Source organism: Papilio xuthus, unplaced genomic scaffold, assembly GCF_000836235.2.
Source record: "Papilio xuthus unplaced genomic scaffold, Pxut_1.1 DF829567.1, whole genome shotgun sequence".
Classification (NCBI taxonomy): domain Eukaryota; kingdom Metazoa; phylum Arthropoda; class Insecta; order Lepidoptera; family Papilionidae; genus Papilio; species Papilio xuthus.
The window spans coordinates 1,033,948-1,106,036 of record NW_013529082.1 but is presented as its reverse complement, the minus strand read 5'-3'; the positions used below and the strand labels follow the sequence as shown (position 1 = coordinate 1,106,036).

Genomic DNA, 72,089 nt, shown 5'->3' with positions numbered 1-72,089 from the left:
CAAACAAAATATTATATAAATTGTTTCTTCAAAGTATACAATTGAGAATTCAAAACATACTAACAAATACAATGTATTATCCCTTTTCAAACGGTCTAAATGAGGTAGTAATATTGTACCTTCTTTCAGATTACTGGAGTAAATTCGAAGTCGAGTGGAAAAGGTGTAATGAAGTCGGACGCTCGAACGAAACCTCAATGTTGTGAGTTAAAAACGTTGATTGCGGTTCATAAATAGGTGGCCCAAACATACGTGTTTATCTAAAGGGATCAATTATTGAATACGAAGGTATTCGAGGATAAAATTTAATTTAAATTACGTTCTTTTAAGGATATTTTTTAAAGCAAATATTTTGTTTTACTGTTTGTAAATATTTGTCGGAGCACTCATCTGTCTTGTACTTATGCTTATGTGGGGTGAGCGCACTAGTTTTCGTCCCTCAGATCGACCTACCATTCCCTTCTTAGAAGTGTCTGAATAATTTGTTTCCTTTTTTATCAAATTTTATATTATAATTATAATCAATAGACTAGAAGTCGCCCGGGACCTAATCAGCTATAATTTCCAATCAAAAGTGGCGTCCAAATCGGGCTTCCCTTTTCTGACATTCCAAAACAGACAATTTTCAAAATTAATTATGTTCTCAAAATATATTCTTTATATTATTATACATAAAGATAATCCATAAGAATTTCTGTGTTATACAATAGCGAAATAAAAGAGATATAAAAATGAATACGGCTGAAACAACTGACAGTCATTTGCCAGCTCTTGTCCCACGAGTGTACATTCCGTCATAAAGACGAAGACCCTTGCACTAAGTTGCTGTATAAAGGTGAAAAGTGCCCCTACCGCAACGACCGAAACACATAAACTGAGTAAATAAAAGACATACTTATTTATAAAACCCCTTTTCCACTAAGCGACTAGTTCCTCGAATTCTAAATGTAAAAACAACCGCGCTATTGAAATTTTACTCCATGTTACTTTTGAGGACATTAAAAGTAAAACTTATGGCTATTTTATTAAGTAGCCAAATATGTGTGATATTATTTCGCACATAGTAATTACAAATAATGCGCGTGAGGTTCGCATTTTAAGTCATCAGTGGAAAAGAGTTTAAAATCACTTACGTTTCGCTCCGACACCGACCGACAGCACGAGGAGAGCGCCAAAGAGTATAATCAACATGTTATGCGCCATTTTCACTGCAACAAGAAGAGTTAATAACTTATTACACAGAAAAAAAAGGTTACATTACTTTTAAAAAGTAATCGCCTAAGTGTGTAATCAATTTCCTTTCGTTACACTCTATTTCAAAAACTTCGTACACAAAAACAACTTTCTATTATCCACGCCGATTTCTGTTGAATAATACGATTTAAATTTTTTTATTGTTTAACTAGCGACTTCGTCCGCGCGGGATTTAAATAAACTAAATAAGTAGTTTACGTGTTCTTCCAGACTATGTTCTACATCTATGCCAAAAATTAAGATACGGTGAGCCGTTCCAGAATACCTTCTAACATCCATCCACTCATCTATTCGCATTTATAATATAAGTAAGATGAACAATTTACAATTAATTTACGGATGAAATTTTGACAATTAAAATTCAAGATTAAAAAAACAAATATGACGTCACAATTAAAATCAACACAACCTCTTATAATTCATTAAAACACCTTTTGTACTCTGAACCTTTGAACTTAGCGGTTCTCCCTTAAGAATAACACTTTTTGTTACAAGTTTTAATTACAATGAAAAGAAATTACAATTCATTTGCGTATCTAACTTTTTTCTTTTTCTAATTGTCGAATTATGGCAACACTTATAAACTCCTTTAACATCAAAGTGAAAATATAATAGCTTTTAGGTTTACAAAGCCAATATAAACTTAGTACCAATATTTCGTAACTTATAAAATGTTTTTGTGACAAAAAAGTATCTGAACGTCTTCCGTCGGACATTATCATGTATATATTTGACTAGCTATTGCTCACGAATCTGTCCGCGCGGTATAAAAAAACATAATTAGTAGCCTATGTATTCTTCTAGACTAGGTTCTATATGTATGCCAAATTTCATCGAGATCCGTACAGCCGTTCTGTAGATACCTTCAAACATCTATCCTTTCCATCCCTCTAAACATTCGCATTTATAATATTAGGAAGATAGAATTTCTATAATTTGAATTAGACTGCTTTATTAATTTGAACACAACAAAAACTCAAAAGACTTATGTCGCGTTGAGGTGAAGAAGAAGACGTGCGTGAAGTGGAAGCAATTCCGCGTTTCGTCTGATGAGCGTGCGTCCCGGAGGCCTAATTTAGTCCTCTTTCCCTTCCCACACTTTTTCTTATAAGGAAAGGATAGGAAGTGGAAATGGACTTTCCGGATGAGAGGATGCATGGAAAGGAAAAATATTTTCTTTCTGTGCATCCTCTCTTCCGTCGATCAAAGGTAGGCAACGCATATGCAATTGCGTATGTCTATGGGCAACGGTCACTTTCAGGTGGCCGCTCGCTCGTTTCCCACATTATGATATAAAAAAAAGGTTATGTGGGCCTAGTAGGAATATTTGCGACATGCGCATAAGTATCATCACCGACAACATTTTTTATTATAATTTATGCAGACCACCTATCGGCTGTAAAATGCACTAAAAATCTCATACTAATATGAACATAACTGACGATGACGTAACGGAGATTCTTGTCACAAATATTAGTGCTAGGCCCACTATTTCCGGAAGAAGTTGGCATAACTTAAACACTAAAATCAAAAGAACTTATCAGATAAGTTTTAAATTATGTAATTGCAAAATCAGCAATGAAAAATTTTCTAACAGTCTTAAGATTAATCAACTACAACAAGATGTGGACAGAGTGAAGTGGAACAGACGAATTTGGAAAGCTGATCCCACCACCATGTGGAATGCAAGCTAGGCAGAGAGCGAGAGAGAGAGAGAGAGACAGAGAGAGAGAGAGAGACAGAGAGAGAGAGAGACAGAGAGAGAGAGAGTCTTAAGATTAATCGTTATTTTATATTGACTTTTTTGAAATATATATCTTAGAAAGACTAACAACTTGTCGTTAATGAATTTCGTACCATGTATTCAAATACATTCAAAGTAACGTAATCTGCTAACAATTTACATCTATTCAATTTGTGTATGGAATGAATTTGTAAATTACGCCCTATTCACTATAAAACGAATATCTAGTCAAAATATTTTTAGTTTTTTTTACTTTACTCTCTCGCCTCTGGACACATTTTTAAAAACAATGTCTATAATTGACGGATCGTTGGCTCAACGGTGACTTGACTTATAATCTGGAGGTCCTGTGTTCTAAGCTATGTACCAATGTGTTTAACATATATACATTTTATTCGGTGTTTTTACTGTGATGAAAAACATCGTGAAGCAACTTGGACATATTTGCGAAATGATTAAAAGATATGTGTGAAGTCAACCCCGCACTGGGAAAGCGTGGTTGAGGCCATAGCCTAGTCACCTAAGTTGGATAGGCTGTGATACGGCTTAGTAAGCGTAATATAGAGTTATTAAGAACGATAAGCACGTAAATAAGAATACAATGTAATTGAATGTATTGCTTCAAAAGTAGAAGACCGAAGACATTGGATAAGAGTGAAGTCAGATATGACGGCTGATATAGAAGGAAGAGTAATACTGTGCCGACCCTCTACAGGGAGGTAGGTTGATGATGATTTTTAAATTGTCGTTATCATCGTGTATTAGAGCTTAAGGTGTATAATTAAATTGAATTTACACAAGGTCCGACCTCTAAATCTTTTTACTTAAGGATAACATTGTTAAGAACCGCACTTAGCAAACCTTTGTAATGGATGTCCGTAATGTAACGTCACTTGCAATTACTTATTTATATAGAAAAATAATCTCTTAAGTTTATGTTTCCACTGGGGAAATTGACAACAAAATGTTTTATATATACCTTAATAAATTTGTAAGAGCTTACCAAAAAAAAACTCCATGTAAAAATTTCTAATAAAGATTTGATCCGTTCATACATCGATATAAATAAGTCGTAATGATTAAATGACAAATATATTATACCAATGTAATCAACAATGATATTACCAAATAAGTAAGCGTCTTTTCAACTTAGAAAAGGATATATAGAAATAGGGTAGAATTTTTCGTATCAACCAATTACATTATGAAAACTATATTGTGGAAAGTATATGAAAATATTTACCAAAAATAGACTCTTTTCATCGTACTTTCATTATATATAAAACCTAATATTAAAAAATAATAAAAATGTATATTAGTTTTTTTTTGTGACTGAGTAGTCACTGCCTTGAAGAGGCATTTACAGCTTCACCGGGTTTGAGGTGGCCGAGCGAACTTGTGTCTTGTTACTCTTAAGCGATCCTCGTCTAAGACTAACAAGACACAAGGGCTCAGGAGCCTCGGCACGGGCTGTTACTTCGTTATTGTTACCGGATTGGGAGATCACCGAATTCTAATGAATCTAAATGATTAAACATATTAATTTATAAATAAAAATTGTGTTTTATTTTTGTATTATCTGTAGATGGCTTGAGCCATTAAAAACCTCGTGTTTAAAGCGAGTGATTAATTAAATATTAGATATTTAATTAGAGATTATTTGCAAAAATAACTTAACAATTGTAATTTTGATGAGCGAAATTCGTTTTGATTTAATCTTACCTTTTGTAAGTTCTTTTTTTTAAAATGTACTTTAATTAGCTTCAAACATGAAACAAATGATGTCAAAACAAAACTCAGGGGCGTCGAAATTACACAGAAGTTTTGTGATGAAAGGGAAACAATATAACCTCAAGCAATTCCCAAACATGAATATATTGTAATGGTTAACACGCATATATCTTACTAATATTTTATAATATTAGTAAGATATATGCTAGTTTATACTAGCTGTCGCCCGTGACTCCGTTCGCTTGGATATATAAAAAAACTTAATTTGTATAGCCTATGTGTTCTTTCAGACTTATACGTATGCCAAATTTAATCGAGATCAGCCGTTCTAGAGATATAATCAAACACCCATCCATCCACCCACATCACATCCATCTAAACATTCGCATTTATAATATTTGTATGTTAAATAAAAAGCAGCTCTTCAACACACAAATTCGAAAATGATCTAAACTACTTCACCAATTTGGAAGCCGTTCTTGAGTTATAAATAGTGTAACTAACACGACTTTCTTTTATACATATATATAGATGTTTAGATGTATGGATCGATGGATGTTTGTTAGAAGGTATCTGCAGAACAGCTTCATGGATCTTGATGAAATTTGGCATAGATGTAAAACATAATAAATAATAACACATAGACTACAAATTAAATTATTTTTTTTAATCCCGCGAATTTGCCGCCGACAGCTAGTTTAGGTATAAAAGTAATTCCGCGGACGAGAGCGAAAGCGTGCCCGTGGTCCCGTCCCGATGCGTTGGAGGAACAGAGGGGTTTAGTGGGTATGCCTCCGCTATGGAGGAGAATCCCACATAACTACCGCGTCCCCCCCGGGGGCGCGGAGTATGCATAAAGCATTCCCCTCTGAAAAAAAAAGGTATAAAAGTAATTATAATTTGATTTCTCGGATTGCAGTCAAATCATACCTTAATTATCTTTTCCTTTAATAGTGTAATTAAAACTAACATCATGAAACACTAATGTTCCATTTTATTAATGTTTTATTACACAAACTAAAAGGTAAATAAAAGCTTATTTTACTTCGATATTATTAATTAGAATTTATAGTACCATAGTTTTCATCTTACGCAATAACTCAACTTAAAATGGAACGGACAGAGAGGACTGTGGCTATTTCCACTAAGCGCGACTATAGTCGCGTGTCTAGCTACTACGTGGAAATTATAATTTAACCTCACTTTTTGGCAGTGCTGATTCTTTTTTTATTCCTAAGTAACGCGACTTTTTAACTTGTATAGATATTTTGTTACTTTATTTATGTTTTCAGGTTTTATCTTGGCTCTACCGTATTGAATAAGGTTAAATTAACATGCTTCAAAACATGTTTACTTTTTTATTTAATATTTATTTCCACAAAAACCATGAAAGCATCTTTATTTATTATATTTTTAAATATTTAACTTGTCAGTGGAAACATAGTAAATGCGAAGTTTCTTACGTCAAACTTAAAAACATATATCCGTCAAAAGATAATTCCTACCTAGACTATATGTAAGGTAACAACTGAACTTGATTTGATTTCACAAACGGATGCAAAACTTTAAGTTAGTAAGTTACTTTAAAGTTATATAAGTTTAAAGGACTTCATTCTTCGGGATTGAACATGAGTCGATTCTGTTTGCCTTTACTTATGTGAACTGAACGCTGTGATCGTCAGTAAACTTTCAAAGTTCATCTCCATGTGCATAAAGTATTTTAAATTTATTAAAAACTTTTTAAAAAACTAAACCGGTAAATTAGCATTTTAGCAGTGGTAGAGCACACTTAAACATCGCACGAATTGGCCGTATCGTCCGGTGCAATACCACACAGAAGACAGGCGTCAAGTGGAAGCAATCTCGCGTTTCGTCTGATGAGGGTACGTTCCGAAGGCCTAATTTTAGTTCTCTTTCCTTCCCGTCTTCTTTCTTATAAGGAAATGATGGGAAGTGAAGTGATTTTCCGAATAATGCATGGGAAGGTGGAATGTTCTCTTTCTGTGCATTCCTTTCTTCCGTGAATTAAATGTAGGCAACGCATATGCAATTGCGTATATCTGTTAGCTTATAATTCCCTTAAAAGCTTAAATGATATTGCTTTAAATAAGTACCACAGCTAAAAATATAAAAGAATCTGTTATTTTAAATAACAAAGGTATTAATAGCATTTTAATACTCAAGCTTCAAGGTAAAATAATTAAAAAAAACATAAATACTTTATCGAAGTTAAGGCCGATTATATTTAAAATTTGTTAAATAACTTCAAATAACACTGTCCGCTGAGAATTAAGGAAACCCTTTGACGAAAACAAAAAAAGTTATCAATTTTGCTAAAAAGGTTTTATAAAAACTTCCTTAACTATAAATAATTTCTTTTTAATTATTCAAAAGGTTGACAATTATCATTTTTAAACACACGGCTATTGTAGTATTGCAGTATTAGTGTACTTAATTAAAACTATCAGGGTTGCCACAAATATCTATAAAACTTAATAATATTATATTGAATATAATTAAAATAATCCAGCATACAAGTTCAAATCGCCAACCATAAGAACAAGGCAAAGTTAGAAAATAGTTTCCTTATTTTCTCAAGTATTAATATTACTTTACAGGTTAAGTAAAAAGGTATTGTTAAGTAACTTTCCCTTAAGAATTAAACTTACTCTGATTAGATTAAGCTGGGTACAAAAGGATTATAGGATTAACACTCCTTGAACAAAACTAACACACAATCAATTTCTTTTAATATATTATTAGCTGACGCCCGCGACTCCGTTCACGCTGAATTTAAAAAAAATAATTAGAAGCGTAAGTCTTCTTCCAGGCTATGTTCTACGTCTATGACAAATTTCAGCTAGATTCATCCAGTCGTTCTGGACATACCTACTAACAAATATCCATCTATACATACATATAAACTTTCGCATTTATAATATTAGTATATAGTAAAATGAGTCTGCTTCATTATTGATTGTATTAAACCTCGAATTCGTGTCATATCTTTGTTATAATACATATCTTTGTAAACTTTTTTTTTATATCATAAGGTGGCAAACGAGGGAGCGGCCACTTGAAATCGCTGAAATAGCGAAGTGACCGTTGCCCATAGACATACGCAATTGCATATACGTTACCTACCTTTAATCGACGGAGGAGAGGATGCACAGAAAGAAAATATTTTCCCTTTCCATGCATCTTCTCATCCGGAAAGTGCACTTCCACTTCCACTTCCCATCCTTTCCTTAAAAGAAAAAAGTGGGAAGGGAAAGAGGACTAAATTAGGCCTCCGGGACGCACACTCATCAGAGAAAACGCGGAATTGCTTCCACTACACGCCTGTCTTCTATGTGGTCGTGGTATTTTATCGGGCGAGCCGGGCCGATTCGTGCGAAGATGTTAAAGCGGGCTCTACCACTGTTAATTTACTATAATTTTGTATGAATTACAATAAAAACATTAAGTAAAGCGGTATGGTCGTGGCTACGATTGTACAACAAAAACTTCGTATTACAAAACAAAAGGAAGAATTAAAAATTAAACAATTAATAAAAAAAGTGTGAAGAAAATGTTATTCAGAAGTTAATTTTCCTTTATTTTAACAAAGCAAAAGGTAATCTGTCACAATATTTTTTTAAATAATGAAGCCATTTAAAAGATATTTGTAAACTTTGTTATTGGCTGAATGTTTATTCTTTTGTTTTAAATTACAAAATTGGTGGAAATAAATTGTAAGAGAATTGTTTGATCGTAGGAAAATTAGAGGTTTTCCTTATTTAAGGAATATTAATCACAAGTAACTTTGATAAACAAAATAATTCTTTAACTATAAAACTTAAGGATATATAAAGGAATAACTGATTGAACAGTGGTAGAGCCCGCTTTAACATATTCGCACGAATCGGCCCGGCTCGCTCGGTGAAATACCACCACCACACAGAAAACAGGCGTGAAGTGGAAGCAATTCCGCGTTTCGTCTGATGATTGTGCGTCCCGGAAGCCAAAATTAGTCCACTTTCCCTTCCCACCCTTTTTCTTATAAGGAAAGTATGGGAAGTGGAAGTGGACCTTCCGGATGAGAGGATGCATGGAAAGGGAAAATATTTTCTTTCTGTGCATCCTCTCCTCCGTCGACTAAAGGTAGGCAACGCTTATGCAATTGCGTAAGTCTATGGGCAACGGTCACTTCGCTATTTCAGCATTTCAGGTGGCCGCTCGCTCGTTTGCCACTTTATGATATAAAAAAAAAATTAATCACGAATTAAGATCCATAAATTATGCATACATAATGCAAAGTATCATTAACCAATAGTAACTTAGGGTTACTAATATTATTCATGTTACGGTGAGAAAGGTATACTGGAAAAATAACTCTAAAACAAGAATATTATTTGTATTCAATCATAGAAATTTTGTTATTCCGTTATGTAGATAACCACTTAGCCGATTGTCTTTGCAAATCGTCGTTGAATAATGTAAAATGACCGTGAATAAGAAATTATAATATTTATCCCAATTTATTCTTACTTAATCTTACTAATATTATAAATGCGAATGTTTGGATGGATGGATACTTGTTTGAAGGTATCTTTGGTTCGGCTGAACGGATTTTTATAAAATTTGGCAGACATATAGAACATAGTCTAGAAGAACGTATAGGCTACTTATTAGTTTTTTTTATTTCCGCTTGGACTAATTAAAACTAGTTATGAATATAAGTTAATAATAAAAGAGCAATGAGACATTTATTAAGGACGTTTAGTCTGAAATAATTTGACATTAACATAACCGTCTTCAGAAGTTAATCTTCTATTAATGGTACTCTGAGTTCTATAATGGTTACAAAAGAAGACCTAAAGGAGTTTGATAAATCTACACTATGGGACAGCTTAAGTACATAAAAGCGATTATATAATATATAATATACGCTGTTACGATACGATAGACTAATCAGGATCATTTGAGACCTATTAAACTCAATGCTGTGCAAATAATGAATACTATTTTCAATTCTCTGTAAATTAGTATTTATATTTAATAATAAAATTTTAAAAAAATAAAAAGGACTAATTTACTTACACGTTTTTATATTTCTGTCTTTTATATATATTGTAAAGTGGTAAACGAGCAAGCAGCTACCCCAATTTATCGAAATAACGACGCGACCGCTAACCATAGACATCCGTAATTGCAGATGCACTATCTACCTTTAATCGACGGAGGAAGGGGCCCACAGAAAGAAAAATTTTCCCCTTCTTATGCGCCCAATCCTCCGTCAAATGCGCTTCACATTCCCATCCTTTCCTTACAAGAAAAGAGAGAGTAGGGAGAGAGGACAAAGAATATGGAATTTATTTAAAGATTTATTGAAGAAAAAATTATAATCCAGCAAGCACACTCGTCAAACTAAACGCGGGATTATTTCCACTTCACGTCTGTCTTCTGTGTGGTGCAACAGATATTCGAGATATATGATTTTTTTTTCAGTAATACACACAGACACTCCAATTTAAATTAATTGTATGGATGACAATATTTTAAAAATATTAATATAAAAATCATTTTGATATTAAAAAAGTTGTAAAATTAAGCACGGATAAATTTTATAGTATTTTTATCGGAAAATTCAAACTTACGGTCCGGATGATAAGTTTAAAGTACAATAAAATGAGATACATCTCGCACAAATCTTTTAGTAAACTTTGGAGAAACATAATAATTTAAGTAGAAAAGTTTATGAAGGAATTATTCGAAACAAGATGGAAAAGTTTATTGCTTAAGAGACGAAATTGTTTAAAAAATATGGTGTGTACTATTTTTTCTATGTAATTTACATTATTAATTATTAAATTCTTTAATAACACTTTAAAACACCTATTTAATAATATATCCCAACAAAAAAAAAACTGGTTTTTATTTTGACGACAAAAAAAACTTTTGTATTTAAATCTTTCCCGAATTAAAATTTAAATATAAAATTAAGTTACAACTTTATTGGTACTTACCGATGGTTCTTGTCGAAGGTTGTCAGGGAAGTCAGCACATGTGACTGTGGGCGTGCAAGTTTGGTTGTGAAATGCGCTTGGGCGGGCGAAGCGGGAGCTTTTAAGCACCCGTCACAGAGCTTAAAAAGCGCGCGTAGGATGTTTTATACAAAGTAATGAATTAAATAGATCTGATAAATTTTTAAATACTGACTTTAATAATTAGTAGGAAACAAATTATAATTAAAAATATTTTATAGTAGCAAACTTTTCTTACAAGTTTTATAAAAAAAATCTAAATAAAATTTTTATTAAAATGTATTTGTCTATAAAATAGAGATTTTTATAACTTAAAATAATGTATAATAGGATTTTTTTTAATATTAGGTAAATATAAGTAAATATTCTTTTCATTATTTAAGTTTCAAAATTAAATTTGCCGATGCTATACTTAAACATTCATAATTTTAAACAACTTGAGGATATTACCCTTAAAATATGCAACAATGTATTAGGTACATAATTGGTTTACGTTAAATTAAAATAAAACTTAAGTCATGTCTGCAATATTCATAGGTCTACAATCCGCCCTGCGCTCGGCCACTCGCAGCACAGATTTGAAAGTCCGATGTTAGAAAGGGACGATGTCATCGCACCCTACATCTGTCTTTTTCCCGCCCAAACTTGACGCGCCAGTATCAAGTTATTAAAGTTGCAATCAGTTGATTATGGAGTTGTTTTTCATCAGTTTATTACAGCTGTAGGCACTCCAGTTGATTTTTAATTACGCATATTACTGCACGTTAACGTGGTATACATAAAGGCAATGAGATAGTAAATGTCAGGTGTTGTTATGTACTTAAACTACATAAATATAATTCTGTGATCGGAAACTAATTAAAACATTAAATAATCTTAGGGAACATATACATACTACGTGACCCGTTTAGGGGGAGCGGAGTCTTTAAAATACTACGGTCAGTCATAGGAGCGGGGGGGGGTTTAGATTTTAGTCACGTAGTTTTTACTTGTTTTTCTTTATAACACATAATTCACTAGTAATTTAGGAATGCATGCAGTCTTATGCTATAAAGAAGAGTATGAGCCAAAATATTTCTTTTTCAATTTTTACCTGTGAAATAAATGATTGAAAATCATAATTATGAATTACTACGTAAAAAGTAAATGGCCTCCCCCCCACCTTGATCTTGACATGTACTACGTAGGTTCACTGAGGGGAGGGAGGGGTCGAAAAAACTAAAACAAATAGGTCACGTAGTATGGGTATGTTCCCTTACTAATATTATAAATGCAAAAGTTTAGATGGATGGACGAATGGATGTTTTATTAGTAGGTATCTGAAGAGCGCATTCATGGAACTTGTTGAAATTTGACATAGATGTAGAACATAATCTAGAAGAACATATATAGGATACTAATTTTTTTTTTTCACGCGGACGGAGTTGCGGGCGGCAGGTAGTACTGAATTATTTACTATTTAAGGTATTGTAACGAATTTATTTTAATTGCTGCGGATTCATAATTATGAGTATACTAACTGTGGCCAGCGACTCTGTACGCGCGGAATACGATATCATAATTAGTAGCCACATAGGCTATGTTCTATATGTATGCTAAAATTCATCAAGATACGTTAAGAAATTTCGAAGATACCTTCAAACATCCATCCATCTAAACATTTGCATTTATAATATTAGTAAGATTAGATGAGCCGTTACTTTATCGCGTTTTACTAAGAACTTAGACTCATAAAAGTTATTATATTCATGGGGAAAATCTCAAAGCAAAGCCTCGCCTGCAGTTTGAATTTCCTACCACGTATAACCTCAATTACCTCGTAAGATTATTCTTTTCATTTCAAAATGTAACTTTATAATAACCTAAGACAACTAATTGCAGTTATCTTACATTTGTTCGAGAACAAAACCATTGTTGTACTGAATCTTATCATAGTTTTGTTTAACTTAAAGTTAATTAAAAAATAAAAACTTATTTTTTTACTTGACTGACAAAGAGGGTAATGTTTTTCGCATGTATGTATGTTTTTATTTATGTGAGTTTGTATGTATTATATTTTTAGACATTATTAATTAGAATCGTTTGGCGCGAATGACGTGCTTTCGTTACAAAGTCAAAAGACAGAATGATTAGTGAGGGGATATACCGGTACACCGGCATAGTGTCGGATTTTCTTCCTAAAAATATATTCCATTGTGACGGCCTTGAGCCTAAACGACTGGACTGATTTTGTCAAGTGAAGTGTCATTAAGTTAAGAACGAGTTTGAATCTCAGTCGCCCTATTTCTTCATTGCTATATCTATTTGAATTCTAAATAACCTTACTAATATTATAAAATCAAATATTTAGATGGATGAATGGATGTTTGTGAGAATGTATCACCGGAACAACTCAACGGTACTTGATGATATTTCGCACAGATGTAGAACATAGTCTGGAAAAACACATACAGTATTTATAAAGTTCTTTTATAGCCACGCGAACGGAGTCGCGGACGACAGCTAGTTTTTATCATAAAATAAGAAAGTGTTAACATAACAGTTTATTTTAGTTAAAGAATTATAAATAAATTAATACGCAGACAATAGATGGCGCGATCATCTATTATAGTCTCAATTATTCGTGTTTTTTCTATTTTTTTATATTAAGTTCAGGTTATTTTAGCCACTGAATTTTGGATAGTAGTCGTATAATAGCTTATTTGTTAATTTATGTATAAAGATAGTACAGAATAAAGTTATATCTCGTACAAATGTGTCCATTCCGACGTAAAAAGTAATAAATGTTCACGAAACATTGTGTGCATATATTTGCATAATACCGCGCTCGCAAAGTATCCAACAAACTTATGTAAATGTTCAAAAATTTTTGTTCATTATATCTCAGATACATTTATTCTTGTTTCAATTTTATCTCACTTTGGTTGATTTATTCAGAATTTATTATTGCCCTAGTTAGGAGCATTACTTCGTTTAAGTTTAAACAATCAAGGTACGACATGATTTTACTAAAACAATGAATTGACTAGACTACTGCTTACCATAGACAAGAAACTAACGTTACAGATGAGTTGCTTACCTTTTTTTTATATCATAAGCTGGCAAACGAGCGAGCGGCCACCTGAAATCGCTGTAATAGCGATGTGACCGTTGCCCATAGACATACGCAATTGCATATCCGTTGCCTACCTTTAATCGACGGAGGAGAGGATGCACGGAAAGAAAATATCTTCCCTTTACATGCATCCTCTCATCCGGAAAGTCCACTTCCACTTCCCATCATTTCCTTATAAGAAAAAGGGTGGCAAGGGAAAGAGGAATAAATTAGGCCTCCGGAACGCACACTCATCAGACAAAACGCGGAATTGCTTCCACTTGACGCCTGTCTTCGGTGTGGTCGTGGTAATTCACCGGGCGAGCCGGGCCATTTCGTGTGAAGATGTTAAAGCGGGCTCTACCACTGTTAAACATTTTGTTTAGTTGTATATTTATGGATTCTTACGGTGAAGGTAAACATGGTAATGAAACCTGCACTAATCTGCTAATAAATTCAAAGTGTGAAGTCGACCAACTTGCTTTGCCGATTGCAAGTCAAGTGCTTGACTCCTGAGCCACCGACGCTCCATCAAGCATAGCATCAAGGCAATGCAAATCCGTTTTATCCTTGCATCCGGCGCAGCCAATGGAAACGTACCTTAAGTAGCTTTTCGAAAAGCATTAAAATGAAAATATCAGTCAAAGAATTGCAGAGTAATATAAATTACCATTAGTTGACATGACAACTTATCTTCCAGAAGAACTCCAGGGAATCCCCGCCCATTTGGTATATTAATGTAGGTATTTATAAAGATATTTAATGGTATTCAGAGAAGTATATTATAAGAAAAAAGAAAGAGGTAGAGTCAGATAGAAATTTACCGTTTACCAAAAAGCCCAGGTCCAACTTCTATCTCAAAGGACTCTGTGATATCTCTATCTCCCTCTCTTTATCTTCTGTATTTCTCTTACCTAAACGTTACAAACATTTTTCTCAGTAAAAATGATGGTGACTAATTTAGTCCTGTCTCTCTTTAAATTATAACGAACAAATAATTATTTTCTTAAGCTTGGAACGATAAACAAACATATATGAGTGTGTTAATTTGAATTAATTGTACAACGGTACTTATTTAGTCGGGACAAACTTGAAATGATTATTGTTTGTTTTGAAATCCGTAGAAAGAGGGACTGTTTAACATTTTGAATTATTTGCTTTTCATTAAAGAAAGTCACACGTAATTATTTCACACAATCGTATACGACTCACAATAATTACTCAGAGGGCCTAGCGGGAAAATATGCGAGAAATTATTCGTAACGTCAACGACAAAATTTATATTAGATTTATATACCGCCCTCTATCGTTGAAGTAGGACAAAACTTATACTAATTTTGACATAATTTACGATGTCGATACGAAAGTGATAGTCACAAATCCGTCCTTAGCCCAACGAGTTGACTTTTTTTGTAAATTTATTTCAATCATTATGTATTTATTTTCATTTGAAAAACATTTTAAAACACTAATTTAAAAAGAAAGTTCTAGAATAATATAACTAAACAATCAGAAAACACTTTTCTCACGTGTTCCGTGGCATAGCATTCCAATTTTAAAAATGACAGTTCACCAACAAACAACAACATTTTGTTTTTCTTTAGAGCAATATAAAAGTAGAATTCACCAGTCAACGTCTACTTCATCCCAATATTCAATAGATACTATTGTATACGACGTTTACCACAAATAACACTGGCCTAATTGAAATAGTTCCAGTTGCTTTCAGTACAGTCGCCCACACCATTTGTCACTGCCTGTACCGCGTTGGAACATAGTTAGGAAATAATAATAGTGCAATTGAAAGATGTGTTCGTCTGTACAATAACATTTATCATAACACATCTGTAGAATTAGATAAAACATTTATTTTTTCTTCTTTTTAATTTCAAAAGGCATTAGAAACAACTAGCGCCATCTATTGAAATTTAACCGACATCTTATGCAAATGATTATTATTTTTGAATACAACGATTTTGTTACTTACCATATCTTATTATAAGCTTTATTTTAATAAATTCGTATCAAGTTCGAATCTTTGTTACCTTAATAACACATCTTTAATCTTGAAGGAAATTATTAAACCTTCATTTATAGCACATACCTATGATTGATGAATATTTTAAAATAACACAAAGGTGTTCTAACGCACACTATGCTTTAAAAGAGTTTTATGCAGAAGTTATTGTTGATACTCTCCTTCGCTGTTCTCTACCCCTTCCACGTTGTTTAAACTCCTTCTTGTCTTAATCATGTCCATCAAATCGACTTTCTGCATCGTCACTCTCACTAGATCTTTTAATATCTTCCTGATATCCTGGTCCTGTGATATTAGACTTCTAATATGCTGTCGTGTGAATTCAATATTTCTTCTGTTCGCTAACGGTGGCTGAAGTCCTGGTACTTGACGCATCTTCGGCCGCTTTGCTCGTTGATTTAACGTCGGTTGTGGCACTGGCTGCCTAAAAGGCGGTGGTTTCATCATCGCCGGTGATTGCCTGCTCATCATCGGCTCGTGTTGTGTATGCGTGCATTCATCACCGCAACACATGCTGCAGCACATCTTACACTCTTGTGTCGGCTGCGGTTGTGATCGTATTGACGGTGCGGTTACATCCTCTTTACGTTTGTGATTACAATCTTTATAATAAATAAGATTCTCGATACTCTCTTCTGATGATGAACCGTATCTCTTTGAGAGTACGTTTGAAAATTGAAGGGTTATTAGGATCTGAAAATTAAAGTTTTAATTAAGATAAGCTATCCCCCACCATGTGTTCCAGACTATGTTCTACATCTGTGCCAAATTACATGACGATCCGTTGAGCTGTCCCAGAGATACGTTCTAATAAACATCCATCCATGTAAACTTCCGGGTGTATAATATTAGTAAGATTACCAGAGAAAAGAAAATAAATGATTATGTTTAAATTCAATCATTGCAATTCTTAAGCAGTACGACACTAACATAAGACATTATTTAAAACACATAGAAGAAATTAACTCATTAAGAAAACGACTACCAACCGTTTCAAGTAATTCCATTATAAAGGTATTTGAGTGAGAAAAATGTAATGTGAAGTATAGGACCTTATCACAACTCCCGGAGAAAATCCAGCGTTTGTTTTGTAAATATCGATAACAGTACTTTAACGTTTTGTTTTTTCGTTCACAAAACTGTATTATTGGACTTAAGTTTTCATTTGTTTTAACTAACACTGAATGAACTAAACCCACTGACCTCTATAATTGGATAGGCTATTGCTTAGAAATTAGTAATGAACTAATCACGCATGTTGGTGTAACATTACAGTTAATCTTATTTATAAAATTCTCGTGTCACAATTTTCGTTCCCAAAATTTTGTGAGCATATTAAGTAGGTCTGAGAATCGGCCAACATCTATTTTTAATCTCGCGCGGACGGAGTCGCGGGCGACAGCTAGTTCTATATAATAATATACAGTTCGAATCTAAACCACCGCTACAAACCGTTACCATCAGCGCCAAAATGGTGAAAATCAAATAGGCACAAAATATTAGGTCTAATAGCCGTTCCATTTATAGAGATCGGTGTCTGAATCTCTTTTGAAAATAGAACCAACATTTTAAAATAAGAACAACTGTAGATTTTTTCTTTAATCATATCCATGGTTATTTTCGGCCTCAATTGTTTGTAGTATTTGGCAAATAAAGATTATTAGCATCTCTACTTGTTCTAATCTTACAAATATTATAAATGCGAATGTTTAGATAGATGTATAGATGTTTGTTACGAGGTATCTCCAGAACGACTCAACCTATCTTGATGAAATTTGACATAGATGTAGAACATTGTCTGGAAGAACATGTAGGCTTATTAAGTTTTTTTATATTCCGCTCGGACACAGTCGCGGGCGACAGCTCTTGGAGTAATAAATTAGCAATTTTAACCGAATATCGATTTGACCTATTATCCACTATTTCAGGAAAACATGCGTGAACAAAAATTCAAAGAATCCGTTTGAATAGAAACATGAATACAAAAGTTATTATATAAATGTAAATTAACGCATTTTTGGAAAGAAAACCTTACAATGAAAGTAATCATCTTAATTGACTCGTTCAAATGATTTTATAATATCGTTTAGTTCATTCAGGTCTTTTGTTAATAAAAGTAACTTAAAAAAATAGTTTAATGACACCAATAGATGGCGATGTAGACAAATCAGATCGTACTATTATTTTGTTACCATTGGCAACCTTAATACAGTCAACCGTCATGCACTGGTCCAGCATAGTTGACTATGGCCTAGTCAGCCTTAACTTAGAGTTGGCTCCGAGACCCTCAGTGGGGACGTACTGCGAGCTGATGCTGATGATAGCAACTTAAGTATTATACTTAAGTTTAAAGATTTGTGATTCTTGCGTATTTTATGTCGGATTCGTTGTAGTGTATGCAATAAAATTTGCAATAAAAATATACTATAGAAAATTTAATAACTTGAAATATATTTCTCGATAAAATGCTACGGCATTTGAAATCAGTTTTCATAATATACTTAATGTTACTCTAGCATAATGACGCCTTTGTAATAATTTTATGTTTTACGATTGTAGAATTAATAAACCTACTTTACTATCAATTAAGTATTTAGGTTTTATAAAAAAAAATGGTTCAATTGGTGAGTTATTTTAAGTAACAATCATATAACCAAACTCTTAAAGTTAATTCTTTTAAAAAAACTTAATTAGTAGCCTATGTGTTATTCCAGACCATGTTCTATATGTTTGCCAAATTTCATTGAGATTCGTTCAGACATTCAGAAGATACCTTCTAACAAACATCCAACCATCCATCCAAACATTCGCATTTATAATATTAGTAAGATACTAGCGGACCCGATAGACGTTGTCCATTCTACACGTCTTTAATTTTTAAATTTGAATATTATTTAAAATTTGACACTGCGATGGTAGCGCCGTCTGTCGGATCCAATGTAAAACATTCCAAAATCAACAACTATTAATAAATTAAAAATTAAAAAAAACATTGTCCAGCGGACAAAATTGTGAATCTAAACCATTCCCAGATCCACTTGAACACACACAAAAAATTTCATCAAAATCGGTCCAGTCGTTTGAGAGAAGTTCAGTGACATACACACTCACAGAAGAATTATATATATAAAGATATTAAGAAGTAAGATAAAAAAAATCCATGACTAAAGTGAAGTTAAGCTACAATATTTTAAATTAAATTTTATTTCTCAGTTTAACATCATCTGTCTAATATCATTAAACTACGTACAATCTAAATGGCTGCCATCAACACGAAGTACAACTCATAAGGCTGCCGAACCCCTATACTTTCCAAATAGTATGGAAAAGAATGCTTTAAAAGACTTTAAAATACCAAACCCAGCGTATTGCGCGGATATGTTTAAACAGGCCTTCGACCAACATCTTATAATGCCCTGGTGGTTTTATTATTGCGAGGACTTGAGAGCGAAGACAGAAAGGAATCAGAATGTAATTTACAACAGATATAAATCTTATCTGAGACAATTACAAAACTTAAGAAGAAGCGGTTACAGTTTACCATTAGTTAGGACAACGAAATTATTAATTAGAACTAAAAGAATTTAAATTAAATGTTTAATATTTGTTTGCTTTATTTTTAAATCCATTTTAAATATACTTGCTTTTTAGAGCGAGATTCAACAAGGTTTTGCCTAGATTTACTCCATCCTTATCGCGTAGACAATATATATCGAGAAATTGTATTCTTCTTCCCGATGTGCGAAGCGTCAGGTATTTTTATAGAATCATTATTGTCTTATTTCAAATCAAATTCGGATTTACGCATTATGATACTAACTCGTTTATCTAGATAGCAGAGTTTTAGTGACATTTTTGTAATTTATTTCTCATCTTTGTTTATTTTTAAGTTTCGGTATTTTTGATGTCATCGCAAACGTAGCAAATAATGAGCAACTGTTTCAATCTTGATTAAAGGTACCATTAAAATGATGAGAACATCGCTTTTTATTTATAAATCACAAGCGAAAAACTGAAAATAGTTTTTTGTTTCTTTTTTTTATTTCTAAAAGTTTTATTTATTATATTTATTTTTACTAACCGAATGCAATTTGTATATCTAATTTGAAATTAAAGGATTATAGTATAACGTCTAGCACTTTTATAAATTACATTTTTAAAAGCTTTAACCCCCTTTGCTTTCTTTTACACCTTCTCTTCTTTTATACGGATACAAGGGCTATCGCGTGCGGCTCCGTCCACGCAAAATTGAAGAAAAATTAGTAGCTTGTGTTCTTCCAGACTATGTTCTACATCTATGCTAGCGAGATCAATGTAGCCGTTGTAGAGATACCTTCAAACATCCATCCATCCATCTAAACATTTATAATATTAGTAAGATAGAGGAAAAATAAAAATTCTCACAACATTTTGTTTATTTTCTGAGATTTTCTATACATAGTTAAATCCCTTAAGACATTTTTGAAATATTCATGTACTGTGCTTGATGTTGTTTTAATTTTTTGTACAGCTTTTGGATTTAATAATGATTGACAATAGAAATACCACCAGGGTCGGGGAATCCAAGGAACGGTAGGCATTGATAGATTCTTCTTACATATTTCCTTTGTTGGTACTTCTAGGCATAAATTGTTATAACCTTCTTTGCAATCATCTGCTTGGTATACTACACCTGGGGTGAAAGATCCAATAATTGGCCCCCAATCTGGGTAATACGCCCAGACTGATACAGACGTAATTATATGCAGTAACAAAATTATCAAATCTAATATTGCCATGTTGAATGCTTTAAAAAAAATCTGAAAGAAACCAAATAATAACTATTTTATTTTTCTATAAGAAAAATAAATAAAAATGTTGTGATAAAATTATTGTAATTATTTTACCTGTAATATTTAAATTACATTTTTTAATTTACAAAAATTATTTAATTTTGCTTGAATTAAAAAAAAACTGGTTCCAGGTCTGTATTTTTTTTTTGTTTTTCACTTTTTTTAACAAACTGCCAGTAACTAGCCAATAAAATTATAAGTCGGAAGATAATATGGATAAACCACTGGATAATACATTGGATAAACACTATATTTTACTTTATCAGGATACTTTTCCGCTATCAATATTTCTTTACCATGATGTTTATGTCCATAACATATATTTAACACAACGCAAAATAAAAACAAACATTTCCACATTATATTTCGAAACTGAATATCATAACTATGGCCGTAACGACTATCGATTGTCGAAAAAAAATAATAAATGTCAAACGTCGAATGGCGCACAAAATGGCGGACGCCTTAGCCGCCAATATCGAAAATTGTTATTTCTTTTTTATCAATAATTAATCGAAAGCTCTTTACGGAATTTCCTAGACCTTTTAAGATGTCAGAATAATATTTATCCTATTAATTATACCCAATTTAGGGTTCTTTATCTTAATTCTAAAGGTTATCTAATATATATTAGAAAAGTGGAATAATTCCACAGAAAAAGTGAACTAAAAAAATAGGACAGCAATTGTTAAGCCTGTTAGTGACGCAGATTAGTTATGTAGTCTTTAGTGTCGATTTAATGTGAGAAATCTACACCATGGCCCTCCCTTAGTGATAAATTACGGCTCTGAATACTTATGAGAATAGAGATCGGAGATATGGAATTAACTGCGCTAAAAATTAACGCCTCAAGTCGGAAAGATTTATTTTGGAAAAGAAGAACTTTAGATTGTCCTCCGGTATTAGAATCCCAAAGTTTTTAAAGGTAAACTTAACCTTTTTACTATTAGAATTTCATTCGCAACCGTATTATGTATTCGCAATAAAATACGCAAATAAAAATGTTATTGTGGCCTATAAAATTGATTCGTTGTTTCGCAACAGCTGTACACAAATACTGCAGTAACAAGGCCTTTTATAAATAGAAAAACGTCCCCACAATCCATAGCCAAACTCTCTTCAAACTTTGTCACCTTACCAAAACAAGCAGAAGAATCTTTTCTTTAAATCAATCAAACTAATAAACGTTCTTGTACTCAAACAATGTATTGCTATACATTTTAATAAGAAATTCCTAGCAGCAAACAAGATAAATAGAGTGTGCAATGCTTACGCTACAGCGCCTGTAAATTTATTTTAGCAATCTCCTATCTTACAATAACACTAATCCAAAATATAAGGAACTCTTGCAGAATTAAAAAAAATCATAAAACGGCTCGATAAAAATACCAACTACATTTTTTCAACCTAATTTTTACATTCTTAATCAGTTTTTAAGTTAGTAAGATGAAATGCATCTCTGTCTAAATATATTAGTGATAACAAGTAACTAAACTAGACAATAAATTAATACTTTAATTTGTTATTATGTTAAAAAAATGTTTAGAAAACCTTATTAAGTCACATCATTCAGTTATTTTTTATTTATTATTACACTTTAACATATTTTAAAGTGGGTTAAAACCTACCTGTGAAGAACATTTCAAGATATGACTTAATAAATTAAGTTATATTTGTTCTAAGCAGAGGTTATGAATAATACATGACTTTAGGCGATCGGAGGTTTGTCAACAAAACTATTAAGACCAAAGTTTGTGTAATTTTAATGTCCGTCGTATAACTATTTCTAAATCTAAAACAACGTTAAATATTATCAGAATAATTAATACTAAACAGACAAAATGATACAACAATTGACCACAGATTATTTAATGTCAAAAGTCTTGGCGGGAGTTATGTCATTTCATTCGCAAACAGATGCGCGCGCAACATTACACAGATAATAAAAAAGCAAGTGTATTGAGTGTGTTTATAATAAATAATTAGAATCGATTATTGTGATGAAGTGTATTAAACATTTTGGAATTGCTGGATATTCGAATGGAAAATGGAGTGTTTTAAAAAGTAGAAAATTAGTCAGAGCAGTGTATGCGGGTCTGATAGTGATGATTGTTCCATTTGTAGTTTGTGACGGTAACGTAAAACAAGACTTATTTATTTTTAAATTATACTTCATACAACGTATCTTGTCTGAATTTATTTTTTTCTTAATCTTAAATCTTGAACATATTTCGAATGTTTGAGAAACAATTAAATTAGCAGTGAAAAAGCGTTTATATTGTAAAATATATTTTAACAGTATATGTATTAAGTCACTAGACCTTTAAATCTAATATCTAATTAAGAAAACAAAAGTCAAAATTTTGACGTTTGTTTTTTTTTAAATTGTATAACTCAGGTCGTGACAAAGGTATAGAACCTCTTTTGTATAAGCGTACACATGTTAACTGCATGGTGCCATGGCTCCGGTAATCGGCAGTGGGTTAACTCAATTACATAATCTATATTCACAATGATCACTCCAATTGTTTTCTTATGAAAGAACCGTGAAATTAACTTTCTCCGTAAACGTCATAGACAAAGTTTTTTTTTAAATTTTAGTGACCTACAACGTAAAAACCTTTTTAACCATTTTTTCTTGCCCTTTATTGCTTTTTATTAGGTATTTATGGTCTAAAAGCTTTTTACTGCATACGGAGAAGATAATACGTTTTTTTTTAATAATTACCACAAAGAATACGACACAATCTCGATTTAATAATCTGTTAGGAAATTATTTAAGATCAAGAGCATGTCGTAAAAATAATACATGTTCAAGCATCTTCCACAAGAGTCAAATCTTGTAACCACATTAAGTAACTTTTAATCTAAACGAGTAACTTGTAGTGTCTTTCACACGCGATCATCCAAATCGTACCTTGCGTCTATGACCGTGAGAAATTAAAAGAAAACACTATCTTAAACAGAAAACACAGCGGCTGAATTATCATATTAATTTTTATGTCAGATTATTTTTTAATTTTAATGTAAAAAAAGAAATAAATTTACTGTCTATTGCCATCTTTTTGGCAGAATAATTGAAGTCAAAGCAATTATTTAACGAATTAAGAATGGAAACTGTTGCTTAGATGAATGCGAAGCTCTTCGCACAAACCAATTTGGATGTGTTAATGCCATAAAACATCAGATTACAACAATCTTTAAAAAAATACATAGAATGTAAATAAAAAAAGACATAAGATTTTATAATAAATGCACGTAATTAATTATATGATAATTTTTAGCATAAAAGATAGCTACGTTGACACGTGGTTTTTTTTTTCATTTAACGGTTCTATCTTACTTCTTACTAATATTATATTATAAATGCGAATGTCTCGATAGAAGGATGGATGTTTGTTTGAAGGTATCTCGGGAACGGCTATATGGATCTCGCTGAAATTTGGCATAGATGTAGAACATAGTCTGGAAGAAAACATAGGCTACTTATTAAGTTTATTTATTATTCTGCGCAGACGAAGTTGTGGGCGACAGCTATAGTTAATAAAAAAATATCGGCAAATATAGATACGTTTTGTATAAATATTACTGCATGAATATAACTGTTTTTAACAGATACAAAATTAATGTTTTGTTTTTAAACCATCCAACTATAGAAAGGTTATTTACTTATTAGTCTACGAAATATGACAATGCAATTCTTACTTTAAACTTTGAGTTTTTATGAAACTAAATTTAAAATATTCAAAGTTACTTGCGTGGGTTTTTAATTTCAAAAGCTACATTTACTTATAGATCAGAACTAAGAAAGATAAAGTTTTTCGTCTACCAAAATTATACTGACAACGAAATGGATTCAAAGAATACAATAACAAACAATTATGTCTTCCCTTCAATTTTGTTACGCATAAAAGTTTTCCTTCCATATAAAAAGTTACCTATATAAATCCAAAAACACATTGTTACATGGATTAGAACCCAGGTCTTGTGAACAAGTCAAGTGCTTAACCTCTGAGCTATTAACGCTCAAGTATAACAAAACTATTAAATATAAGAAATCTCAACATATATGTAACACAGGAAATAATACACAGGTGTTTGTTAATATGTATTATATATGCTGGGAATTATTTTATTGTTAATCACACATTACCGCGATGTGCAGCACCACATGCGATTAAAAGCTGTTGCAATATATTGCCAACACGTGACTTAACTCAAGAGCATCGGTAGCGCAGTTGTTAAACGCTCGACAGGACTGGACTGGAAACTATATGACCAGGTTCGATCCTTACCATATACCAATGTGTTTTTAAAATTTTCGAATTTTATATAAACATTTCTCACGCTCTAACGGTGAACGAAAACATTGTAATGCAACCTACATAGTGGCGAAAAGATTCAAAGATATATGTGAAATCAACCCGCAGTAGACTAGCTTGGTTAACTATGGCCTAGTCACGCCTAAGTCGGAAAGGCGCCGAACCCCTCGGCGGTGAAACGAGTCTGCTAGCATTTAATGTGCGATAATTGTGTTTAATTTACTCCAGAAACCTGAAATAATTTGGTATTTTTCAGTTTTTTCAGACGATAATTACAACTTTCAGTATCTTGAGACGGCAGGATAAAACCTTTAGATCGTTTGATTACAAACTCGTACTATCTTTTAGCACAATATGCTATGATAATATTACAGTTACTAAATCAGCTAGAGTAACTAACACAGTTACTATGTTTACCAGGATTTAAAAAGACGTTACTCACTCTCCGATCTCACTTGTGCTTATAATCTTGGTCATAAAAATGCTGAACTTTTTCTCTTTAAAAACTACTGGCCGGTTTGGTTTCATAAAAATTATCTTACATTATTATTTATTGCGTTGTCAAGTGACATTCTTTACGAAGGTACAGGAAGGGAGACATTTCAGCATAAATATTCGTCGAACATGATTAATTGGCCTTTTATTTGTACTTTACTTTCCCAAATTATAGTTGTAAAAAACTGGCAGCTTTTATTTTTATTGTTTTACAAAATCAGTTATTTATTTTTACATGTTACAGTATCCAAAAATATTATATTATTAAAAATGCGTATTAAGTCATAAACCTTGGCACAATTTTTGATACAAAGATAGCAGTGTATTATTGCTTTAGAAAAAAATAACAATTAAAATAAAAGAAGTTCACACAGAATTTATTTACATCGTTAGCTAATCATGCAAGTGTAATCACAAAGCAGAAAATTGATCAAGATCTTTGTTCATTTATTTTTAAAAGCTTTATGGCGGGAGATGTTTGCCAACTGTCATTTGATAGCGAACGCAGCGCTCGTGCGCGCTGCGATTTTGCCGCGCATAAGTTGACGTTTAAATTTTAAAAAATGCATTCACAATAAATATGAATATAATATAAGTTAAAATGAGTATTAATATGTTAAAATATCCTGTGATGGAGTGGACAAAAAATAAATGTAATATTAAAAAAGAATTTGGTCTACGGGTTAATTTAAAAAAAGGCAAATTTGATAGTTCAGTGTTTGTAGTTATTTTAGTGTTGCTGGTGCCATCGATATTTTGCGAAAGTAAGAGAATTATTTATTATTAAATAATATAAAAGTATTTATCAATTTTCAAAGTAATCCTATTTTATTAATATTGTAAAACATTTTTTTTTAAACACAAAGTTGAGTTGAAGGTAAAAAGGTCATTGCCTGGTAAAAGTACGATGTAGTGTCAGCTATTAAAAATAATAATCCATTCGGATCTTTGAAAGTATGAAACATGTTTGCAATTTCTCGTGATTTATAAAGTGTTCTCTATCTTATTACTGGAGATATACACAATCTATACTTTTAATTTATTTTTCATAATTTGAGAGAAAAGTCACTCGTCGCTTCTATAATCTTATATCTTTAAATGAGCAATTCTTGGAATCTCGATATCGGCTCCAACGATTTTCATAAAATTCAGTATATAGGGGGTTTCGGGGGCGATAAATCGATCTAGCTAGGAATCATTTTTAGAAAATGTCATTTTATTCGGGTTTTATCGATAATCAACTTAAACATAAACTTAACTTTTTCTATCGGTAAGATCGAAAAATATTATTCATATTTCATCATTTTATTAGTAATTCGTACTTAAATATAATTTCCAAAAAACACAATTTAAAAAAAAAAACCGGTATTTTTCCAAATCCAGGTACTGAAATATTAATAAAGGCCAGCATCGCATGCAATTCTTGACGTCCGTGTTTCCATAGTTTATATCCCTCTTATCTCATAAAAATATTATTTTAAAAATTAACATACACCTAAAACATATACTTCTATGTCGACAAGTATGTTATAAACAAAAAGATTTCTTTAGAATATAAACTGATTTTGGTTACATTAATTATTTGTTTAAATGGTTAGAAATAATTTTAAGAACAGAAAAGTTATATGTGTTTGGCATTTGCTGTAATAGATAACGACGTATAATGAGTGTACCACTTTAATGTCGCGATAATTCGCGGCCATGTGTAAAAAGTAACGTGTCATTACTAATGTCACTTGTAAAACGGCAACTTACAACGTACTTAATCCAGAGAAGTAGGCAGAGGAAACAATTTTATAACTGAGGAGGTTCCATGCTATTTGTTTGAAATTAATATGGGCTTAGCCCCGCGCCATATTGTTACATCTCAAAAAGTAATATAGATAGGGCCTGTAATTAAAAAAATATATAAAACTAGCTGTAGCCCGCGACTTCGTACGCGTGGATATATAAAAAAACTTAATTGGTGAAGCCCACCCATCCATCCACATCACATCCATCTAAATATTCGCATTTATAATATTAGTAAGTTAAATAAAAGCAACTCTTTAAGGCATAAATTCGAAAAAAAAAGAATAAATAGTATCCTATGTCCGTCTCCTGGCTCTAAGCTACCTCCTCACCAATTGTCAACCATATCGGTAAAGCCGTTCTTGAGTTATAAATAGTGTAACTAACACTACTTTCTTTTATGTATATATATAGATTATATAAAGAGTAAGTGGTATAAAAATGTTACGCAGGTTTTTTGTGCTTAAATCTTCATAATCGATTTTTGTAAAATCGATATTGACATTCTTTTTTTTAAAATATATTCTTACGATTCTCCTCGATACATATATTTATGTATAAATGTTCGACTACGGGTAATCTTTATAACGCTTTATGTATGTCATTAGTTCAGTGTTTTAAACATGTACTTTATGCGCATAACAAATAGCCATATTTCATAATTTAACCGTAACATTTATATAACTTTCTATGCAATACTATTAAGAGATCTAGCGGAACTATTAAAACTTTTTAAATTAGAATAAAAACTACTTTCACCAATTACATTCTTAATGAATTAGAAGAAGTAAGCACTAAGGTTAGGTTAACCTACATGTTAAATCTACTATTGCAAGGAGATTTATATAATTGTAACTGATAAACTCAAAAACTACGGCTGATCGACTAAAAAAATTAGTCACAATTAAAATTCTACATTATCCCTGAAACAAATGTTAACTTACTAAGAATATAAGGAAAGATGAATGGATGGATGGATGAAATTTGGCATAGATATAGAACATTGGTTGGAAGAACTTATAGGCGGTATTTCCAAACCGATACGACCTAGGGTCCTTCAAGAAGCGACCATATCATTTCCTTAAAGGCTGGCAACGCATCTGCAGTTCCTCTGGTGTTGCAAACGTCCATGGGTGTTGTTGATCACCTCGGTGTTCTTATCACTCATCTTTTATTAAAAAAAAAACTGTATCTCCTACAAAAACAGCGAAAAAAAATGTGACCTATTCTTAGTTGCGTTGCTACCTTGACCGAAGTTGACTTCCGTAGCTAAGTATACGGAACTTAATGCTTACTGTAACTTCCGAAGCACGGAGACGGTTATAATGGGACGCTTGACATAAACGCTTGCTTGGAGGTAACGGGAGACCGGAAATGACGTTTTACGGTAACCGCAACAATATAGAGCGACAAAGTCATTTGACCCTGTGCGTATTAATCTAACTAAATGCTAGCTCACTAGCGCCCCCCTGTCAATGTCAAAATGTATCAAATCCTCGTCGTGTATCTTGTAACTTTTCTTTTATGTCTAAATAGATATTATAATTTTTAAAGTGCTTATTAGCGCCTCTCCATTTATTTAAAATTAACACATTAACTGCAACAAACTCTCTTTGCGATGTTACTACATGAAAATAGTAGATGCACTTAATTAACTTCTAAGCTAGTTTTTAATAATCGTTTATCTTTAATTAGTTTAAACTGTATGTGTGTGGGCATTGTGGCAATCGATGGGGGAGGCCTACGTCCAGCAGTGGAAGAATTTAGGCTGATTGTGTGATGATGATAATATAATATGTGTGAATTTAAACGCTTAAAAAGAAATGCGTTTAAAGTAAACGTAATCCCCAACATGAAACATGATATGATACTAGAAGCTATTCTTAGTACTTAGCTACGCTAATCATGTTCAGATGATTGCATTGTTGAGATGAATAAAATAACAATTTCAATGTAAATCATTTATTCAACATAGTTTGCCTTTATCGACCTTTAAATAAAACATATATTTACATATACATAAAGTAAATTACTAATAGTACACATCATATGTTTACTTAAACACTAGAAATTTACTTCCTTTCATATCCTTCCTATCCTTATATGTCTTTTACAATGTAATATATAAGGAAACATAGTAGAACGGAATTATAATTATATTTTATTGTTACTAATTACTTACTTAATGAGTATTAAGTATTACTGAGGGTCAAGCGCTTGACTTGCAATCTGCAGGTCCTGGGTTCGAATCCCGCCATGTACCAATGTGTTTTTCGATTTCCGATTTACATTTATGTACATTTATCCAACGTTCTTACGGTGAAGGAAAATCGTGATGCAACCTGCACATATCTGAGAAGAAATTCAAAGATATGTGTGAAGTCAACCAACCCGCACTTGGCCAGCGTGGTTGACTATGGCCTAATCGCCCTTAACTTAGGGTAGGCTCCGAGCCCCTCGGTGGGGACGTATAGTGAGCTGACGATGATGATTAAGTATTAAATGGATCCCTAAGTAAACACGGGACATAAACGTTGATACTTTAATAAGACTAGTGTTCCTCCTATACACCGGCACAGTGTCGGATTTTCTTCCTAAAATAATTGAGTAATTATTAATTGAGTAATTTTTTTAGGAAGAAAATCCGACAATGTGCCGGTATATCGTTGCAACACTAGCCTTATTAAAATATCAACGTTTATGTCCCCTCACTAATCAATCTGACACTTGACTTGGTAACGAAAGCGCGCCATTCACATCAAAGGATTCTAACTTATATTGTCTTAAACTATTGACCCACAATAACACACGAACACGACTTTTTTTGTTGCAATCGTAAATTCACGTGCAGAAATTCATAGTTTGAAAAACTTGTCTGGCCCGGTGACAGGACGCTGTTATCACGATTACTCAGGACAAAATTAAAGACAGATGTGAAAGAAAGTCATACAAGAATCTCTTTTGATATTAACAATGGCTATAGAGCTATATAATTTATCGTAGATTCACTAAATCCTACCGTGTCATATATATTTGTCGATATACATTTTAATACATTTGCAAATTCTTGATTGTAACAACGTGTTTTTATTCTGATTAATCCATCGTGACTAAGACGCACCGACCGTGGCCTTTACCACTGGCATTAAGATGCAATTTGCATCTACAAGGTATATGATACAAATACATATTTTACGACTAATAATAAACAATTTCACACTATTTTTTTCCTGTAATTTTAAAATATGGATGTCTATATGCATAAGTAACTTAATAAGGGATTCACTACTCGTTTACACAATTATTAAACAAGAAAAAAAATGTTTTAAAAATATGACAATAGACACAATTAAAACTTATAAACCAACCGAAATAAATAATCTACATAATTGTGTAAACTTTGTTTTAATCTAAACTGATATATAAACACGGCTAAACACTCACGTATATACGTCCGGTGGCGGCACCGACTAGTTTTGAGCCCATCGGGGGCCCTTCATCAGGATGAGTGGTATTAGTATTATTTCCCGGCCGCGGCCCGTCGCCCACTGACCGGACGAATATACGTGAGTGTTTAGCCGTTTTTATATCAGTTTATTATAATGTCTCACGAAAGTTTGAATAATTTCTTTTAATCTGTTTTTTGGCTTAGCACGACATTCAAGCCAAATGACGTCACTTAAAGCAATTTTTTTTAAATTATTTATAGATAGTTTAGCAGTATTGATTTAATTATTTAACAGAAATTCAAAGAAACTATAATAATCATGTGATTTTAAAAATAAAAATTCACTGTAAAAATTCACTTAACATTAAAATCTGAAGACACAAAATATTTTATCAATGACTTATAAAGTTTTACAGATAACTTATGTTAACAGAGGATATCACTTTTACATTACATAAAAACCGGTGTCCAATTTTCACTACTGCACTGTACCCGGTCACTTCGATACATTTCACTCTCATTAAGATTTATGTCCATTGCCAAAGTAATTTCATCGTACACGTCTTTATAAAAAAATCGCAGATCTAACCTAGAAATATTTAAAGTCAAAGAGTCAACTTATAAATGTATAGACAGGGTAGTAGGAACCAAACCACAATCTATGGGTTGTGCCCATATGTAATGTAAGTTAATTTGACATTTACGGAACTAACGTATATTCGTCCGGTGGCGGCACCGACTAGTTTCGAGCCCATCGGCGGCCCTTCATCAGGATGAGTACTAGTATTATTTCGCGGACGCGGCCCGTCGCTCACATTTAGCCGTATTTATATATCAGTTTAGTATAATGTCTCACGAAAGTTTGAATAATTTAATTTACGGAACGTTTACGAAAATATTTCTATTGTCCGCTCTACGCGATTTATTTATAATATTCTTTGTTTCCAGTATATGATCTGACATACTTCTCTCTTGCATCTTATATCCCTTGTTCCGAATGAAGATCAATATTACCTACCGTGGGTTTCTGACAGCAAAATCTGTGTATAAAAATATCGTTGATAACACAGAAAAAAATCACGGTAAGTGACGTGTGACAATGGACACGTGGTCAATGGCCCGTTTGGCGGTCAACCGGTCATATTATAATACGGGGTCCACTATCTTGCTACTCACTCGCATTTTCACTGACCAAAAACGCACTTTCTCTTATGAAACCGTTTTTTATAATCATCCGCTAAATTATTTCGTATTACCTATTGCGTTTTTATTACATGTTGTATATATTTTCCTTTAAAATAATAGTTATCGTATAGTTAAAATAAGAGACTTACTAATATTATAAATGCGAATGTTTTGATGGATAGATAGATGTTTGTTTGAAGGTTTTAACAGAACGGCTGCATGGATCTCGCTGAATTTGGCATACATCTAGAACATTGTCTGGAAGAACACATAGGTCACTAATTTAGTTTTTTAATAGTACGCAGACAGAGTCGTAGGCGACAGCAAGTTTTTATTATAAAGTAATGTAGTATGGATAAGAAAAAAATGTGCGAGAAATCGAATCTATTCTTCAGCCTAGCAAAATAAGATTATAAAATAAATCTGTGATTAAAATAACACCCTGTATGATTCCATAAACTCAGCTACTTAATTCAATATTACGTAAACAAATATCTTTGCGCGAACTCATCAATGTTATACCAGCAATCAGATTTGTATGCTCAAAACTTAATATATGTTTGCGATTACTATTAGGCCAAGGTCTCTTTGCAGATCATTTTAACATACCTTAGGCAAAGTTACTACGTAATATGCCAATCATCGTAAAGACTTCACACATTAATGGAATCAACCAACTTACCTAGGCTTTATTTTGTCTTATGAACTTCTTGAAATTTTGATAAAAACTTTCGACACCATCATTTATTTTACATGCACTTAGCTCTGTCTTGTTTATGCACTACATTCATCATCAGCTCACTATAAGTCTCAACCGAGGAACTCGGACCCTACCCTAAGTTAGGGGTGATTAGGCCATAGTCAACCACGCTGGCCAAGTGCGGGTTAACTACACACATATCTTTGAATTTCTTCGTAGATATTTGCAGGTTAAATCACGATGTTTTCCTTCACTATAAGAAAGTCGAATAAATTTCCATATTACATATATTTTAAAAATCATAAAATACATTGGTATACGGCGGGTTTCGAACCCAGAATCTTCTGACTGCAAGTCAAACCCCTGAGCCACCGTCGCTCTATGCGCTGTATGTGTATGCACTACATTAAGTATATATAAATGCGAATGGATGTTTGTTATATATATCCAAAACGGTCGCTCGGATCTTGATAAAATTTAGCATAGACGTAGAACATAGTCTGGAAGACCACCAGACTACTAAGCTAATAATTAAGTTTTTAACCACGCGCGGACAGAGTCACGGGCTACAGTATGTTAATAATCCTGAGATGATTTCATAAGGATAATGTATTCACGCAAATATACAATCTGATAATATACAACTTTAAATGGTAACACTAAACCTCATTGTATGTTAATACGAGGGCGGTCTGTATTTGTAATGTCCGTGAGATTTATAAAAAACAATAACAGCAATAGTAGCACATGGTCATTATATTCTTACTAAATAAAGACATCTAATGTGGGAGGATGATATTTTGTAACTTGGCATTTGTTTAAAAATGTCTTTAGACTAAAATTAGAAGGCCAATATAATAAAATAACTAACCAATTCGTAAGATAGTCCTAAGAATTAATATGGCCCACTGAGTTTTTCGCACACAAGACATAACAAGGTGTAATGTCTTTGGGCCGCGGAGAGCGAAAGCGTGCCCGTGGTCCCGTCCCGATGCGTTGGTGGAACAGAGAGGTTTAGTGGTTATGTCTCCTATATAGAGGGGAATCCCACATAACTACCGCGTCCACCCCGGGGCGCGGAGTATGCATAAAGCATTCCTCTCTGGAAAAAAAAGGTGTATTGTCTTTATTTTTACTTTTACCGAACGGTATTCAATCTTTGGTCGATTGCAAATTAAATTTTACTTAAAATTAAACTTATCAAAGACTGTACTACTAACAGTCTTTGATAAGTAAAAGCTATATACTCATTACTAGGCTCATTATCAAAGTTCAGTTATATTACAAAACACCGAATCATCATCAATGGATTCGACGCATTACTTTAACTTATTAGCCCTTGCAAAAGAATGTCGTTGCATGATCAGAGATTACACGCTGTCGCACCTTGACATTTAAGTCACGATTTCTATCGACAATGACAATGATAAAAAGCACATCACTACAGTCACTTTAGAACGTATTTTTCATTCACAATCCAATTTGCTTTATGAACAAGACCTTAAAAGTTTAATTGTGCCCCGATGTGTTTAAAAAAATTATAATTATAGCTGTTGGTTGCGCCCATTCGGATGAAAAAAAAAACTTAATTAGTAGCCTATATGTTCTTCCAGAATGTGTTCTACATCTATGCTAAATTTCATTGAGACGTTTAGTCGTTCAGGAGATACTTAGTAATAAACATTTATCCATCCATCTAAACATTCGCATTTATAATATTAGTAAGATAAAAAAAAAACTCTAACTATAATCAAAGTTTTTATATTAATCAAATTAGTTTCTTTGCTACACAAAACAGACAAAGAATTTAATATGAAAATCATTTGTAATAGATCAAATCACAAAGCATTTTGCAAATCATTCATGATAATTTGTGGCCTAATTACGTAATAACTCGTACATATTAGGAAACCTTGACATTATAGACACGATTTCTATCGACAAATAGATAATGAAACAATGACTAAACACATCACTAAAGAATTTTGACATGAAATCGTTGATTTTGTAAGAAATAACTTGTAAAGATTAAGGAGGATCAGAATTTCCCTTTGAAGTAAGTTGCAGTATAAATGAGATGTTCTTATAAACATCTAAATCTTGTCAAATAATTTACTACAAGTTTTTTCTTACATTTCTCATTTTCGGCTAAATTTGTAATTTGTTTATCAAATGTCTGTTATATAAGTTTACAAATTTCTTTCATATTTATGTCAGTAATATATAATTAATTCTATGTTATTAAATAAAATATTAAAAACAAAAATATATTATTAAAAGGAGTCCCTTTAGGCAAGGTTCCGAAGATACTGGCAGCGTTCCCCCTTTGAATAGCTATACTAATTCCTTGTCCGATGTAGCTGCCTGCTCTTCCGTCTCCTGTCGATTAACTTTTTTGATATTTCCTAAAAAAGCCTTAAAGCGCTAGGACCCCACGGACCAAGGGTCTCGACGCCGAATGGGACAAAATCATATTGGGAGCCTAGACCCCTCTATTTGCTTGCTTTAGCATTTCCCGCCAAAAAAATAAATATATATATAAATAAATAAAATAACCAGGTTTACCTTTAGCACAATTAATTATTAAAAAGAACTGTTAAATAATTCTTTTATCAACGTGCACTGAAAATCGATATTAGTACATGTAAATATAGAGTTTTTCTCGTTGTTCGTTGAAATTACAAAGTAAAATCGATTTTAAACTCGATTTCTAATTCCTAATCACGTTAAATATATTGTAATTATATGAAACAAATGTTTAGTCCATAATCGTTTAATTTTCATTGTTACTGTTTGCTAATTTATATTATAAATACGAATGTTTGGATGGATGTTTGTTTAAAGATATCTCGAGAACGGCTGCATGGATGTCGCTAAAATTTGGCATAGATGTAGAACATAGTCTGCAATAACACATAGGCGGAGTCGGGGGCGACAGCTAGTAATTCATTAATTATTATTTACAACAGAATTAATCATGAAAAATGTAACATCTATCAAATTATTAATTTAACAATATTTTAAACACGTAAAAATGTTTTCACATCAACCTATATAATTGCAAATGAAAGAAAAACATTCGTTAAGATTTATTTGATTAATACGAGTTACTTTTAAAATATTCATCCCATGTTTTAGGTTGATAGCAAACGTTTATTTTACCGGTCCGTTGGTCGTCCATTGAAATATATCAGACGATCTCTTTATACGTTCATTACAAGCTATTGTAAAAGATATTTAGTGCGTAAACATTACTGATTTATACCATTGATACCTTTTGGGTCAGTGTTTTTTATCTTTTCATTTTAAAAATCTTGATATGGGAAAGGATGTATGTATAACAAAATGTTTGTTAATTTTTTTTCATACAATGCAATGATCATTAAGGTTAAGTGTCCGGTGGAAAATCATTGTTCTTTAGCCAACATTATGTGTATTTCAATTAAAGATAAAAACTATAGTTAATCATAGTTTAAAAATATATTATTCAGGTTTTATTATATTACTTCTTACTTATATAAATGCGATTGTTTTGATGGATGTTTGTTTGAAGGTATCACAAGAACGACTGAACGGATCCTGCTAAAATTTGGCAGAGATGTAGAACATAACCTGAAAGTACACATAATTATGTTGTTTTTACTTTCCCGCGGATGGAGTCGCGGGCGACAGCTAGTGTTTTTATAAATCGTGGCAGCTCTTAAGTTTGCGTGAGACGCTGGCTAAAATACAATTTTAGCTGTATCGGGGTGTAGCGGGATGCGGGGTAGGATACTGCGCGTTGATGACCTTGGGTCGCCAAGATTTTTGAAAAGTCTTATAGAATCTTTTGTTTTATCCGATAGCAATGGGAATTAATTTGAATAGAAAATAAAATACAAGAGTAGAAGTAGAAGAAAGGAAGAAAGTAAAAGAGGATTGTGTGAAACAGAATATGTGAAAGAAAGAAATGAACTTATCTTAATAAGACGGCTGATAGGAATATGGAAGGGAAGTACAGTCAGCTGCATAAATATCTCTACGTTTACAATGCATCATAATTTTTTTTACGCTTTCGGTTTTAAAATATGTATGCTTTAGTCCGTATGCTTCCGACCATAAGTATATGTTGTTGGCGACAAAATGCATAAGTATTTTGGAAACTGACGACCAATACACGTTTCTAAACTTTTGTACACATATTTATGCAGCTGACTGTACATATGACGATGTAAGTGAAAGGTCTAGGATGTTACTTTATCCTCTAATAGTACTCTTTTGTTTCAGATTGGTCAAAATATTTGACATACGATGAAATATACAATAGCACAAACTATGCGCAAATACCTGAGACACCTTACAGCATACAGCCATCACATAGTCATAGTAACAATAGATATAATGATAGAGATCAAACCAAAGTTAATATACATAGTTTAAAAGCTAACGACAACTCTAGAAACAATCAATTACTAGTAGGATTTTCACACGACCCTTACAGATACTCAGTACCAGAGGGTGATTACATTAAAGGTGTTAGGTAAGTGATATTTTAAACCGACTTCAAAAAGGAGGTTCTCAATTCGTTTGTATATTTTTTTTTGTTCGTCGATAACTCCGCCGCTATTTATCCGATTTTCATATTTTTTTTTTCGAAAGGTATTGCGTGTCATTTGGTCGCATTAAAAAGTATCCAGTAGTTTTTGAGTTATTCTCAATAAACTGTGCCAAAAAGTTTTTTAGTATATTCTCTTTATTTGGACCTATGTTCTGTCACATAGTGGTTACAGATTATAAGATTAGACATAGCACCACGACCTTATAAATCTAATCTAATATGGATAGAAATTATAATTAATCCCGGATATAGATAGAAATAAAACGAAAGAGATAGAAATATACAATTCAGCATTTCACGGAAACTCATCGTTTATTTAAATGTATATATTATTTTTACAGGAATATAGACCCTAAGGTGTATACAAATAAAAATGAAAATCGCGGCAAACGGGGAGTACTCCACTTGTACAATATGATATTCTGCGCAACAGGCTGCGAGCCGCTTGCCTACAAGGGCTACGGTTGCTATTGCGGCTTCCTGGGCTCAGGTCGACCTACTGATGGGATTGATAAGTAAGTTTGAGTAGATAATTGCACATCTCTTTACGTTATTCTTCTTCTTCTTCTAATGCCTCTCCATTACTGGAGGTTGGCCGTTAGCTCAGCGAACCCTTTCCTGTCCTGTGCTAAGCGAAAAAGTTGTTCAACGCTGGCAATATTGGTCCATTCCCGGATGTTTCTCAGCAACGGCTTTCTCCTCCTTCCAGCTCGTCTTCTGCCTGCGATTTTGCCCATCATAATGAAGAAGTTCATATTTTTCGTGTCGCAAGACATGGCCCAAATATGCAACTTTTCTCTTTTTGACGGTCTACAATAATTCACGTTACCTTTTTCATTCACTCACAATTAAATCAATCTCTCCTGTCTCCAATTTTTTCATTCATTCATTCTTTTATTGCTTACTAAATTCAGATCATGTACAAGCAATATTCAATAACTGTTTCAAAGTCCTACAATGGTCTGTTAAGTAGATTTCTCATCTCATTCTCTCTTCTTTATCTTACTCTAAGTATACTTTAAGGATTTTGTGTGTTAACTTCCAGTTGCTGTCGACTCCATGACGAGTGTTACGAGAATATCTACTGTCCATTCTACACTGTATACTTCCAGCCTTACTATTGGAAGTGTTATCACAATCAACCGCTCTGTGCACTAGAGAATTACCAGACACGGCATAATATTATTAACGGCTGTGCTGGGAGACTCTGTGAATGTGACAGGAAGTTTGCGATGTGTGTCAAAAGATACTCTTGTCCTCGAGGGCGGGCACTTTGTCACTCTTCTCCACTACGATTATTACAAAATTTACTCATGTTTCGATAGGGCCATATTAAATAGTTATTATTACCACTCATCATCATCAGCTCACTATACGTCCCCACCAAGGGGCTCGGTGCCTACCCTTAGTTAAGCTTAATACCACTAATTTGTAATAAATAGAATTAATTTTTAGTGTTATATTGTAAATACAAATGTCTAACATATTTTTAGTGTAAATAAAAGTGATTGCTAATTTTTACAGGTTGACCTATTTTTTGATTTTTTATCATTTAAATAAAAATACAAGATCTAAGATAAAAATAACAAAACGAAACGTACGTATGAATTGTTTTCCACTCGCATAACACAAGGGTTCAAATAGTATAGTGTGCAAAAGAACTAACAACTCTATTAAAATTAATTTAAATCGATTGCCAATTGTTTAACCCTTACCTAGGTCAAACAATGGAACTTCGAAAAATTCCTCATCCAGCGAAATATTTTCAATATCTACTTTAATTTGTTTTATGCTAATAACGTATACAACTGATTACTTATAATTTTAATTGAATTTTAAGTCGTAAAACAACGTGATTCAGTGAGGAACAAGTTATAAGACGACATACGCACAAATACAATTTAAACATACTTTAGAACAAAATATTTTTTTTTTTTCCAATTTATATTGCTCACTGTGGAATCATGTCCATAATGCCCACACTAAAGAATAAACCTCACAATCGAATCGTATAATTAATACATCATGAGTAGAAATAATCGATTAGTGTTGCACAAAAAAATAACGAAATTACGATTGGAAATCTTCATTAAAGACAGTGGCGAAGTATTAAAAATCAATATTTTGCGTTTATTGTAGTCGTAAGTATAGTTTTTAATTTTTTTTTTCTATTTTTTTTAATCTGCAAAAAAAATATTTATTTAATAATGCTTTATAATAGTATCTTTTTTTCTTTTTCGATTTCATGAGAGACGTAATTTATCCTCGCATGCCTGATCAACATCATCAGCTCACTATACGTCCCCACCGAGGGGCTCGGAGCCTACCCTAAGTTAAGGGTGATTTGGCCGTAGTCAACCACGCTGGCCAAGTGCTGGTTGACTTCACACATATCTTTGAATTTCTTCTCAGATATGTGCAGGTTGCATCACGATGTTTTCCATCACCGTAAGAACGTGCATGCCTGATACCTAAACTAAATTAATTATAGCATATTAAATAAAAATACATTTGTTTTCTTTATTTTTTCAGATGCCAAAATATCATCATATTATCATAGTTTTATTGACATTAGCACAACTATGTTTCACTGCGACTATTCTTCGAAGAAATGGCGAAGTACCAAAGAATTGTGAGCCGCCAGAAAAGCCAATATGTGCTTATTATTTCTATCCATATTATTATTACTATCCAGTTATGTATCCATATTACTATTATTATTATCCAGCTTACATATACGGATAGAAAAATTCTATAAAACAAAACAGATTATTAATATTGTTTAAAATAAATTCATCCTGTATTCAACTAGTTTTCTTGGTTATTATTGAGGGGGGTGACGTCAGACGGGGCCGCGGACGAGAGCGAAAGCGTGCCCGTGGTCCCGTCCCGATGCGTTGGAGGAACAGAGGGGTTTAGTGGGTATGCCTCCGCTATGGCGGAGAATCCCACATAACTACCGCGTCCCCCCCGGGGCGCGGAGTATGCATAAGCATTCCCCTCTGAAAAAAAAAGGGGGGGGTGACGTGTGTCACCTCTGTGTGGGGGTGTGCGAGTGATGATGATGGGTGTTTATGTGTGTATATGTGTGACTGTGTAGTGTTTGGAAATTATGTAGAAGGTCACCTACATTACCATACGTAATTTGGAGTAATTTACTAATTTGTTCGTCATCATCCCTTGTCATAAGTTTTATTGAAATATTAGATTTATCATATTCGTGGGAAATTACCCCTAAACGAAGTCGTGTTAATTAAATTACAAAATAACTAAACTCACATTTTGATCAGAACAGTGAAAGTTATTTTTGATGCTTGAATTCGTACTTTTAGGTTAGTGTTGGCATGGCAACATATTTTATTTCTTAGATTTTAAATTCCATGTGGCTCTCTCATAAATTGATTTTTTATATACTAGCTGTCGTCCGCAACTCCATCAGCATGGAATTAAAAAAAACATAATTAGTAGCCAATGTGTTTTTCCAGACTATGTTCTAAATCTATACCAAATTTCAGCGAGATCTATACAGCTGTTTCGTAGATACCTTCAAACTGTCGTCTCTGAGGAGCGCCTACGGGTGCAGCGCCCCATTAGGGGCGCATTGAGGAGCCCTATTCTCGGGCTGGTCAGTGGGGCGTCGCGGTGGTAAGTTAACACGATCCCGTGGCGTCCCACATTATGGCTATGAGGGAACAGAGGGGTTTAGTGGGTATGCTCCCATTCGGGGAGAGAATCCCACATAACTACCGTGCCTTCCCCGAGGCACGGAGTAAGCCTAAAGCATTCCCCTCTGAAAAAAAAAAAAAAGATACCTTCAAACAAACAAACATACAAGTAAGTTAGGGATGTTTATATAATTAAAGACATAGTTTAAAAAACATATATTTATTATATGTACAAAAATATTATATTCTCATAGAAATTTCACTCCACCAATAACATTAACCGGCCTTCCCTTGTACTTCTTAGAAATGTCTGCCTCGATCTAGAAAATATAAAAAAAAACAGATTTTCACTTTAAAATGTTAATTAGCATGGTTTTCACTAGCGACACACGCGAGTCGGTGGTGCAGTGGTCAAGCACTTGACTTGCAATCTGCAGGTCCTGGGTTCGAATCCCGCCATGTACCAATGTGCTTTTCCATTTACGATTTACATATCTACATATCCGACGTTGTTACGTTGAAGGAAAACATCGTGATGCAACCTGCATATATCTGAGAAGAAATTCAAAGATATGTGTGAAGTCACTGCACTTGGCCAGCGTGGTTGACTATGTCCTAATCACCCTTAACTTAGGGTAGGCTCCGAGCCCCTCAGTGGGGACGTATAGTGAGCTGATGATGATGATGCTTTTCACTGAAGCGTCTAAATTCCATACAAACAGTCATACTTACAATTCTATATGAAAAAAACCACATAGATATTCGTAACATGATTTTACAATCTAAGTGAAAATGGTACAGATCTTTTATTTAAAAGCAATAGAGTAAAAAACATAATATAATAGATGTTGCCCACGACTCTATGCTTATGCCTAGCCTATGTGTTCTTCCAGACTATCTTATACATCTATGTCAAATTTCATCGAGATCCATAAGGCCGTTCTGGAGATACCTAACAAACATCCATCCATACATTATATTTGAACATATTACACTAATGTTTACATTATCTTACTTATAAATGCGAATGTTTAGATGGATGGATGTCTGTTTAAAAATATCTCCGGAAGGACTTAACGGATCTTGTTGAAATTTGGCATAGATGTAGAAAAAATCTGTAAGAACACATGGGCTACTTATTAAGTTTTTTTATTCAGGCGCCAGCTAACCTGTAATATAATTAGGTACATTACCTGTGCCTGCAATTCTTTAGTGCGTTGTATAATTCTCGCGAGCAGGGGGCGGAGGTCCGCAGCGCGCGACTCCGCCCCGCGCCGGCGCTCCGCCTCGCGCTCCGCCAGCCTGCACATCTTGCTGCACACTGACAGCTTCTGTTCTAACTGACCACTCAACACGTCCACGTATCTAAAGTACATCAAAAATATGACTATTTATTAATAGTATTCACAAGGACATATGTCTAGGATAGATTAGGTGTAATCGTTGCTTGTAAATAGCGGTCTGTCGATTAATTCTATTTCTATTATTAGTTCTAACTTAAAAAAGGTCACATAGGCACAAAATACCACAATTTATAACCTGCCCAAGCCTTTTATAGTCTGTATAAAGGTTATGCCACAATTGCCGTCAATTTCTAGCCATTACAATATAAATATAAGAAAAAATATTATAGTGTTTTAAAAAAAAATTGGCACACTTCATAACTTCCAAAAGCGTCAACACAGATACAACAGAAAAAATGATATAAAGTAGATTAAATCATCGGATTATCGTTTTAATATTTCAGTATTCAATCATAATAAAAACAATTAATAAATATAACTACACTGTCTACACACGGCCACACCAAATAGAGATCTGTGGTCTCTGTCTACCACTCTGGGTTAGAGACGTGAGGCGTGAGTCGCGCGCGCGTGTGCGGGGAGTGGTAGTGTGGGAGTGGGGGTGATGGGGGTTAGTGTGTGTGTCCTGTACCTGGGTGAATGTTTAACATTATGTAGATGCAGTATATGAGGTGCGGTGAGGTCAGCGGCGGCGCGCTGCACGGCACCCAGCATGCCCCCCAGCGCGGCCTCGCTCTCCGCCGGCAGCTGCTGCAGCAGAGAGAACGTCTGCTCCACAGTGCTCGTCTCGTACACGCGCATCTTCAGGAACGACTCCAACTAGAAAAGAACCACACACAGTTCGATATAATCAACAAAGAAAAAAATATTCGAGGTTTTTTTTTCAAAAAAAAAAAAAACTTATTTTAAAGGTTAAGCAGAAAAACAATTATTTTCGATTACAGTGAACACACATGTCAACGGCTAACGACAATAAACTTTGGTATACATATAGAACATAGTCTGGAAGAACACATAGGATACTTATTATGTTTTTTTAAATATCGCGCGGACGGAGTCGCGGACTACAGCTAGTATTATATAAATATATACCTCAAGCAGTTGTTCAACAAGTTGATTACTCGTGGTAGGATTGTCCAATAACGTGAGAGCCTCCCTGCCCTTGGCCACCCCGCCCTGCAGCCCAGCCTCCTCTACCACAATGCCGGACTCCTCCAGAGATATGTTGGCTACATCTGCTGAGAGATCCTGACACAAATATTGTTACAACCTGACTAAGGCAAAACTTTTTATATCAAAAACATTTAAAAATATTTTATGGGTAATGACAATATACTATTATATATATGTATTTTATTTCAAAATACTGCTATATGCGAAAGTTTAGATGGATGGATGGATATCTGTTTGTAGGTATCTCCAGAACGGCTGTATGGATCTCGCTGAAAATTGGCATAGGTGTAGAACATAGTCTGAAAGAACACATAGGCTACAAATTGTTTTTTACGTGTGGATTTAGTGATAGACGACAGAAATTTCATAATATATTTTTTTAAGCTTTTGAACTGCTTCTTATCAAATACTATTTACCTACGGAAATTTATATTATGTTGTCTATTTCTATATAATTTATGTTTCTTTCTAAAAACAAAGATACTTACAACATCTGTAGGCGCAGCATCAATATTCCCCCAGTCAATCTCTCCGCCAGTATCACCTTCTCCAAAGTCAATAGCCGACGTGTCTATTGCTCCAAAGTCTATGGCATCATCACCAAAATCTATCTAAAACAAAAATTTTATTTAATTCTATAAATTGTTCATTTTAAAAAAGATAATTTTTTTCTATCAATAAGCAGACTCCTAGACTATTAATTTTTTGTTGATTATTGGCCTTTCCTAAAGTATGTTAATACTACACTCAGAGTGATTTAATTATTACATAAGCATACTTCTTGTTTATTTATAAACAACTGAGTTCCAAACAAATTTATTTGCAAGTGTGAGTTTATTTATGAAATTTATTATTTATTTATTTCTAGTAAATCTTTGTAATATTATTAATGCAAATGTTTGGATGTATGGATGGATGGACAATAGATATTTTTTTTTAAAGTATCTTCAGAAAGACTGCATGGATCTTGCTTAAATTTGGCATATACATAGAACAAATCTTGGATCAACACATATGCTACTAAATAAGGTTAATTCCATGCAGAACAAGTCGCGGGCAACAACTATTAAACATAAAGTAAAAATACCTGATCACCAGCCGCCTTATCATCATCCACTTCAATATGAATAGGATCCAGCTCAACACTGAGTGGTGCTTCACCGTAAGTCCATTCATAAACAGTTGTATTGCCATGTTCCACCATAAATTTCAATAACGGCAACACTTGCGGTGCTTCATCACCAAGAACATATTTAGTAAAAGCTGAATATAATTCTATAGCTGGTAATATCGGTTTCAATGATTTACCAATCTACAATGAGAAGAAAATACAAATTAGAACAAACAGAAATCCAAAAACTATGTTCGGAGTTTATAAGAGTGAGGTTACACTGCCAAAAATACTTGCAAAAACATTGCTGTCTTTATAAACACTGAGATCATCTTATAAAAAAATAAAAAAAAAGTGTTTTTGCATGTGTGTTTGGTAGTGAAAACTCAGTGTGAAACAATATCCTCCTAATTATTATTATGAATAATTATTTAAATGTTGTATCTTACCTTGTCATACAATTCTGGAAGCTCTTGCAACCTTTCAACTAATTCCTTCTTAATTTTATTCCCCTCAATTCCCAACTGTTTGCATAACGTAAGAAATTCTGATTTGCTTGAAGCTTCATTTTTTAAATATTCCAAGTGTTTTTTCTCACAATCCTGTAAATTATGTGATAAATAAAAGTTTAATTTTAATTAAACAGTTTTGATACTTGATGATTTTTTTAAAGTAATTGAACAGTGGTAGAGCCTGCTTTAACATCTTCGCACGAATCGGCCCGGCTCGCCCGGTGAAATACCACGACCCCATAGAAGACAGGTGTCAAGTGGAAGCAATTCCGCGTTTCGTCTGATGAGTGTGCGTCCCGGAGGCCTAATTTAGTCCTCTTTCCCTTCCCACCCTTTTCCTTATAAGGATAGGATGGGAGGTGGAAGTGGACTTTCCGGATGAGAGGATGCATGGAAAGGGAAAATATTTTTTTTCTGTGCATCCTCTCCTCCGTCGATTAAAGGTAGGCAACACATATGCAGTTGCATATGTCTATGGGCAACGGTCATTCCGCTATTTCAGCGATTTCAGGTGGCCGCTCGCTCGTTTGCAACCTTATGATATAAAAAAAAACACACATTCACAAAACTGAATTAACATACCAATTGTATTTGCTCTTCCTTTGCAATTTGTTTCTTTAAACTAGGTATTTCATAATTAATATTCCGAACAAGCATCTGTGCAGCCTCAGCCAGATATAAATTTTCTTTTTCATAACTTTTAACAACATCCAGCCAGTCTTTCATCCTTTGAGAACCATATCTTCCAAAGATATTTTTCGTATCCGCTTCAGTTTGCTTTAAAATCTCTATGATTTTCAAGCAATGGAAATAATTAATATAGCTTCCAGATAATAAAGTTGCTATATCGTCATGTACAGGCATGTCTTGTATTGCATTGTTAATTTTTTCTCGTACAGCTATTATGTTCTTTTGCCATTCTTTATTCACATGTCGACGACTAACTAGCCAGTCCTGAAGCTTTCCTATGTTAATATCAATAGGAATATTACTTTCCTGAAACAGAATTAAATTTTTAAAGTATGTTTCGTTACAAACATCTGATTGACAGATATTTCATTTAACATAGTAAAGTTTAACATTTTCTTTAACTACTTACATCCATTATTTACGTTTCGAATTTGTCCACGCCAATTTTGTTAAAAGGATACCATTGATATTACAATATAATCGTATAATACATTCGTACTTTTACAATCCCGATTTGCAACTCGCCATATGACGTGTCAACTGATGTCAACAAATAGTTGTCAAATTTGACAAATGGAAAAAATGTGACTATATATTGTTTACAATTCATATTTCTAATGACAACACTGAATGATCATTGACCTCGTTTGATAAGAAAATGTAAACAAAACAAAAACCAATTTCTTATCACAGGGAATAATTATTAGTCGATAACTATAGTAATTACGTGTGTCGCATCGAAATAATGTGGTTCTAAGGTCCTTGCACTTTATTTACAACAGTGTCATTATTTTTAGATTAAAATGTTCTTGTGTGATTAATTATCTCTTATTTGTCAATAAGCTATTAACAATCATGGAAAATAATTCAATGAATCAGTAAGTAACCTATAATACTTTTATACAAAAAGCAAGTAAAGTAGTACATTTAATAGTAGATTAAATTTTTTTGGGTTGTTACTTATATAAGAAAAATCTATTCTTCTTGGGATATCGTAAACTTAACAGCAGCCTCTCACCATTGGGATAGTAATCTATTAAAACGCTATGCTAAAACGTAATTTATAAAGTAATAAAGGTTTTCGGGGTGCCACCAAGACAGAATTGTGTATGACAATTGATAAAAAAATCAATACAATTTTAGAAGGCAACATCGCAATTTGGTAATGTTTATGTCAATGTCACCGATTTTAGAACTGATGTTGAATTTGTGAATATTTTTTTAACATGTTTGATAATTGTTATCTTTAATCTTGTTATTAACTTTATACCAGCTTCCAATTAATTTGATCTGAAAAGTATGCTTAAACATGTTATAATAGAAATTAACCGTTAGAGTCAAATTACTTATGTTGGATATTATCTCCGTAGTTTTGCAAATGCCACAAGTTACGACGAAGGAGTCGAAGAAGTAAATTGGTTTGAAGATGTTATTGTAGATTCCGTAACAACCATGGCGCAAGCATCCTTACCTCCACATCTTATCGCGTATGTTATCGTGTTTTGTATTTTCTTTAAGCATTAAGAACATAATTTCGTTTAAAATGAAGACAAAATTAATATCTAAATTAACAGTGGTAGAGCCCGCTTTAACATCTTCGCACGAATCGGCCCGGCTCGCCCGGTGAAATACCACGACCACACAGAAGACAGGCGTGAAGTGGAAGAAATTCCGCGTTTCGTCTGATGAGTGTGCGTCCCGGAGGCCAAAATAAGTCCTCTTTCCCGTCCCGTCATATTTCTTATAAGGAAAGGATGGGAAGTGGAAGAGGACTTTCCGGATGAGAGGATGCATGGAAAGGGAAAATATTTTCTTTCTGTGCATCCTCTTCTCCGTCGATTAAAGGTAGGCAACGCATATGCAATTGCGTATGTCTATGGGCAACGGTCACTTCGCTATTTCAGCGATTTCAGGTGGCCGCTCGCTCGTTTGCCACCTTATGATATAAAAAAAAAAAAAAAAAAAATTAAATTTATAAGCAATCTTGTTCTATTAAAACAGATTTACTTTACTTTCCATTAAAAAAAAAACTTGTTTTACAATTCGAGTTTTTTAATTACGCACTTTTAAATAAACAAGAAGTAAGACACGTAATCATGAACAAAAAAAAATTAAGGTATATGGAAGATAAATCGTAGGATGTTTTGAATTATTTTGATTTACTTTTTAGTTCACCAGATGGTTGTGTTGATGATGATACCAGACTAACTTTAGCCTATGAGAACCTCTATGAAGTTCCAAGAACAATTGTTGAAAGATTCTCTGATCATATTAAATATCTGGATATCAGTCATAACAAAATTACGTAAGTAAAAAAAACAAGTAAATTGTTTCTTTCAATATCAAAATATTAAACTGAAATTATAACATAACTTATAATTTATAAATTATAATCATCATCAGCTCACTATACGTCCCCAGCATGGGTCTCGGAGCCTACCCTAAGTTAGATGATTAGGCCATAGTCAACTACGCCAAGTGCGAGTTGGTTGACTTCACACATATCTTTGAATTTCTTCTCAGATATGTGCAAGTTGCGTCACAATGTTTTCCTTCACCATAAGAACGTAGGTTAAATGTACATAAGTAATTCGGACCCAGAACCTGCAGATTGCAAGTCAAGTGCTTGACCCCTGAGCCACCGATGCTCTTATATGTATTATAAAGCAACAAAAATACAAAGTATAAATTATAACATGTTATAATAACTTTAATGATGTTATTGTAAAGTGTCGGTGATTAATTTCATTTAATTTAAGACTATGCTACTATAGATAAATACTTATTTCAGTAATTTAGATGCTGTAGTACACTTCAAGCATTTAACATCTCTGATAGTGGATACAAATCCAATCACAGAGAACTGCATCTTACCTCCACTACCTAAACTGCAGCTACTATGGTAAATAAAACATATTAAATATATTTATATCTAACTATAATATATATATTAATTAAATTGGTGTGTCTGTATGTGATATTGAAAAATATATGTATACAAGACACATTTATTTAACAAAAAAATTATATGTTTGTTTTTAAGTCTGAATGGCCATGTACTTTCCGGGTAATCTTTAGAATGGCTAGACTTATTTTGACATTGCAAGGTAACTCTTGCACGCATATACACAATTTTTTTCTGTGCATAGATTAAAAAAGTCTGCACTTATGTATAATTAGTCTATTAATATGAGAGAGAATTAGTGTTTCATTAAATTCAATTATTTTGATAAATATAATAATTGGTTCTAAATAAATAAAAAGGATTTTATGAGGCATTTTTACCATAAAATTTCAGGTTTAATCACTGTAGAATTTCATCCCTGTACCCATGGGCAGGCAAATTAAAGGAATCCTGCCCCAATTTGGAATATCTGAGTTTGATGGGCAACCCAGCTGCACCGAGTTACTTCAACGGTGGCACATTCTATGAATATCTACAGTATAGGCATGTCCTTTTTTAAATAAGTATATTATTCCCTATGACATAAAAAAATGTTTTTTTTTAATTTATAGTTTTGTACTTTTAAAATAACTTTTAAGGCATAATAATGAGTGTCAAATGACCAATAAAATTTTGTTTTAATATTTCATTTAAATAAAGTAGCGGTCACCCACGACTCCGTCCGTGCGGAACTAAATAAAATACTTAATACATACTTAGTATCCTACGTGTTCTTTCATATTATGTTCTATATGTATGTCAAATTTCATCAAGATCCATTCAGCTGTTCCGGAGATACCTTCAAACAAACATCCATCCATCCAAACATTTGCATTTATAATAATATTTAACCCATTAAATATTTAACATTTTACTAATACAAAATTATGTATGAAAATTTTTTTTTTTTTTTAGATTATTCCTAATCTCAAAGTTTCCATCGTTAACCCATCTGGACGATAGGAAAGTGACTCAAGATGAAATAACAGAAGCTAACCGTCTCTACAAAAGACCATTGGTAGAGAGACTGGTTGGTCCAAGATCGGGTGGACTGAACCATTTGATCCACAGCTCCGTCTCCTGGAACGCCTTCCAGAATAGAATAAGCTCCCTCTGGACGAAGGATAAACCGGGAACAAAGAATCTGTTGATATGACACCACAATATACAGTAAATATCTAAATTTATTTCACAATACTATTTAAATGATATATAAACACGACTAAACACTCACGTATGAGTGGTACTGGTATTATTTCGCGGACGTGGCCCGTCGCTCACTTGTGTCGCGAGCCACTCATCCTGATGAAGGGCCCCCGATGGGCTCGAAACTAGTCGGTGCCGCCACCGGTCGAATATACGTGAGTGTTTAGCCGTGTTTATATATCCGTTTAGTATAGTGTCTCACGAAAGTTTGAATAATTTACTATTTAAATGATTTAAATAGATTACTATTAGTGATATACAGTTGAACCTTGAATAAAGAGAATGTGATAAGTAAGAAACCTCTATAAGTGAGATTCTTTGTCCGATCCTGGTTATATTATAAGTAAGAAAAATATCACAGTCCTTTGGACTCTAGATTATCAAGGTTCGACTGTACATAGATTTGAATGTAGACAATACATTTCATATTATTTTCTTAATTGTTGCTGTTTTGGAACTTTGGTGCTGTTTGATTTATTTTTATTATTTACCGTTGATTTCTGAATTCAAATCTCCACAAAATGTATCGTCATCATTATCTTTGACAAAAAGGAGATAAGAATTTTATACGGATGTTAGTTTCAGAAACTCACAGTAAATGAGTTTCTGAAACCAAAATCCGTAAAAAAAACTAGTAATAAATGTTATAATATTAAACCTAAGTATTAATTGATAATATTAGAGTACTAACGTTCTTACGGTGAAGGAAAACATCGTGATGTAACCTGCACATATCTGAGGAGAAATTCAAAGATGTGTGAAGTCAATCCGCACTTGGCCAACGTGGTTGACTATGGCCTAGTCACCCCTAACTTAGAGCAGGCTCCGAGCTCCTCAGTTGGATATAGTGTGCTGATGATGATGGTGTCCTCTGCCTAACTGTTTAAAAACCTATATTATCTATGATTCTCTATGGTAAATTTTTTGGTCATAGTTACCAGATAAAGGATAAAAGTTAGTAATTTACTAATTGTGTTTTCATGAGCTTTTAGTCAAAATGAATATGGTTCTTCCAGAAATATTATAATTAAATTTGACTATTTGAATGTGTTTTTAATAGTTTAAGGGTTTTATATAATTAGACATGTTTGTGATAAATTTGACCTTGATATATTTTAGATTTCTTATAGTATGCTTTTATTGAGGCATTTTTAATTAAGCCTTTAATTTTAAATGTTAATTAAGTTTTTTAGTGTCAAATTATGACATGACAAATGAATCCGGTGACGTCATAGTTCATCTACCTATATAAAAAAGTTTGCAATACAGAATCTAAGTAGAATAATAAAGCAGACATACCACAATAATCTTAATGTGCGTTTCCACTGACTTAACAAAATAGAAAATTACTGTTATTGGTTTCCATTCCATGAAACTACAATTTGTTTGTTCCTTTGAATTTGTCAGGCGAGTGGGTACTATATTATCGTGAGCGACAAGGATGACAATATTATATGTTTATATTACTGTTTCGCTAATGGAAACGTTAATAATATTCCAAAATATAAAATTAGTAAGTTTAAAGCATTCTGATATATCTTCCTGTAAATCTTAATGAGTCGGCTAAAAAGGCATTTCCTAAGCCTGTCATTTCTGACATTTGCCCATCTATTGAGATTTTATTGATCATAATAAAAAAATCTCGCATTTAAAATACCAGCTGTCGCCCGCGACTTTGTCCGCGCGGAATTAAAAACTTAATTAGTAGCCTACGTGTTCCTTGAGATTATGATCCGTATGTATGCCAAATTTCGTATACACCAACCACAGATTACAAAATCGTAAGGTTGGTGATATGTTTTGCATAATTTGTTTTCGTAAATTAATTAATAGATAAGATAATATAAAATGCGTTATATCACGTACATTTATCGATACAGGTAAGTAAAATTTCTTTTATTATGTAAATATGCTATTTGTGATTGGATCAGAGACAATCATAAAAATTATTTTGCAATATATTTTGTTTTTTTTTATAATAATAAAATTTTATTGTTAGTATCTGTTTGTTTTATTTATAACCTCAAAATGAGTTTTTAATTAGATAAAAGAAACAACTTTAACAATAAATAATATTTATTTTTAATATTTCTAAGACTTAAAATTATGTGTTTTTTTTTAATTCAGACAATATTTTGATGTTCGATAAAGTTTAAATTATGATTCAGTTCAGTCTGTGCAACATCTCAAATTCCAGTTCAAACATTACTCTATAGAGACCATAGAGAAACTTTACTTCTTACGATCCGTACAGCCAGGAACAAATTTTTATTACAAATAAAATTGATCCTTATCCTACTAAATTAAGGTTTAATTTTACTTTACACATCTTTTTATAAACAGCAACAGCAATAAAAAAGTAAAATGAAACCTTCTTTCAAAGTGATAAAGCTCAATTTTGTTTGTGATAAAAATGAACGGATTGTTAAACGTTCGTTTGACAAGAGTGGCAGAATTAATATTAATCATACAACTCAAGTATCGGTCTTTTCCATGCTGTCAGATCTACAAATGGTATAGCGTCATAATCTGTGCAGCTGTACTTCGGATTATGAGCAGATTCCATTTCGAATGCTTTCCTCTGCACGTAACTAACGCCATCTGTATTGTCACAGATTAGCCGGGCCATAGACGCTTTCTTTATTTCTTTTAGTTGCTCTGTGGACAGATATTTTTAAATAACAAAAAATGCCTAATTAGTAATTTTATACAATTTAAAATTATACTAAAAATTTGTATTTCCAGCAAAGAAACCTTAATTATAAATTTTAGTATCTGGCTTGAAATTAATTAAAAAAAATTAAGATACAGACAATCAAATCTCAAAAGTATACTTCCATTGGGAAGTATACTTTTGAGATTTGATTGTCAAAGCATTTTATTCTTATAAAAACTTACCAGGCGTAAACGAATGGGGCATTTCCCCATTATCATAAAAGAATCTATCTCCAATTCTCGTCCGATAGAATTGTTCGGCAACAATGCATTGGAAGGTTGGGCCAAGAATCGATCCTTTGACACTCTTCTCCATGATGCCACCAACAAAAAGGTCAATATCATCTACGGACTCGTAGATCTGGGAGAGTGCGTTTATACGCTGAAAAATAAATGTAAATAATTGTCCTTAATGTAGATATAATGAAAAAATCTATAGAGAAAGTCATTTTTTTAATGTCCGTACATGGAACATTAAAAAAATGACTTTCTATATGTCAATTTAAAACTATTTTATATAAGATTCACTACATTTGATAAATATAACATTGGTTTATCTAAATTTTGTAAAGATAACTTACATCTTGAGGTATTTCTCCTGTTAGATCTTGAAAACTTTTTGCTCTTTTCAATCCGCATGTCTCTCTGGAAAATATTTAAACAATTCAAATTTTATAAAACTCATATAAAACAGAAGATATTCTTCCACTTGATAAGCGATAAACCTCTAAAAGTAAGAGCCATTGCCCGGTTCCGACGGACGACATCTATAAGCGAGAAACTCTGGTCAAAGAGAAACGTCTAAGTGACAAAAATATCGCGGTACGAACAACATAACTCACGCCTGTAAACCAAAGAGATAGACATATATTACAGAATTCTTTTTGGCGAGGTCACACATCTCTCTAGACTCTACCACATTCATAAATCTAAAATTTCATGCTCGATTTTATATAGCCCTAATACTACCGTTTCTTAATACCTCACAAACGTAGTTATTTATTTATTTACAAGCGGCCGCCCGCGACTCCGTGTGTGGAATTAAAAATGCCTATGCTCTTTCAAACTATTTCCAATATGTATGGCAAATTTCATCGAGATCCGTTCAGCCGTTCTGGAGATATCTTCAAACAAACATCCAAACATTCACATTTAAAACATAAGTAAGATTAAGCACGTGTAGGTCAATAAATAACACACAGTCAATTGAAAACAGTGGACCATAAAGGCGCACACAGCATTTACAGGACAAAGTTTAGATATAAAGATCCAAAAACGACTTAAATGATAAATCCAATACGAACCTATAATCATTGTAAGATGCTAAACCATGATCCCTCCCTCTCTGTATGTCCATAGCGACGAGGTCCATCCCCCACTGGTTGTTCAACTTGAACAGCAGATTGGTGATCTCCCGAGTGCAGTATGGATCTGATTCCGCTGAGCTCTGCATGAGAATTCCACGTACTATGTCATCTAATGATTCGCAGGAAGATTCCACTAGTGCTGGGTTGAAGTAGTGGTCGCTTAGTCTGGAAGATGTGTTGCTAAATTATTAATTTTACTTACCCTAAAATTTTGGAGTCTTACTAGCTGTCGCCTTCGAATTTCTTTAGTGAGAAATAAAAAAAAACAACGTTGTTTTTGCACTATTACAAACTGCTATAAATTTCTGCCAGATCTGTTCAGCCGATCGAAGTGAAAAAAGTGAAACGCCATACAGATCTATTCTATTAGATAGAGCCACTGACTGTGGGTTTCCGAGACTAAAATTCCCCTTTTAAAACATATTGTTGTCTCTGTATTATCATGGACAGGGACAACGATTAGTTTTGTACAAAGATTTTGGTCTCAGAACCAACGGTTAGAGATCCTGTTAAATTTTGTGTCTCGGTTTGTCATCCTGTCTTTAAGTGCCTAAAGTCAATATTTACTTACTTGTACATATAAGCGCAGTGGTATGTAGCGGGACAGGTGAGGAAGGAGTCCGGTACCACTGAATGCAAGGAGCGGAAAGCCGCAGCAAAGGACCCAACCACACCGGGGTTCACATCTGGGTTGTAGTCGCGGCTATGCAGTGCGCTCGGCACAATACGATAATACCGTAAGTAACTCTCACCTGGGAGAATAGTATTTTTATATTTACGACTTCATGTCACCTAGGAATAGTGTAGCTTTCCAATAGTTAAAGAATATTTCAAATCGGTTCAGTAATTTCGGAGCCTATTCGATACAAAAAACCAAGCAAATTCTCTTTATAAGTATAGTTATATCCCTAATAGTTACAATAGCCTTAACAATATGGTTACATACAATCCAATTATGTTGTCGTGGGTTCGAATCCAGCCTACTATTAACATAAAAGCAATTGGCTCTAAAGCCAGGATAATGAAGCTACTAATTAAAAAAAAATTACCAAAATTCAATGGCAACCATTCCTGGTATGTGATGTGTTGTATCTCCGCTATGACTATCTTCCTCGCCTCTTGGTATATCTTCTCATCTGTCCACAGCGGGTTGAGAGAGCTCAGGATATCAGCCACTCTGTTGTGTTCTCTTAGAAGTAGCGTGTGGATAACTGCTAACGTTGGAGTCTGGTTAACTCTGCGATCTCCTAGGATAGGATATTAATTCTTATAAAATACGTTAATTCTTTATTAACACAGAAAAGTAAAGCAAAGCATAATGTTGTGAAAAGTATAAAGTATTATTTTTAATATCTGGCAATGAATTCCTATTCGGCTGACTTTGGTATATTCTTGTGTTTCTTTTGAACTGCATCAAAATGTCGTTGCAATTTATTAACTGTAGTTTTGGATGAAGGCCTTAAGTATAAATATGGATACACGGAAGAGTAACAAATACTGTGCCGACTCTTGATAAAGATTGGGACAGAGTGATGATGATGATTATTATCATAGTTAACCTTACCAGCAAGATAACAAGGATCAGACGCGTTCCGTAAATCACAAGTCTTCGTATCAGCCATTGGTAGGAAACCACGCTTGGAGCCAGGTTTAGTCTTCTCCTTCAATCTACCGCCACTTCTCTCTCTCAGCTTAGAAGCGAGTGCTGGATCAGAACCGTACAGTGGAGATCCGTCGAGGAAACTCGTCACTGTGTTCATCTGAATCGAAAATTAGAAGATATATGTAAATTAAATAGAACAATATTGGTGGCCTCAATATTTATTGTATTAGAATTAAATTAAACTTATACGAGAAAGTGGCTAAGTAAGTGTCAGCAGTTTAGTTCTAAATAATTCATCTTCTTACAGTCATAATTAGTACTTTGGTCCTTCGAGCCAGACTGGAAAGGCTTTAAAAAGAACACTGTTTACGATTGATAGAAAGGCACGAAACAGTAAGAAAATAATGACATAATCTTCATTGGCTATACCGCTTGGAATAGCTTAGTATTGTTTATTCGAAATTTCCAAAAGTACAACTTCTCTCTTCCTCTCAATAGCTCTTATATATCTTTGTCTCACCTGTTCCGCATAACCCAAGCTGCAGTCGTCTCTTGGCGTTGTAACACTCCTTACAAAGTTAATGCAACGGACACCGTGCTGTTTGTAGAAAGGGTCGTCTTCTGGTATACAGATAGGAATGCATTTGTCGTTCTGCCACTCTTGGGGAAGAACGTCACGCCCTTTGCCGTAGCAACACTGAATACCTCCTTCATCTGTTACAAAAAGTATTTAGTTATTATATAACAATATTAGAATAAAACATATTCTACGAAATGTATGCATTTTATAAGTTAACAAGAAGATTATACTTTTTTTTATATCATTAGGTGGCAAACGAGTGAGCGGTCACCTGAAATCGCTGCAATAGCGAAGTGATCGTTCCCCATAGACCAATTGCATATGCGTTGCCTACCTTTAATTCGAATCGTTAAGAAATAAAGTGCGGTTAAAAGAATTATACCATTAACTTCCATTGCCTGTGATAGTAAATCATGAGTGACGAACTGTCCCCACTGCATGTTCATATAGGAGAGGGTACGACTCGCGATGGGTCGGTCGGCGAACAGCTGAGTCGACAACGTTCGCGGGTTCGGCAATGGCCGGCCACTCACTGCTAGTGGCATAGCGTAGATACCTGGAAGATAAAAGATAATAGTGAATCAGACACAAAGCGTATTCATAGAGCATCTGTGGCTCAAGGGTTAAGCTTGCAGACTTGCAATCTGTAGGTACTGGATTCGAATCCCGTTAAGTACCAATACGATTTTCGATTTACATTTATCCGACGTTCTTACGGTGAAGAAAAACATCTTAATGCAATCTGCAAATATCTGCAAGGAAATTTGAAGATATGTGTGAAGTTAAACAGCACTAGGCTATGGTCTAGTCAAACCCTAAATTAGGATAGGCTCCGAACCCCTCAGTGGGGACGTAGAGAGCTGATGATAATGATGCACATGGCCGTCTTAACTGGCGTTGCTATGACAACGCTTTGCATATTAATGTAAGTATAAGGATACGTACCATCGCTGTATCTCGGAGCTGCAATCCTAGAGAACGGTGCGCCAGCTCGTCCCCAACCTGGATGCTTCACGTTGTTAGAAGTGCCATCTATGCTTCGATATTTTGATTTAATGTATGAAGTCTTGTATGGCTTACAATAGGATAAATCAGTTACTCTGATGTCTTGATCTTCTAAGCACGTCATAAATGTGTTCGGTGTTATATCATAACTGAAATAGTTAAAATTTTTATTGATTTATGCAGTCATAAGGTTAACAAAAGTTGTTTTTGTTTTTTTTTTCATAAAAACATTAAGTAACAAAACGAATAGCTAGCTAGATCTATGCTTGGTTAACTACGAGTACAATAGTCCTATGGCGAAATTCGAATCCACGACCACGTGATGGTATGTTCGTATCTGTAACCATTAGGCTATTGGCGTCTTATGTGTCAACACTTAGAATAAAAAGACAATCGATCTGCCAAATTACATGGATACTTTCAAGAAGGAAAATACTAAACGTAACCCTATTACCTTGAGCACACTTTCATCTGCAGAAGTTTGGTAGCTGTTAATAACTCATGTGATACTTCAGCAGACTTCCTCGCTTCCGGCGATAGCTTCGCGGAGAAGAAATGGAAGAGTGCTGGTGAAGAAGCGTCCAAGCAGACGCCGTTCTTCGCCAGCTGTGTGCCGCGTTTGCTCGCAGCGCGTGACAGCTCGCGACCGCATTTCAGACTTTCCTTTACCATCTCTTTGGTAATCAACCCTCGCTCATCATTCAAGTACTCTATAATAGATATGAAATCTGATCACCAATTGTGCTAATTGTAAAATCACAAGCTGACTGATTAAAACTTAATAAGAAGCTAATGTGATCTTCCAGACTATGTTCTACATCTGTGCCAAAATTTATCAAGATCAGATTAGCCGTTCCGGGGATACCTTCTAACAAACATCCATACCTTATCCATCCATCTATTCATTGTGTTGTTATCTCTGTTATTTCAAAAATAAAGAAAAGGATGGCGATATGTTTTATACAAAGATTTTGAATTTAGAAATCAACGGTTAATGGAATACTTACCAAGTGAATTTGGCGTTAATAAATCCTTAACTAAAGATGTAGCGGTTGCCAGCATTGGGCAAACGTCAGCTATTAAATCCTCAAATAAAAATTCCCAGCCAGTGTTAAAACAGCCACTTACACTTGTCACAAAAAAATAAATTATCACAGATATCAATAAAACGTTTTTACTCCCGCGAAATATAAAAATAGATCCCATGTTTCAAAATCAAATAATTTATTCCTTATTTATTTATTTTTATTACACTAACATATTTTAATTTTAAATTAACAGCACATTTTTATTTTCTTCACTTGCCAGTATAAAAAATATTAGACCGTTTTGAACCGACTTCAAAAAAAGTTACCAATTTGTTTGAGTCGAAATATGATATAAAAAATAACGTACGAACTTGGCAAAATTTGATCACATAATAAAAATTAGTTTAAAACTGTGTAACACAATGACTTATCAAGTCACGTCCCTTTTGACGTAATCAATTTGAACAATAGGGTTATGTTTTACTCCTTTATTACAAAATACAATTTTGTTATCGTGTGATTCTTGCGATATTTTACATAGGCAACTTAAACGCCTTAAAACCAACTAATTAAAATACAAAATCACATCTCAATAGTTTACTAAAAAAAAATCTTTACACCGAAATCAAATTACTGAAGAAAAAAAATATATTCTTGTATACAGCTATGATCATTCAAATTCTACATTAAAGCAAAGTAAACATCGAAATCAACACTTCTAGATTGTTCTAATATCACAATAGGAATCGGCTATACATTATTTTTTTTAATGTATAAGGGTCACAGCACACATATCAACACAGGAGCAGATCGTCACCACCTCTCCTTTCCCTTTGCATCATACATGCGTCCATGTTAGGGGATGTATGAGAAGATCTGACGTTACGATTTGATTAGAGTGCATTGCAGTAGGAAGTTGCATACAAATAATACCGATAAAACCGTTTACGGTTCGAGTTAATACAATCCCTTTCCGAGTTGATACATATGCAACGACCTTTAGTTGGAAAGCAAGAAAGCGTAGCGACTCATTTATATATTTTCGAAAGTATTACAATTCTATGGAAGTAGGTGGTTTTGATAAAAGAAACATTTAATTTAGTCGGTGTACATTTTTTACATCTTGACTTGGTACAGCGTAAAGATAAGGTTACTCTGTGCAATTCTTAGAACTCTATTAATTACATTTGTTATAATGTGTAGAGCGTTAGATAACATTGTTGTGTAGTACGCAAGAGTTATAGCCTTTTGTTGTATGATAAAAAAAACATAATGACGCATAATTTTCAACTATTGTCATAAAAAAGACCAAAAAACAAAGATATCAGTAAGTTATTTAAAAGAAGGAAATGTGGTGAAAAGATAGAGGAAAAAAAATATGTATTTTCCATTAAATTAAAATACTTATAACAAAACTACAAAATAATATTATATCTAGATTGTACCTTAAAGAATACTATACTAGTAGTGATAGATTATACCGAGAAATTAATATAATATTTTCTTAATTTAAAACATAATCACAATAAATTATTTTTAACTAATGTGTAAAAAATTAATAAATTCACCAACGTAAACTAAAACTTAATTTCTTAACTTGTACAAATGTCTTAAAAACGTGATCCCAGATTTTCGAACTGATGCCGAACGCTGTAAAAAAAAAGCAAACATATTAATTTACAAACATAACAAAAAAATTAACAAAAAATAATTGGAGATATGAAATATTTTTAAAAATGATTTGCGTAAATACAATTTTTGCATAAAAATTTTTTTCACTGACCCTACCTACGTTTTTCGACTATGACGTCACAATATGGCGGAGGTTTCTTGCACATTTTTATTTAAAAAGCATATAGGATTTGCACCGCCATATTGTTTCTGACAATTGGTTACAGATGTACGAACAAAAATTGATACTTGCCTTTATCATGATTAACAAAATGATGGTTGGAATGATATCGCTTCATAGCGTAGAGATACGTCCCGTCTTTCGGCGAGCCGTGGTGCACGTAGTAATGAATCATGTCATAGATAAGGTAACCTACAAAAAAAAACAAAAGAATTGAGTACCTATTTCTTTTTGAAAGTCTTTTAAAAATATATTATCTGCCTTCTATTGTAATTTGCACCTAAAAACGGCAATAAAGTTTAACAGTGATGCATTTAAGGGCATATTTCACTACTAGCGATTGCCCGCGACTTCGCCAACTCAGAACTCAAGAAAGTAACCTACAATATGCCTGCGCCGTTCCCGAGATACCCGGAGCAAACGTGGCTTTCCGGACAGAAAAATAAACAGTGAACATATAGTAAATATGTTTTTTTCTCAATATTACATATAGACAGTTCAATTTTATTAATATAATTAGATTAGGATGAACAACTTTTTCAAAATATACCAGAATTTAAAAAAAAAAGGTCCGAGTACTTGCTTCAAGTAAGTAACATCACTAGTAACAAAGTAAGTAGTAACATATATTTTACAATCATTTCAACGAAATGACGAAAACATTTTTTATCAAAGTTTTGACATGCACGTGGCTTACACAAATCTATTGCTTTCGGTGATAAGATGTTAGTAATCGATTACGTATCAATGAATCATTTAGTACTTTATTTTACGGTCAAAGCCCTTTATTATAAACAAAAAAAAAGATAATTAAACACTGGCCAATTATACCACGCGAATATAGGTTATAAAAAAAGTTTCTATCACAAAGGTTGTCACTGGTCATTTTTTTAAATGAAGGCATCTAAAAAGCGACTGGCCAATATACCCAAATTATTCGAGGTTAGGGACGTGATGTAGCCCATTGCGACATAAACAACTACTAAACGTGTATCAATATTCCATTTCAAACTATATTAATATAACTAGCTGGCACCCCCATCTCCGTCCTCCCGGAATTAAAAAAAAACTTAATAAGTAGCCTATGTTCTTTCAGACTATGTTCTTCAACTATGCCAAATAGTAGCGTAATCCATTGAGCCATTCCGGAGCTACCTTCAAACAAACATCCATCCATCTAAACATTCGCATTTATATTAGTAAGATTGAATCAGAACCGATCTAAAAAAACCCAATAGGATCACATCGGGATCAAAAGATACGTCTATATTGGTATAACTTTTGTAAAATTTTACAAAAACATATAATATGACACATATTTTATATATTTACCTATTAAACCACCGATCAATTTTATAATAGGGTACGACACCAACGGATATAGCATAAAGTACAACAAAGCGGCGAGTAATGCAGCAGGAATAGGTGGAAACACCTGTCTAAGACCATCGAATGGAACCTGAAAAATAATAATAGAAAATTACAATACCTTTATTAAGGAAATAATAAGCATGTAGAACAGTAAGAAGATGCCACACGAGAGCTGCGGCATCGCAATCGCGATCTTTGCTTTAACTTTACAAAACATAACACACGAAACAGTCTATACAAAAGACATGAGGCACAATACGATTCAGTATTGTTACTATATCAAACTTTAAATAATTATTACTAAGTAGTCAGTATTTGAATCCTGCTTTGCGATGTATGACAGCATTTTGCGTGTTGCTTACTGTGAGCCTAGACTGAATAATTGCGACAAGAAGCTAAGTTACCGTCATTTATGTTAAAACTAGCTGTCGCCCGCAACTCCGTCCGCGTGGATATATAAAAAAACTTAATATATAGATAAGTTAAATAAAAAGCAGCTCTTCAAGACATAAATTCGAAAAAAATAATAATAAATAGTATCCTATGTGCGTCTCCTGGCTCTAAGCTACCTTCTCAATTTTCAACCATATTGGTAAAGCCGTTCTTGAGTTGTAAATAGTGTAAATAACACGACTTTCTTTTATATATGTAGATTAGTATGAGATTTTTTGGTGTACTTTTCGTCCAATATAAATTTTGTCCATGACAATACGTTGGCACTAGTCACAAATAATTCTGCTAGGCCATAGCAGTGTCCGCCTTGTGAAATCATTGACGGCAATGATACAACTGTATGGCATTTATCTTATTCACATTTTGTTCGTGTCATTGTAATATATCAAAACAATAAAATTAATGGTTTGAAACACGCACGTGATCAACTATTGACAAGGCATTGTACATGTTTTTAAAACAAATTGTTTTAAATTAAATGAGACGTAACATTCGTAGATCAAAGCATGACTGTACAATATTTTTATCTATAATAATTTCTTTCATTGACTAAGTCTACCTTATATAATCTATATAAAGTTATCTTTATATAGATTTTTTGAATATGTCATATCAGTTTTGTTTTTAATTACATTCAAATAATTATAGATAAAATAAATGTAATTCGGCCGAAAAAGCCTAAGTATACTATGTTTTCCTTTTCTTGTACAAACAAAATTGTTGTACAAACTTTTTATTTTTAATCATAGTTATTATAAGAGGAAAACATTAGATACTGTTTATCAATTTGTACGAAAAATGTACCACATTTAAGTATATTAAATTAAAAAATATAGAATATATTTTTCGTTGAAATTAAGGATAAACAGGAATATTTTCCTCTAATTATAATTATAATTTAAAATATAAATTGGGAATCGAATTAAAAAATAAACACATGTGGAAATTAGTTTCAAATGAGATTTCCTCATAGTCCGTGTCTCTATGACTTTTTTAACATTGGTAGAGTCCGCAGCAGCAAATATAACTAACACGCAGAAGACAAGCATGAAGTAAAAGTAATTCCCTGTATAGTTTTTTAAAATATTCGGTGGCAAACGAGCGAACGGCTACCCGAAATCGCTGAAACCGCTGCCCATAGATATATGCAGATGCGTTGCCTACCTATGATCGACGGAGGAGGGGTGCACAGAAAGAGAATATTTTACCAAACTCATTAAACGAAACACGGAATTTCTTCCACTTCATGCCTTTCTTCTGTGAGGTCGTGGTATTGCACCGGGCGAGCCGGTCCAATTCGTGCGAAGATGTTAAAGCGGACTCTACGACTATTAGTTTGATGAGTGCCAAATTCTAGTTCTCTTGCCCTTTCCACTATTGTATCAAAACTTACCTTATGATGAATTCCGTGTATAAGGAAATGAACCCTTATCAGGTTAAGATTTGAACCAGGATTGAAATGAAAGACCCATCTGTGCAGAGAGTATTCAAGGATTGTCCACAGCAGAACTCCACTTATCAATTGTTGTATATACTGGAGAGACGTAAGACTATCAGGGCCACAGGAATCTGTAACAAATTGTCGGAGATTTCGAGAAAGTTCTAGTAAACAGTTTGCGTTTTATACACATTTTTTTTTAGTTTATTCGAAATTCAAGACAATTTATAAATCAAGGTCACTTTGTGAAATAAAAATCAAATTATTATACTAATATTATAAATGCGAACGTTTAGATGGATGGATGTTTGTTTGAAGGTATCTCCAGAACAGCTGTATGGATCCCGTTGAAATTTGGCATAGATGTAAATCATAGTCTGAAAGAACACATAGGCTGAATTAAGTTTTTTATTCTCCGCAGACAAAGACGCGGGCCTTCGCTGGATAATAAAAACTGGATAAATAATACACTATAATACACTTTGTCGTATCAATATTATGTTACTAATATTATAAGTCGCAGTCACGAGAAATCATCATCATCATCATCAGCTCACTATACGTCCCCACCGAGGGGCTCGGAGCCTAGCCTAAGTTAAGGGTGATTAGGCCATAGTCAACCACGCTGGCCTAGTGCGGGTTGGTTGACTTCACACATATCTTTGAATATCTTCTCAGATATGTGCAGGTTGCATCAAGATGTTTTCCTTCAACGTAACAACGTCGGATAAATACAAAGTGCAATTTCTTTATAACTTTCTTTCATTTAAAATTCAAAACTACACACAACCTAAATATTGTAAAAGCAAACTTACCTCCACAATTAACATATTGATAGTAAACTGTCACCATTAAATATATGATGATGGGCACCCAGAACGTGGGTACTAAGTACCATTGCGTGTACGTCATACTCTCCATAATAGGGTTGGCGAACAACCTGCAATTCCTGAAGACAGCGCTGTGTACCCATTTGTCGTAGTCTGACGCGATAGCTCCTAATTGACAGAAGATAGGCATAGACCAGTCAAGTCTGCTCTGAAAGTAGAGAACATGGTGGTTAGACAAAGTGCATTCAATTTACACAAACACTTTAGTCATCTGTACCAAAAATCCTATTCTTTGAAATAATTAAATCTTTCAACGTTTTATGGCTGTATATTCTACTTTTTACTTCTTTTACTTCAATATACAAAGAGAAGCCTGACATATCATACTAATCTTACTAATATTATAAATGCAAATGGTTGGATGGATATTTGTTTGAAAGTATCTCGAGAACGGCTGCATGGATCACGCTGCAATTCGACATAGGTGTAGAACATAGCCTGGAAAGACACATAAGGTTACTAAAGTTCGAAAAACTGCGTTATCGTAACGAATACGCGAATAATAATAAGTAAAAAACAAGCAGGAAAACTCATTACGTTTTCCTGGTTAGTGTAAAGCGGTAGTTAAAAATGTAACTAATTATTTGGTATTATTTAACACTATTACGCGAGCCTCGAACAGTTACTATTATCAGCTAGGCATTGTCAAGGTCGATGTAAACGAAAATTCACAGTTCTCTGTATGTACACACATATCTCACATACCATTGCTTGTTTACAACCTAATAGTATCACGTTGTAAAAGAATTCAATTGCCCAGATATTAGAACTGCAGGAATCATATTTAAACCCCTGTTTCACTAGCCTATGAGAGTCGAGAGTCGTCAGTGGAAATAATGCATAAATCTTACTAATATTATAAATGCGAATTTAGATGAATGGATGTTTAGTATCCATGGAACCGCTCAATGGATATTGATGAAATGTGGTATAGATTTAAAATATATTAAGTTTTTTTTTAATTCCGCGCGGATGGAGTCGCAGGCGCCATCTAGTTAGAGTAATAAAAATGGTGTGAAATGGAATATTTATTACAATCGATAATAATAAGTAAGCTACGCGTTTACCATATCCATTAAATCCATTCGTATATCCATTCCCCAGGTAATTAATACGTATTTAAACTATTTTTTTTTAAATGCGACATATTGTTTTTTTTTAAATGCGTCAATAGCCCAATGGCTAGGTGTACGGTCTACCGACGTTAATCGCATGGGACATCTGTTACATCAGACTACTGTCGCGACCGATATCCTAAAACGTGTGTAAAAAGTGTCGATATTATTTAAATGACTAGCTGAGCCCGCGACTCCGACCGCGCGGAGTTATAAAAAAACTAAATGATTAGCCAATGTGCTCTTCCAGACTATGTACATCTGTGCAAAATTTCATGAAAATCTGTAGAGCTGTTCCGGAGATCCCTTAAAACAAACATTCAGCCAAACATTCGCATTTGTAAAATTTGTATAAATACAATAAATATTATTAAATAACTTAAGATCTGCTATTATTTACTACAAATTATATAGTTCAAATTGCAGTTAACAATAAATAGGATGAGTCAAACAATGTGACGGAATATGTAACGAATTGTTATCGATTTCAAGGTATAGATAAAAAAATTGTATTTTTATCCACTTGAGTTCACAGGTGTGTTTGTAGACTACATGACTAAAACTTCATTATCAGTTCTTACGTGAATGTTCATTTAATAAAGTAAATAGTTTAACTAAACTATTTACTTTTAGACATTATTAGTTAGAATCCTTTGGCTCGAATGGCATGCTTTCTTTACCAAGTCATGTGTCAGAATGATTAGTGAGGGGACATAAACGTCGACATTTTAGTAAGGCTAGTGTTGTGCCAGTACACCGGCACATTGTCGAATTTTCTTCCTAACATTACTTACATATAGTTTTCAAATAAAAACTATTTATAATAATATTATTATACCAAACATCAGCTTTCTTTTAGATATAATCTTACTAAATATAAATGCGAATGTTTAGATGGAAGGATGTTTGAAGGTGTCTCCAATATATATTTTGTAATTTTACATGTGAAAAACGGTATTCAATCGCGAGTTTCAAAACATTAATAAGAAAACATGTTATGTCACTTTATTAGAGATAATTTGAGCAACAACTTTACCTATATTTTAGTAAATTTAAATATTTCTTAAGTATAAAACCGCACTAAGAAAACGTTCTGTGTCTTATTTCAAACATTAAGTTATAAGGAATTGTTATGTATTTTTTATATCATCATCATCAGCTCCCTATACGTCCCCTCCGAGGGGCTCGGAGCCTACCCTAAGTTAGGGGTGACTAGGCCATAGTCAACCACGCTGGCCAAGGGCGGATTCGTTGACTTCACACATATCTTTGAATTTCTTCTCAGATATGTGCAGGTTGCATCACGATGTTTTCTTTCATCGTATTTTTATAAAATTACCTCTAATTCTTCCAAATGTGCAATTTCCTTTTCATCTCGATTCTCTTCTTCCTTAGTTATGATCCTTCCATTGCCACTAATATCGCCCGTTAGAACACCGTTTTCTTCCCCTACTTTAAAATCACCAAGCATGTGATACGCACTGTTACTATGTCCAAATATCTTCATAGCCTGTGTAATTGATTTGCCCTTATATCTCTCTAAAGTGTTCACACCTCCAGGATGGTCTTTCAGGAACCGACGCAAATCGTAACGTCTCCCGTCAAACGCGACAGGAAAGTCGTCGGAACCCATAACAACGACCGTCGAGTTTCGCGCGCACGTTAAAACTACCTTATCAACAGTCCCGTGAGATATGGCAGATGGGAAAACATTACCATTGACTCTCGAATTTGTATTGCGTCGAACAATTTTTGTTACTGTCGTTTGCGGTATCCTTAATGGGTTAATTATGTTTAAATGTAAAATGAATAATGAAAATCGTAAGTAAGGGTAATTGGATTAGTATAAATATAGTTACAGATAACTTAAAAGTTAACAAAACATTGCAACTTCATCGATCGTTTAACGTAAACTGTTCAAATGAATCTTCTAATTTCGTGAAGGTTACGCGCAATCATGATGTATTTTTAATTTGATTATTATAATCATTAGTGATATATTCAATTGAAAATTGTGGGGATGGTATTTCTGAATAGATTATTCGAGTGACTAATCATTTGCCGACTCAATAAATTTAGAGCAGCCAAATACAAATGTTAAACTGACTTTTAAAAACATCCTAAATTAGGATTCGTTTACGATCTACAATATCTTACCTTAAGTATGTTACCCTTACAGCTGATTTTAGCACAAAAATTAGCATTGTCATCCATTATCTATCGATTTGATATCCATAGATCTGCAAGTACTTATTTAGAGACGAAACTTTTAATAAATGTATACCGAATTAGTGGTAAAACAAACGACGACCAATGACATTTGTCAATGCATTAACCCTAGTCGGAGAAGATAAACTACGACAATCAATTGTTTCTCACCACCAACTCTGACTTGAAGACATCAATGACAAGCAGTCTAAATGCACCGTGCATCTCAAAGGTGACACCCCCTTTTTTTCAGAGATGCTTTATGCATACTCCGCGCCCCGGGGGGGACGCTTTAGTTGTGAGATTCTCCTCCATATAGGAGGCATACCCACTAAACCTCTCTGTTCCTCCAACGCATCGGGACGGGGCCACGGGCACGCTTTCGCTCTCCTCTTAAGACCTCTAGAGTCTAGATTAACAAATATTAGCCCTGTACAGTGATTTTGCATTGATCGTAGAATTTGGTAAGAAATTTAAACGCTTGCATCCTTCTACCTTAATTTTCTTGTCACAAAATATTAGTTGAAAATAAAGTGAATTTATTTTTTTCTTTAAAGAATTTTCTGTTAACTCTTTCTTTAAGTGATTTAGTTAAATAAAGAAATAATTTTTCAATAGGATGAGCTTAATTATCTGTAATCAAGAATGTAGGAGGCATTTCGATGGCGGAAGTTGAGTGTCATACACACTATCATTATTACCGACTTTATCATTTAATCGCAAGATAATTCGGAATTATAAATGTTTTATTGTAACTTTATAAAACTTTGTATCCTGTCTTGTCTACAATACGAAAAACACGTTTTCCAAATGAAATTAAATTTGATCTTTTCAAAAATACATACAGCATTGTATTAAAACTTATTTCGTTGTGATAATGTGTTGTTTATTCAATTTTTGGAATCCTATGACAACTCTATTTAACTGTCTATTGTGATTGTAAACGTAAAGCCTAATTTAAGTCCTAGGAAATAATGGAAACGGGAAGGTGGGACGGACAGAGTAGATAAATCAAAGGAAAGAGAATTATCCTATATAATATACAAATTCTTTCGCTGTAGGGAAGCTACACTATCGCCGAGTGAGATATAAATTTAAGCTACATTTATCATTAGATTTTATTTAAATCCGCACAGACGAAATTGCGGGCATCTGCTTGTTTAAATCTAGTAGGACGTCATTTTAAGAAAGCCCATTTTGAGTCTTATTTCATAATATTATTAAGTCAAGGATTTCTATAAATGAGAATAAACAAAAGTTCGCATAAAAACTACTTACCTTTTTGGCTATGTTTAAAAAAATTAAAATTAAATTAAAACATAAAAATAAAACGAGTAAATATAAAAAAAACATGACAAAATTGAATTTTTATGTTAAACATTTTTTTATGACTAAATTTAATGTTTTCTTTTTATTTAATGATGACATGACTATAATTATTTTTTATTTGGTCGCTGTTAAATACTTTTTATTTATAATATAGGTAATAAATATTTCATCAAGCTTCGAATGGAAGACGTAAGAGTGGATATCATTTGCGACAATGTTTAGGGAAAACTTGCTACGTTGAGTTTTAAACAGGCCAAAAAGCGAAGGTCAAATTTCATCAGCCAATGAGGTTTGACCTATTCTTACACAGAAAGAATAAGTAAAGTAGGATTTGATGTAAAAAGGGATGAATAGAAATAGAAAATAGACTTTTTATATCATATCATATAACAATACATTTTGTTTTGCACATTCTTGGCGCAGTTATAAATATTTGAATGTATTCGGCTTGTCCACGTGTCATCCTTGACCTGAAATCGATATATAAATCCGATGCCACCATATGCACTGAACTGCACCTAGTTCCCACGTCTTAAATCGTGGTTTACAACTGTTCGAGTTATTACCTATAGCTGTCGCCCACAACTTCGTCCCTGCAAAATTAAAAAATAACTTAATTACCCTATGCCTTCTTTCAGACTATGTTCTACATCTATGCCAAATTTTTGCGAGATCCGTTTAGCCGTTCCGGAGATACCTTCAATCCATCCATCTATCCAAACATTTACATCTATATATATAAAAGTAAGTCGTGTTAGTTACACTATTTATAACTCAAGAACGGCTTTACCGATATGGCTGAAAATTGATGAGGAGATAGCTTAGAGCCAGGAGACAGACATAGGATACTAATTATTCATTTTTTTTCGAATTTATGCCTTGAAGAACGGCTTTTTATTTAACTTACTAATATTATAATATAAATGCGAATGTTTAGATGCGTGTGATGTGGATGGATGGATGGGTGGGCTACACTAATTTTTTTATATATCCACGCGGACGGAGTCGTGAGCGACAGCTAATTTATAATATTAGTAATAAGTCTTTCTATAGTCAAATATAAACGACAAATGACTAAATTTCGATAATTTATATTCAGTCTATCGTTTTTTGGTGTGTTAAAGACTGTGATAATTTTTCTTTTATTTTATTAGTAAGTATAAAACGGTACAAAAAAGAAAATAGGCGACATTTTGTTTTTACCATAAACTAATTGAAATTTTCAATACAAGAGAAGCTGGTTTCAACAATGAAATAAAGTTTTAAAGCAGTTTTTATTTATCTATAATACTAGACTAGATTGTTTATATTGTCTGTAACGACATAATTACGATAACAATAAAAATATACAAAGTAAATTTTAATACATTTTATAATCAAGACAATGACTACTACGAAATAATTTCTATATTTTAGTTATCGAAGTAGTGGTCTCGCGCTTTGCTGTTCATAATCAGCTCCTAAAATGCCATGATGATAATTTTAATAAAAGAATCTTAATGCCAATCGACTAAAAAAAAACAGCTAACGCCATCTAGTACCTTCCTTTGGTATTAACTAATTAAAGAGATAGTAATTTGAATAAAATTGTGTATTACACAATTCTTTTATATGTGTATCACCAGTAACTCTTGTGGTTACGTTATGAGATTGTGGCGAATTGTTAAAACCAACTTCTTAAAATTTACCTTCTTTCTTGGCTTACATGGACTAAAAATTATGTATGATGGAATTGTAGAATTCAAAAAAGCTACAAAAAGTCGGCTTTATTTTACGGCTTTCTCACAATAACCCATTCTAAGGATTGGAAAAAGAGATTAGTTTAGTCAACTTCGAATAAACTTAAATTATGATAACGCTCATACAAAAAAGTACAGTTCTTAATTTGTCATGAACGATATATTATGACATGTCACCACCCAAACACAAGTTGAAAAAAAAGGTCTACTCGATTAAAACGTAACTTTATTTATCTCGAGTTAGTAAAAATCGAGTTGACAAATCGGTACCACATATCTATACCTATGTCACATCACTAGTTACGTCAAAAAGTATAGCTTGTGATGGATGATAGCTTGTTTGATTATAACAATACGGAAATTACAAATTAAATCACAGCAATTAATCTAATTAAACTGATCAGTTAATTCAATTGGTTGTCGTTGAAGTATTAATAAGTTTCGTTTGATGTGATTCTGACTCTTTCAGTACGAATCGCGATGTGCGTTGTTTGTGTTACTTGACATGTACCTATGTTTGAGATTTCCTAAATAGAGCTTTGATGTGTTTAAAAATAACATAGTTGTGTCGCGACGGATCTGGCGGCCGCGTCTGATCTTGTGAATCGAGTTCTTCACCATGGTCGCTAAGTCTGTGCTTAATTTTACTTTGCTTGTACTAGGTAAGTAACATTTACAATTTATTCATTTTAAAAACTGGTATTCTCTGAGATTTAGATAATGACTTACAACGCATTCATTTATAATGACCAGAAGACCTCATTCAGTTCATAAATTTCGTTATATTCTCGTAACATTCCAGACTTCATGTTGTTTTGTTTGCTAAGTGATTTATATATTTAAACAAGCAACTTTCAACTATTTCAGAATAAACATTTATCTAAATAGAGAGTTTTTAAGAAATTATTTAGATTGAAATAATTCTGGTCTTCAAACAAGTTTCTTATTCATTCATTTTTAATTAGTTTTACAATTGATGTTATTACTTTATAATATAATAGAAAATACTTTCAATTTAAGGTATACAAGGATCAGTGCTAGGTGCACCTCCTATGGAAGAAAACCTACCACCCAGACCAAAAGGAGGTGGAGTAGAAACTAAGTTCTGTGAATTTTTTAATGATTCTTCAGTATGTGATGAAACAAAAAATCCCAACTGTCCACCTCCTGAAGTGAAAAGGGATGAATGTCAAGCGATAGAATCAGACAAGAGTAACCATTGCTTTACTCTATGGCATTTCAACAATGAAACAAACAAAGCAACAGTAAAAGTTAAAGGATGTTTTCTTGATACAGTAGCATGTAACGACAGAGCATCGAGTTGCAGATTGCACAATGTTAAACTGCCACTATTACATTGCTGTTGCGAAGGTGACATGTGTAACGAGAACGCAACATTCCCAGGCTTAGAAGCAGGAATGTCAGCACAGACTGAGTTACCACCGGAGAGAATACCAGCATCACCATTGCCAACCCCTGATGATGATACAAAAGCTGTTATTGCGTATACATTGACACCTCTATTCATACTGTT

At 33.3% G+C, this 72,089-nt stretch overlaps 8 protein-coding genes and 1 long non-coding RNA gene across 10 annotated transcripts in view; 4 read left to right on the top strand and 5 right to left on the bottom strand.

The window, feature by feature from the left end:
- The window catches only part of CCHa2 (neuropeptide CCHamide-2), a 17,547-nt gene extending 6,748 nt beyond the window's left edge, over positions 1-10,799 (bottom strand). The window contains exons 1-2 of the mRNA XM_013311582.1: positions 10,738-10,799; positions 1,134-1,208 (exon numbers count right to left, since the gene is read on the bottom strand). Of these exons, the coding sequence (XP_013167036.1) occupies positions 1,134-1,203 (70 nt within the window). The 5' untranslated portion in view covers positions 1,204-1,208; positions 10,738-10,799. The remainder of the gene's footprint in view (positions 1-1,133; positions 1,209-10,737) is intronic.
- A 5,196-nt stretch (positions 10,800-15,995) lies between these two features.
- On the bottom strand, positions 15,996-16,956 carry LOC106117345 (uncharacterized). Its single transcript, XM_013311620.1, has 2 exons — positions 16,877-16,956; positions 15,996-16,580 (listed from the first exon to the last, which is right to left on the bottom strand). Exons 1-2 carry the CDS (start codon positions 16,892-16,894, stop codon positions 16,032-16,034), a joined length of 567 nt encoding a protein of 188 aa, XP_013167074.1. The 5' UTR covers positions 16,895-16,956; the 3' UTR covers positions 15,996-16,031.
- A 2,252-nt stretch (positions 16,957-19,208) lies between these two features.
- Positions 19,209-38,777, top strand: LOC106117072 (uncharacterized). Its single transcript, XM_013311147.1, has 5 exons — positions 19,209-19,358; positions 30,443-30,497; positions 36,927-37,179; positions 37,599-37,772; positions 38,303-38,777. The coding sequence occupies exons 1-5, from the start codon at positions 19,209-19,211 to the stop codon at positions 38,580-38,582; spliced, it is 912 nt and encodes a 303-aa protein (XP_013166601.1). The 3' UTR covers positions 38,583-38,777.
- A 417-nt stretch (positions 38,778-39,194) lies between these two features.
- Positions 39,195-40,065, top strand: LOC106117369 (uncharacterized). Its single transcript, XR_001227876.1, has 2 exons — positions 39,195-39,398; positions 39,790-40,065. It is a non-coding gene; the product is annotated as an uncharacterized LOC106117369 (long non-coding RNA).
- Positions 40,066-41,126: 1,061 nt separating this feature from the next.
- On the bottom strand, positions 41,127-46,262 carry LOC106117083 (CDK5RAP3-like protein). Its single transcript, XM_013311158.1, has 9 exons — positions 46,122-46,262; positions 45,605-46,018; positions 44,960-45,112; positions 44,487-44,711; positions 43,888-44,010; positions 43,319-43,474; positions 42,858-43,045; positions 42,116-42,287; positions 41,127-41,242 (listed from the first exon to the last, which is right to left on the bottom strand). The coding sequence occupies exons 1-9, from the start codon at positions 46,125-46,127 to the stop codon at positions 41,171-41,173; spliced, it is 1,509 nt and encodes a 502-aa protein (XP_013166612.1). The 5' UTR covers positions 46,128-46,262; the 3' UTR covers positions 41,127-41,170.
- Positions 46,263-46,435: 173 nt separating this feature from the next.
- Positions 46,436-49,893, top strand: LOC106117153 (leucine-rich repeat-containing protein C10orf11). Of its 2 annotated transcripts, none has more exons than XM_013311279.1 (6): positions 46,436-46,590; positions 47,083-47,199; positions 47,883-48,017; positions 48,504-48,614; positions 49,011-49,160; positions 49,572-49,893. In XM_013311279.1, exons 1-6 carry the CDS (start codon positions 46,568-46,570, stop codon positions 49,810-49,812), a joined length of 777 nt encoding a protein of 258 aa, XP_013166733.1. In that variant the 5' UTR covers positions 46,436-46,567; the 3' UTR covers positions 49,813-49,893. The 2 variants fall into 2 exon arrangements, with proteins under 2 accessions (XP_013166733.1, XP_013166743.1); XM_013311289.1 differs by lacking the exon at positions 46,436-46,590 and adding an exon at positions 46,866-47,009.
- Positions 49,894-52,269: 2,376 nt separating this feature from the next.
- LOC106117210 (peroxidase) lies at positions 52,270-58,290 on the bottom strand (the record flags this gene model as incomplete). Its single annotated transcript, XM_013311391.1, has 12 exons — positions 52,270-52,520; positions 52,761-52,959; positions 53,159-53,222; positions 53,882-54,109; positions 54,516-54,696; positions 54,994-55,191; positions 55,509-55,704; positions 56,068-56,261; positions 56,510-56,683; positions 57,073-57,281; positions 57,587-57,842; positions 58,140-58,290. Coding segments are annotated over 12 exons (2,247 nt in total), but the record flags the coding sequence as incomplete, so codon positions are not given.
- Positions 58,291-59,693: 1,403 nt separating this feature from the next.
- Fa2h (Fatty acid 2-hydroxylase) lies at positions 59,694-67,175 on the bottom strand. The gene is made up of 6 exons (XM_013311403.1): positions 66,619-67,175; positions 64,090-64,312; positions 63,230-63,405; positions 61,345-61,471; positions 60,085-60,204; positions 59,694-59,810 (listed from the first exon to the last, which is right to left on the bottom strand). Exons 1-6 carry the CDS (start codon positions 66,910-66,912, stop codon positions 59,725-59,727), a joined length of 1,026 nt encoding a protein of 341 aa, XP_013166857.1. The 5' UTR covers positions 66,913-67,175; the 3' UTR covers positions 59,694-59,724.
- Positions 67,176-70,879: 3,704 nt separating this feature from the next.
- Positions 70,880-72,089, top strand: part of LOC106117784 (activin A receptor type 2 punt) — a 4,071-nt gene continuing 2,861 nt past the window's right edge. Inside the window, exons 1-2 of the mRNA XM_013312218.1 lie at positions 70,880-71,217; positions 71,576-72,089. The exon at positions 71,576-72,089 is cut by the window's right edge and continues 388 nt beyond it. Coding sequence (XP_013167672.1) covers positions 71,175-71,217; positions 71,576-72,089 — 557 coding nt within the window. The 5' untranslated portion in view covers positions 70,880-71,174. The remainder of the gene's footprint in view (positions 71,218-71,575) is intronic.

Coding starts and splice junctions, on each gene's coding strand:
- Fa2h (XM_013311403.1), bottom strand. CDS start 66,912: ATGGGTTCCGACGACTTTCCTGTCGCGTTTGACGGGAGACGTTACGAT. Junction 64,313..66,618: donor CACATTTGGAAGAATTAGAG/GTAATTTTATAA, acceptor CTCTACTTTCAG/AGCAGACTTGACTGGTCTAT. Junction 60,205..61,344: donor ATTGATCGGTGGTTTAATAG/GTAAATATATAA, acceptor TTTTTTTTGTAG/GTTACCTTATCTATGACATG.
- LOC106117083 (XM_013311158.1), bottom strand. Junction 45,113..45,604: donor AGGAAGAGCAAATACAATTG/GTATGTTAATTC, acceptor CATAATTTACAG/GATTGTGAGAAAAAACACTT. Junction 43,046..43,318: donor TTGTTGAACAACTGCTTGAG/GTATATATTTAT, acceptor GTTCTTTTCTAG/TTGGAGTCGTTCCTGAAGAT.
- LOC106117072 (XM_013311147.1), top strand. CDS start 19,209: ATGGAAAAGAATGCTTTAAAAGACTTTAAAATACCAAACCCAGCGTAT. Junction 19,359..30,442: donor AGACAGAAAGGAATCAGAAT/GTAATTTACAAC, acceptor ATCGTGACTAAG/ACGCACCGACCGTGGCCTTT. Junction 37,180..37,598: donor GATTACATTAAAGGTGTTAG/GTAAGTGATATT, acceptor TTATTTTTACAG/GAATATAGACCCTAAGGTGT.
- LOC106117153 (XM_013311279.1), top strand. CDS start 46,568: ATGGAAAATAATTCAATGAATCA. Junction 48,615..49,010: donor CCTAAACTGCAGCTACTATG/GTAAATAAAACA, acceptor ATAAAATTTCAG/GTTTAATCACTGTAGAATTT. Junction 49,161..49,571: donor TATGAATATCTACAGTATAG/GCATGTCCTTTT, acceptor TTTTTTTTTTAG/ATTATTCCTAATCTCAAAGT.